Source organism: Miniopterus schreibersii, assembly GCF_964146895.1.
Source record: "Miniopterus schreibersii genome assembly, chromosome: 2".
In the NCBI taxonomy this organism is placed as follows: domain Eukaryota; kingdom Metazoa; phylum Chordata; class Mammalia; order Chiroptera; family Miniopteridae; genus Miniopterus; species Miniopterus schreibersii.
In genome coordinates this window covers 23,540,588-23,601,535 of record NC_138102.1, presented here as the reverse complement: position 1 = coordinate 23,601,535, position 60,948 = coordinate 23,540,588, and the positions used below count along the sequence as shown (strand labels likewise).

The following is a 60,948-nucleotide window of genomic DNA, read 5'->3' as shown; positions in this document are numbered from 1 at the left end:
GAAAACAGGAAAGTCACCTGTTCGCCATCATCCCACCACCATCCTTTTTGAAACACCTGGAACTGGCCAGGTACTGGGAAACTAAGGCATGGAATGAGATAAAGATTAGGCAGCCAAATGGTAACAGGGCCAGAGTAGGCCCCAGACTTCCTGACCTTCTCTCAGTCTCTCCCTGTGCAGCAGCTGTCAGACTGTCCACACTGCAGTCTCGAGAAAAAGGACTGCTGTAGGCCTGGGAGGAGGATTTGGAGAAGGAACATTGATAGGTAGTTAAGAGCTTGGAAAGAAGCCAAGGATGAAAGGGTGAGGTTTATTGTTTTTTATAAAGGAAACATTAGGAATTAAATCTGATTTTGAGAAATTTCAGACTCAAGGGTGATCAATGTTCTCCATCTCCCCTGGCTAGAGAACAAAACAAAACAGCAAAAGGGATTTGGGCCAGAGTAGGATGGACAATTTCCTTGCCTTTCCCCAAGGCTTGACATTTAGAGGTTAAACCAAACCCTGAATGTAGAGATTCCAATAATGAGTAGGTAGGTGCTGGGGAAGGGAGTCAGAAGGAACGGACCCCACAGCCAGGCCATCTTCCATTGGCAGCAACAGCGGCACCCAGTGGGGTCAAGTGTAATTGCAATTATGACCATCTTTCCAGAACCTATTTATTATCTATCTTTATTGTTGAAAGTATTACAGATGTCCCCCTTCCCCCCATTGACCCCCTCCACCCGGTATACACCCCCCCAGGCCTTCTCCACACTATTGTCCCAGAACCTTTTTAAATCACAGCAGTGAAGTCACCTCACAGATTGTTAATTACACCATAATTCAAAGAGTTGCTTGGGATGCCAGTAATTATCTGTGCTTCTTTGATGGGCCCATGGAACTATGAATACCTGACAAAGGAGAACCTCAATCTGTATGCAGAAACTCCCATGACTTGAAAGCCAAACAGGCCCACCTGCCTAATGGCCAGCTGTTTCCATTCACTCAGCAAACATCCACTGGGTACCTATCATGTCCCAAGTGCTAGCCTGGCCACAAGAGGTAGGAAGACAAAAGATAGTCCTCTAGAAGTTGATAGGCAGGAGGGGAGATAGTAAACAAAATTGCAGTACAGTATGATTGCTGCCACTGTGAGGATGTTTCCACAGAGTGGGAGGAACCCTAGGGAAGGGCTGTTTAGTAGCTTACGGAGGTCAGGAAGCTTTCACAGAAGCAGCAGAGATTTCGCTGCAAAATGCACAGTAAAAGCATTGGTTTAGATTGGGAAATGATGCACATTAGATGCCTGCAGAATATGAAAACAGGTGTCCACCAGAAAGCTGGCAGTAAAGGTTTGGAGGTCGGGAGAGCCTTCTTAGGTGGAGATAAGCTTTGAGAGTAGTTAGTTTTAGGAGGTGGCTGTCCAGGAAGACAGGAGTAGTGGTATTCAAAGACTGAGCAGAATGGGTATATATGAGTATCACCAGGAAGACGTGTTGAAGCACATACTCACCAAACTTCAAGGATTGGATATAATTCCTAAGTGAACAAGCCAAATATCTGGAGGGAGGGAGGGATTGGCTAAGGCTTAAAACACACACACTGTGCCACGTTCTTGAGGAAGGGAGAGGGAGGGAGAGAAACATCAATGAGAAACACTGATCGGTTGCCTCCTGCACTGGGGATCGAGCCTGCAACCTGGGCATGTGCCCTGACCTGGGAATAGAACCCGTGACCTCTTGGTGCATGGGATGATACTCAACTGAGCCACACGGGCCAGGGCATATGAGCCATTCTTAAATGTGACTGGACCACCTTTAGCATCATACTTTGGCTGCTCTCTACCCCTTTAGTCCCTCCACAAGAGGAAAGGAGTGCATGTGATTGGTACATTTGGGAAGAATAAACCAGGCATGTTGGAGTCAGTTCCTCCTCTCTTCCTCTTGGGAGGGAGACTGACCTCAGAGCACAAGAATTCCCTTCCTCCATACCAACCAAGCTGGGCAGGAGAGGTCTGCCTGGGCCCACCACTGTCACTCATCCTGAGCAAGAGTATCCAGGAGCCTTCAGAGGTAAAGATGAAGCTTCTGTCCTCTATGCACTGACAGGCTGTCCTAACTGACAATTTGTTTAAAATCTGAGTAAGAATGGTGCTCTTCTCAGACCACCTCGATTCTGAGAAGGCCTGGAGGCATAGCAGAATCTAAGGACAGGCATGCAATTTGAAAAGGTTCCTTATACAAACATATCACGAAGGTGTAGAGTTAAAGAATAGAGGATAGAACCTAAATGCCAACATTTAAGTGGCGGGAAAAAGAAGAAAAGGGGTTTATTTCTAAAGGGAAACAAGCAGAGGGAACTAAAAGAAGACATAAAGCATGTGCAATCAGAGGCTACCGTCTCAGAGGGAAGGAGGGTCTTCATGTGTAGGAAACAGCAGTCCCAGAAACGCCTTTGGCTCCTCCTGCCCAAGGTTCTAGAACCTGAGGCTTGGCCAAGTTGGCAGCGAGCTTTCCAGGGCAGATGTCTAGTAACTTAATGAAACTTTGGGACATTTATTGTCCTGTTCCTCCAGCAGCGATGCTCAGAGTATAACGATGGATTAGCAACACATTGTGACGTCTTCCTGGTCTCTTGCAGTAATTAATATTTAAAATATGATGTGTGAACTCTAATCTATTATTACGAAATTTAAGAAAAACCTCATGCGGAGCCGCAAGTGCACTCACCACCAATTAGAATACTGCCTGCTGTGCTGCCGCAAGGGGCCCTCGGCCTTTCTCAAACAATAATATTAGAAGAGTTTTCCCTAATGACAGAAATAAGAAATTCACTTTAGAAAGCCAGAAAAATATAGTAAAATATAAATAAAAATTACTTATGATTCCACCTCCCTGAGATAATATTAGTATTTTGGAACATTTTCTCCAGTATTTGCACATATTTTAAAACATAAAATTGAGATTAGTTTACTTTGCTTTTTCTATTTAACATATTATGAGCAATCCTCAAGGTTATTACTCTTCAAAAACATGACTTTTAATGACTGAATATTCCACTTAAATATACATTCCATTGTTCAACCATTTCCCTATTTTTTGCACATATGGGTGGCTACCTATTTTCCTCTACTATGAGAAACCTTGAACATAAATCTTTGTGCATCTCTGATTATTTCCCTAAGGCAAGTTCCGAGGGGTGGACTCAGTGAGTCAAGACTCCACTGGCATTAAATACACATATACTAGAACGTTAGTTCTCTGCTCCCAGGAACAAAAGCTCATAAGGTTATGGTGAAGGCCATTTAAATTATCTTGAGTAAGGCTCAAAAGGCAAGACTGAGGATCCTAGCAGTGTCCTAAATGAATCAATTTTTTTAAATTGGCTAAATTTATAAGTTATAAGGCTAAATTGGGGAGACATGGGAAGGGGAATGAGGAGGATAAGGAGAAGAAAGCTGGGGGAGCAGAAGAGGATAGGTACTGTGTGCATTTTATAGGGAGAGAAAGGAGCTTTTGAGAATTTCCATTATGAAAGAAACCACAAGGAACTGCTCCATCCTAGGATACCTCACGGCTTTCTCTCCTGGTGTCTGCAGTCGTCGTGAGGATTAGATAGATTATGCAGGATAACCAGCATAGTGCCTGGCACACAAGCTCCAGAAATATGCTTTCCTTTCTGCTACAACCTAATGACCTCCACAACCATGAGGGTACTCAGGACACAGACTAGCCAGTCATAGAATTCAATGAATCTACTGAATAAAGGCTGAATTTAAACCTGTGTTCATATATGGATTACTGTATCAACACAAAGTAACTGGCTCTTTAGCTCTGCAATAACAAATAATTTTAAAGGGATAACACAGAAAGGAAAAAAACGCAAATCTATTTTCTTCCCATTTAATTCAGGCCATAAATACAACTAACTTCATCAGGTAAATACATTACAAATTAATTAGAGGTACATCTCATCAGTGTTTCCTTGTATTTCCTTATGACCCCCACCCTTAACATCACTAGACAGAAGAGAAATGCCCCATAGCAACACTCCTCTAACACAGCAGTTAGCTGCTGACCCACACAGTTCATACCTCAGCTCAAGACCATAAAGAAATCCCCATGTGAAGCATCAATCAGCCCACCTCAGCATCCCATCCACTCTCACACTGTATGTAAAGTTCATCCAGTAAGACAGAGTTAACTAAATGCAGGTGTCAACAAGAGAATGAATTTGTTGCATACCTCCCTCACTCCCTTTTCCTTTCCTGTCATACTTCATCTCCTAAAATGGTGGTTTAGCCCACAAAAACAGTGAGAAAAATAAAATTATATCATGTGGTTGGTATCACAGCTATTTTCTGACAGAAGTGGCGGTTGGAATTTGGGTTCTAGTAAAGATCATTTTTCATGGTGGTATGGGGGAATCCTTGCAGCACTGAAATTTTTCAAAAAGCAACTGTGTCTAGTTGTTTTTAAGATGACTCATTTGGAAAACTGAGCAAGGAATCTGAACAGGCAAATCAGAGAATTAGAAATGATCAGTGACCATATGAGAACAGCTCCCTCTCACTGGCAATTAGGGAAATTAAAGTTAAAACAAGCTCCCATTTTTCACCTTTAGAACTGGTAAAAATTTTAAAGTTTGATAATATTCAATGTTACTGAGGATGTGGGGCAATGGGCCCTCTTATTGACCATTGGTGGAAATACTAATTGGTACAAAATGTCTGAAGGGCAATTTTGTACTAGTTATCAAATGTACATGCCCTGTGACTCAGTAGCCTCACTTCTAGAAACCTATCCTACAGAACTGCACTAATGCAACAGCCACATGTGGCTAAACTGAAATTAAAATGAAACAATTAAAAACTGAGTTCTTCCACCAACCTAGTTACATTTCAAGTGCTCAACAGCCACGTGTACCCAGTGACCACCACATGGGGCAGGGAAGACATGGACTGTTTTCATCATCACAGAAAGTTCTACTGGGCAGTGCTGCTGTGGAAATATTCACAGAAGTGGTCAAAAATAAATGGACAAAGATAACTCCATGCAGCAGTTTGTAAAGCAAAAAACAACACGACAAAATAAGGAACAGTTAAATAATGTCACATTTATACTAACGTATAAAATAAAAAAACATGAGGCAGATCTATATGTACAAACAAAAGGACTCTATATGTTAAATTTAAAAGTATACTATAAAACAAAATGTACATTTAAATTTTGTTATACATATAATCTCTGAAGACACTGAAAAATATCTGCAAGGATAGATATCAAACTGTTAGCGGTAGTAAAAGAAAAAGGGTCTGGAGAGAGGAATGGCAATTCTCACTTTTATTTACATCGGAACTGACTGAATTTGTTGCAACCAGCATAGAGTCTATGTTTTAAATTTTTTTTTTCAAAAGGAGGTCTACTTTTAGAAAGAAAGACGACATACCAGTAAGCCATGATCATAGTCTACTCTTTTTTTTTTTTTTAAACTGGTACTTCCATTCTTTATTATTTTTTAAACCTAATAATCAAAAACATTTTCCTCAGGCCTGGAAGGAGCCACATATGTGCCCGCCTCCAGCTTTGGCCTCCTTCTACCACACTTTCTTCTCCACAGTACTTCCCCCGCAACTGTACTCTTTCCTTTGCTGGTCTTGATCAGTCACACCCTCGCTCTTTCTCAAAACTACCAATCTGATACTGCTCACACTGCTAAAAGAAGCCAGTACCTCAATGGATGTGCTTCTGCCCGCAGAACAAAATTCACTGTTTCACTCCTCGGCCCTAGTACAGAGTAGCAGTAAGAGTGAGGTACACTGAAGTGGAAAGGACAAGCAACAGCAAGGATATTTCAGGCATACCACTTTGGGCATAAGCCCGACCTATGAGAGTATTTTTCAAAGCAAATCACACCAAATATAAGAAAACCACCACTAGCAAGTCAGATGAGTGATTATTTTAAAATGTGATGGGTTTATTTTATTTTACTCTGATGCAAAACCAAAGATTCCACTACAGCACAAAGACCAATATATTAAAAGGCCATGGAAAAGTGGTGTGGGACATGCAGGACGTGATGTACAAACCAGAGGGTCGGGCCATTTTCTTTATAACACGACACTACACTGTCGCTGAGGAATACATTTAAAATAATACTGCGGAACTGAACTGAAATGTGGCACACACACGACAACTTCCAGGCATGCCTCCAAGCACCTCCCTTAGGATGCACTTGCCATCTCTAGACTTCAGTGTGGGGAGGATTACCATTCTTTGGAACAATAAAAAGTTCACACTTTTGAAATTTCAGAGAAGAATTTTAAGGCCAAAACATAGTGGGTTCATATCTCTTCACCTCCAGGGAGAAATGTGATGCTTTATTCAAAACTGCATTAAGCTTCTAGTTCAAATCCCAACCCAACCTTGTGACCTCCTGCATTGAAGTTCTTTCCATCGATTAAAGCTGAAAGGGTCAGTTTGACTCCTAGAAAGAAGAAAACAGCACAATCACTTATGGCAAGTCTTACAATCAGATCTGCATTTTCTAGAAAGAATGGGTGGAGTCAATGGCATGGATTACAGCTGAGTATAAGAGGCACAAGCATACAGCTATTACTAAACCCAACACAGGGTTATCCATAGTCATCTGATCTGTAATGAGTAAAGCATAATCATAGCGAACTTTATCTGGAGTCCAGGGTTAAGAATAATAAGTGATGAACCAAATTCACAATCCAGAGTGACCAAGTTATAGTTAGAAATACACAGAATTTTTTAAAACAAGAGTACTTGATCTCTTTCACTTTGTATGAACAAGCAAATGCTACAAAATGGTCTGAATCAGCCTACAGTGATTCTAGGTTGTTGTGCAGGTTATTTTCATTTTTCATCTATCACCTTCTACCCCAACCCCATTGTTACTAATTCCTTTACTTACCTGGTCGAAGAGCCTGAGTGTAACCCAGTCCAATCAGGCTGGCATTATTTACTTTAGCCTAAGATTAGGAGATGAAATAGAAACAAGGAAACAATCAATTTCGTAATATGTAAGTCCAGTATGACCACCACTTTATGCATCACATTTCCAAAGCTAAAGCACCTTAGGGTCAATCTAGAATGCCTGAAACTGAGAAGTAAATAAATAAAAAGATAAATGTTTTACAAAGTTAAGAGAACTGGTAGCAACAGCGAGGACCTAAGAATGCATGGTTAAAGGCCTCAAGCAAATACCCCTGTGTACTGAATTCTTTGAGATACCAGTTTACAACCTCTGGTTAGAGCATGAACTCTGGTGAGACAGATCTGGTTCAAATCTTGGCAATGCCACTAATTGTGTGACCCTGGACAAGTTACCTGACCTCTCTAAGCCTCAGTTCCCTCATCTGTAAAACACGGATAAGGATACTACTCGCACCTATAGTTGTGGGGATTAAATGAGATAATACATGTAAAACCCTTAGCACAGTACCTGAAATTTAAGAGCTCAATTAGTGTTAATATTAATAAGAATTACTAATACCAACAGGAATAGTAATTAAATCCCATAAATTTATAGGTAGAGGCCAAAGAGAGAAAATGACTTGAGAAGGTCAAACAACAGCCAAAAACAGGAGGAACTAAGACTAAAACCCAATTTCCTGACTTCAGGTATAATCCTCTTTTTACTACACAATAAACAGCTCATTAAAGTTAATAAAGAACAAGGAAACTACAACCATATCACAACTTTCATTAATAACTTAGATGAAACCCTAAGAGCAAACACAATTTGGTAGCACATTCTTACAGATAGAGAAGTTCTACAATCCAACTTGTATTTAGCAGCGATGCCAAAACGGGTGTTGTTACTGCCAGCTGTCCAAGCAAGGTTTATTGATGTTTCAATCTTCTCATTAACCTTCTGGTAGATAGACCCTCCAAATTCAGTGCCATCATTCCTGTTTGCATGGTATAAGAAAAAGTCATAAATATCTAGTTTGTACCACTGTTATGATATGGAATAAATTTCAAGACTATCTAAACAAGGATCTCACTTAGCAACTACAGATTTCAGCAAACTTCTAACACAAATGATTACCAAACAAAACAAGGAACTAAATTAAAATGTAGTTAACACCTGATTCATTTATTTGGCTCCTTCACATGATGTAAATTTCTTAGTCACAATTAAATCATGCACAAAGGCAGACACCTCAGGTGAATATAAACTTCAGAGTTGAGTTCAACAAAGATTCCACACAAAATATATACAGTGGTATAAGTATAGGAATAAAGCCAATTCTGGATTTCATTTAAAACAGAATCCTAGAGTTAGAAAGCACCCTCCCTACAATACCTAAGTGCACTGCTCCAGAAAAGTACCTAAAATGCTTCAAGCATCCCAGAAGTTAGTTCCTGAATTTTAATGTTTTTCCTAATACTGTTTCCTCAATTTTAATGACACTGTCTATACCATTGCTTGACTTTATTTTAGTCATCATGAGTGAGTTAAAATGTCTAGTGGACAGCAACACTTCAAAAACACATAGTTCATCCTCTTTCTCTTTCTGGTATAGTAGCAGTGGCCAGTAGCCCAAGACATAAAATACAATTTAAAAGTTCAAATTCACTTCACCAGTGGGGTGCGGTCTACACAACTGAATGCAGAATTGCTTTGAGGATCTGCTACTCCTGACAAAGGGTATCTGAAAACCTCCAGAGAATCACTGGGGATGCTCCAGGATGCTTAGATTAATTAGGTGGTGGTTCTTTATGATCCAAACAGACCTGTTTCAGGATACTGCCAAGCTGAGTAGGGTACCGAGGAAGCTGGAACATCTCCAAAGGATCCCTTGTATCAGGAGATGACCTATGTCCTGGGCTCTCTCCATCCCAATGCTGCTTCTACAGATTCTAGAGCTTCATCAAGTTTGGGGTACAGACCGAGAGGTGAGAAACTACCAGCAGCAAAGCACAATGCACCAAGTGCACTAACCTCTGGCAATGTTTTCCTGACTATGAAAACAGTGCAGCGAGGTTGATGTCCACCAAGGAATATTAAATGCAAGTACCATCACTTCTAACCTTCTCAACATGCTAATGGTTACCAACTTTTTGTGTGACTGTACTAGTGCTAAAGGAGAAATAAATTACAAACACTCACACGTGAGTGTGCAGCTGGAAGTCTGCAGCCTTGTAACCCAGGGCAAAATTATTCTGTGACAGCTTGGATTTGGCTGTGTCAAAACTCATCTGATAGCCAGCAAGCCAACCTTCAAAGGCTAACACAGCCCAGCCATAGATGGTTGGGCCAGCAAAATCTATATCAACATTACTGCCAAGACTGAAACAATCCCGTTTATAGGAGGCCTTCAATTTCCCACTCTTCTTTCTGTGAAAAACAAACACAACACATGTAAACAACAAGAGTTTCTACTACTGTCCAGGAATCTTTAAAGTAAGCGACCCCCCTTCTTGCCCCCCCCCCCGTAGATAGCACACATTTGGCAAAAATGTTTCAAATGACTTAGCTCTAAAAATATAATTTTGTTAATATTAGAAATGTACGTAATATTTTTACTTATTCCTCACTATAAGTTCAAATGATGGGTTATTTCGTAATTTCTTGAAGGCATGAACAAAAGTATAAAAAGGAATAAGGTTATTTCAGTACCAAATTAATAATTTAAATATATATATAAATGTACAAGAAGCCAAATTTCTTTAAATATTTCCTAATGCTCAAATGCTATAAAAGGTAACAACACTTCACTTCTAAATTATTAACCTATCATGGAAAGAAGTGCACTTTTTTCTTAAAGGGCACAGTACTTTGGTAAGCATATTTATTTTCCTTAGGGTCAGTGTTTTCTCCATAGACAATTTTAGAGATGGAAGAGAGGTGTGCATTTTTAAAGGACAATGCTGAGATTAGTTCTTAATATCTTTTTCTATTCCAATCAGGCCTCTTAAGAGAATATGTGTCCTGAAGATAACTGAAGGGTGTGGCTGGAAAGACACACCTGTTGTTACAACTAAGAAATGCCACTCTGCCTTTACCTAGCACCTTTGCCCTTTTGATAGTGTTGGCCCATGATAGGCAGATAGGGAACAACAGTTCCCATTTTTAGATGAAGAAACTGAAGCCAAGAAGTTAGGAGGATTTATAAAGGGTAAGAAAGCAAGTCAATAGCAGAACTATTAGTTATAATGTTCTACAGCCAGGAGATTACACTGTATTCTTAAGAAATTCTCAGCAAAATACCACATTCATGAATCTTTAGAATCGCTTATGAAATATCTAATGTCAAACCCTTCTAGTTCCTAAACTCTTTCTACTATGTGCCTCTTTGGACTAGATTGATATTTTTATCTGTTCAATTTTCAAATAAAAATTTTACCCTGCCTCAAGGGAGTCTTCCTTTCTCTTTACTGCATACACATGGTCTCTAATATTCCTAACAGCAACCTCCTAAACTCTTCTGCATCAAAGCTTTTTATTGCAACTCCCTACTCTAAACCCCTCTATCCCTACAAGCTAAAAAGCATTTCAGAAAATAGGTTTTGGATAATTACCCTGTGTTCGGTACAAATATGGTATCAAGAGTCAGTTTCAACCCTTCAGCCAACTGAAAAATAAAGATTTAAAATTAATAATTACTAACTTTCAATTCTTATTTTGACTCAAGAAACCAATTCTAAAGTATTTTCTAACTTCTTCTCTAACAAAAAAACAAAAGTGATTAAAGAGAGACAAATATTAAATTATTTAATAAATTACCTCTTTATCCCTCTTTGTCCCTTTACCCCTCCTCTCCCCTCACCCCAGCTTCATCATGATTCTCTCACCAAAAAAACAGGTTAAAATATAAAAGTCAAATTCTCTTCCAGCCAGTAACATAAATCAAAGTAAAAAAACAACAAAATTCCAATACAACAAAATAATATTGATACTCTCTTGAAATTATTGCAATAATACAACCTGATATTTAACAAGCCAACTTGAGTACTTTATTCAACTTAAGTACTTTAGTACTTTATTGCCTTTATATGGTAATGTGCATATAGACAAACTTTAAAAAATAGTGGCCCGTACACAGCTGGCCCTTGACAAATATCTGATAGATTTTTCTCTTTGAAACATTATAGAATTTTTAGAAACATTTTTCTGTGAAGCCAATTTTGCAACCATTACAAAACAAAATTAAAACTAAGTCACTGAAAACAGTTTGGTCTACCCAGGAGAGGCTCAGATGTGTAACAGAATAAGTATAAAACTTGAGAATAAAGATGTAGAGTGATAATTATGTACTCACAAACAAAGCCCTACTTTCTATAAACATAAGACATACTAAAGAAGGCCAAATACAGAGGAAAAAATATGGCTATTGAACACGCTAAAGGAGTTTGTTCAGATTATATTTGGGGCTTGTTTGTCATCTTATCTGCAAGATAAATTTAACATACAAATAACTTATAATGCTTTCTCTTACCTTATTCTCCCAAGAGATTTCTGTCCCAAGAGTATTGTCTGTGTTCCATTTTTGGGTGAAGGTAAGTCCATAGTTACAGACCTTATATTTGGTCTCTAGGTTGCCTGATGCTTTCCCTGAGTCAGTATAAGCATGACCAGAAGTAGAAAATTCCTAAACAGTAAAAAATAATTACTCTAAGGGGAAGTCATCAAAAGAAAAAAATCATTTCAGAAAGCAGTGTTCAATGCATCAGACACCTGTACAATTAACATTTTACCACAGCCCTACTCTACAGCAACTTATTGCCTGCTTTCCTCCTTTCTTTCTAATCTCTAAATATTTTAACCAATTTTAGATATTTCCATTACTGCACCTCTCTTATTGATATTTCTTGTTTCAAATACTCTCACTAAATGGAAATCTTAAATTCTCTCCTTTAGAAGTGTCTTAACTGAAAATAAATGCTTTACTAAAATGACAAAAATATACAATCTTAAACATTTTACTTCCATGCCCTGAAAAAGATTATCAGTTTTCTATCACCATTTAAACTATTAGTTAATTTTAAAGTCCTTAAAATTCCCAAATCAGTGGAAGCACTAGTCTCTCTCCTCCCCTTTTAATAGGGTCAGAACTCATCACATTTTTTAAAAATTTATTTTTATTGTGATAAAATACACTTAATATAAAATTTACAATTTTAGCCATTTTTAAGTGTACAATTCAGGGGCATTTAGTACATTCATACTGTTATGAAAACTTTTGTCCACAAAACTATCTATAAAACTTTCAGCATAAACAATTTTAATATTTGAAAATGTCTGTGCATTTTTAATAACAAAATACAGTGTTATAATTTATCCCTCTTTCTCCCTTCTCCCTTTGTCTACCTTTTAAAGTGCTTTCTATCAAATAGTTACTATGAGGTCCTTAAAATAGATCCTCCTCCCTACTTAAGTGTCATTTCAGTCATATGACAATAAGCAATTAGAAATAGATATCCTTCTAGGGGAAGCAAACAGTCAACACCTGTCACCGACAATCTATGAACTGTCAAGAAGAAAACATTCTGATTGGCCCTGTTTTTAAAGAACATTTCTGAAATGCTACCGACCCTGACCAGTTATATTTCACTGCCTGCAACATGAATCCTCTCTTTTTCAAATACCCTGCTCCCTAACTCTGGTTCTAGGCTGATGAAACAACCGGGAAACTCTGATCTGTTTATCAACAGCACACAGAAAGTTTTCAAAGAGAACATCACGCTGCACATTTAGGGCAAGGCCTTAGTAAAAACTGATAAAAAGCTAGTCATGTTTAACAGTTTACACAATTATTTAATTTGACCAGCACTTTCTTTCAGTAGATCCAACTACCCAGTGTTTTATTTTTTACATTACCTTTCATAAACTTGAAAGTATAATAAATATACACCTTAGTTTTGGTGTTCAAAATTAAGGTTAAAGAGTAGTCTACCTCTCTTCCTTATCATTTCTTAGTTTGAAGCTTTGTCAAAAGTCTAAAATACCAGATATGAATCTCAGAAGGCTAGTATTTTTCTTAGTTCCAGCATCATAACTGCTTGTTTTTGTCTGATTTCATAATTAGATCAAACAGTGCAAAATACATTTATAACATGCACGTAACATCTACAGCTCTACGTTAAATGCTAGAAAGCAACAAAACAATCTTAAAATGTTGCTGTTAGATGGTATATGATAAAAATATCAAGATGCAATCTAAGACATTTGGAGCAATGGATGAAATTTATCATGAATCAGTACCAGAGACCAAAAGCAGCCATAAAAACAAGCACACAAACATGCTCTATTTTTCTTACCATCTGAACGAATATTCCCACACCACAGCAGCATGAAAGGGAGATAAAATTTCAGTTGATGGTTTTTGCAACACAAACCTAACTTGAGCAAATTCTGAAACCCTACTCAAAATGAGTATATTTCTATTTTAACAGAACCATATACAATATGCCCAGCCTAGTAGGATAGTTGCATATATATTTATTCACCACTTAGAAAACCTAGGGAAAGAATGACAGTGATAAGCCAGGATTATACCAAATATGAGACAAAGTATCATAAGAATTCCACATACAGTACCTCTTGCCCTTCTAATTAAATCATTATATCTAGAAATAAAATTTCCATTGGTTTAAGTAATACCAAAAAAGATGCAGCCAGTAAGGAGAAATCATAGAATGAGGAGAATGCAAAGGTAATCTAGTTGCTGAGACTTACTGAATAAAAGCTCTGGTTAATGATGCTTTGAAAATATGCATATATATCTTTTTACTATATTTTTAACGTCCAGTAAAAAAGACTTTGTGAATGTCAATAAAAACTGTAAACTAATTTCTAACGTGCATTTTATTTCTACATTTGCTTCAATTAATCATGAAGGGACACAAACTAAAATTAATTTATTCTTGTAAAAGGGCGATAAAACTTGCATGAACCCAATACAATTAAAGTTTTCAATGCCCATATTCATGAAGGTATAATGATATGGCATGGGTCAAAATATATATATACATACACTGTATCGTCTGAGAGTAAGACTAAGAATAGTCTATGACAAAAACAAAACTCAACCTGATTGCCTATGGGCTGAGTGAGGATTCTCACTGAAATCTGAGTGTGGAACAAAGCTGTCAGGAAGAGAGCACAGAGCCAAAAATATGCTGCTTCACATAACCAGACTAAACACTGATTTTTAAACAGGTTCCTTTCAGTTAATCAGGTTACATCTACTGGAAATATAGGAAGTACTTACCACTCCACTACATGACTTGGTTCTCAGATCTATTTTGACCATGCCAAACCCTAGACACACACACAAAAATACAGTAATGTACAAAATGTGATATTCACTCCAGTTTTTGCAACTTAGAAATTATGAAAATAATCGATAGTACCGTCCATATGGAAAATACATAGTATTCTCCTTAAGTGAGAGTTCCACAAGAAACTGAATTACAATGAACAAAATAACTTAAGCATAATTTTTAAACCCCTCAAAATAAGACAGACATATTTTAAAACTATAAATTAAAGAATGAATAAGTGAAAGGAATATGTACTATTCTGAGAACCAAAATGATTAGAAAATGCTATGCAGATATATATACAAGCTTAAAATATTCACAATTAACATTACTAGTTAATAAAAAAATCAAATGTGTACAACACAAAAAATTAAAAGTTGAAAGACTAAACTTTAAAAACTAAAAATAAATGTCTATTTGGGTCAAAGAATACATGTTACTACAAAGACGTCAAAAGTTGTGTCTTCATTCTCACAAAAATACTGCTATTATTTGGAGAAGGAAAAATGTACCCCCTACTGTAACTGTACCCAGGGCTAGCCAGAGAAGGCATACATATTTTAGATTTATATTATTTGGTCTTACAGATAACATTAACTATGTGTGGGTGTGGGTGTGGGTATGTGTATACACACACACATATATACATATAAAAACACAATTGTTTTTAATAGCTCTGGGACTCTTCTAAAGAATGAAGTCTAATAACCTGTTAATAGTTATCCCCTTGAATCTTGTGGGACACATTAATGTTGACTTAACCTCATTTTATTAGCACAGTATAAGCATTCAATACTAACCCTTACCCCAAATCAAAAATTTACAATAGCATACTTACCATATCCTTTGTTGAAGACATCCTTGGCAGCCTTTCCCAGGTCACAGTAAGTTGGTGTGTTACACATTATCTTATTAAAAAAAAAAAAATGGGGACAATGGAATGAAAATAACCATTTAGTATTTATTCCCCCTTAGTCATTCTACTGTTTAGTGCTATGAAAAGAGGTATACAGTTTTCTCTTCCTTTCCATCATTAATGCTTATACCCTAATGCAAGCAAAGCTGAGAAGGCATCCTGCTCCTTTAAAAAGACGGGAGAATAAAAGGGTTTTTTCAGGAGAGTCAGAGGTCATCTTCTAATTGCATTTGAAAGAAATTTCTTCCTTTTTTTTTTTAATATATCTTTATTGATTTCAGAGAGAGGAAAGAAGAGGGAGAGAGAGAGATAGAAACATCAATGATGAGAGAGTCATTGATCGAACCCGCAACCTGGGCATGTGCCCTGACCGGGAATCGAACCCTGATCGCCTGGATCCCAGGTCAATGCTCAACCGCTCAGCCACGCCCGGCCGGGCAAGAAAAGAAATTTCTTACAGGCTGAAGGAGAAATGTGTTAATTTAGCTTTTTACTTTTAAAAAAGGAAAATTTACATTAGTAAAACATTTCTCAGGCTCTTATAAAGCTAAAGAGCTGTCTGTATAAAGTGACAAGGTAAATTTGTTAAGGAACATAAGTTTAAACAGATGCACTAAAAACCTTCTGGGTTAACATTTTTGCCACTCTGAAATTCAGTTCTTAAAATAAAAATTATCATACTAATTGAAATGTAATCATCCAGAATATGCCCTCTTTCAAAGCTCTTCTTAAAGTGCTATGATCTTACCCATTAACTGGAAATAGGAAAAATTCTACCTGCAGTACTGTGCTTACCAAAAATTGGTGTACACTCTAAAGTTCACGCCTTCAAAATCCCAAGGTGTCTTGACTTTTCATCTTGCCTATTTAATATTCACCCAGCTTTTCTACTGCCAATATGACTCTCACATCGAAATTCTCAGTTCTATTAACACTGCTGAACATACTATTCTTTTGCTCTCTTTGTGTAAAGGGAAATCTGCAGCAGTCTCAAAAGTTACATGTAGCCAATTTTAGAACCACCTGAAGCAGCCCCATAGCCCAATACTATACCAGAAAATTCCAGAGCACCGGCTAGCCCTTGCAATTACTATAACTACACATTCAAACTAATATTTATTCATATTTAGCCTAGGTCTTAATATGGCCTTCTGCTAAATTTCTGCCTATGCCATCATACCTGAACATAATATACACTTATAATGCACTTCTTAACTGTGAATTATTAAAAATTTGTTCCTTAACCTAAACCTGTCAAATATGACAGACATTACATGTTAAGGAAACATGCACACAAAGCTACGAGGAAAGAGTATAGTAAAGATAAAAGGGTCAGGATAAATGTACTGACTCATACCATAATAAAACTTCTTTTCTAAGCCACAGGATTTCAGAGTTCACTTCAGGGCAATTATTTTACAATTCAGTTCTTTGTATTCAAATGATCGATTCTATACATTTTACACATTGCCAACTGCAATCTGGTATTATTTTGTATGATCACAACTGATGCTGGTAACTGTTGAAATTTTGCCAGACGACTGTAATTTGGAAAGTACAGAAAAGCAGGCACTCTATACATTCAAATAGAAATGTTAAGCCTTTCCAGTCTGGTTTTTCACCTACTGACACAAGAAAAGGTGCACCTAAATGTTTAAAGACAGCCATCTAGGGACTTATCACAATCTTTTAGCATTCTGCCTTCTTTTTCAAAACCACTGCCGGACACTTTGCAAAAGTTTACTAACAGATCTCAATTCTGCCTCGTTCAAGCTTACTTATTTCAGGCCCATGATTCTGCTGGGAAATGCATGACTGGTATGATCAAGCAAAAATCGAGAAGACACAGGGACTTCACGTTACTCAAGAGCAACGAAGCCTATCGAAAGCGATCATCACATATTTCTATTAGCGCTACAACATGCACTTGTTGTTCGTAGGCACGTACAACGTACCGAGGTTGCAGGAGACGCAGACGGGGAAGGAGAGGGCGTTAACTAGGTGATACTGCTTCACACAGTAACTACAGAGTCAGTAAAGAGCCTGTTTGTCCCTCGTTTCTCCTTTTTAAGTTGCACATATAGCATCCTCCCTTCGGCAGTAAGGAATGGAAGGGCTCCCCGATGCTGGACAATTTCCGAAAGGCAGCTGGGGGCAGGTACTGGGTTTGGGGTTCGAGGACCCAACTTCCCTAGAAACCAACCTCCTTTCTGGCTGGACGCCTGGAAACAAAGTCCCCCGGGCACACCAGGCGGAGGGAAGGTCGCGGCTCGGCGCTCCCGCCCCCGCCGGCGCAGCGGCTCCATCACCTGAGGCGGCCAGGGGAGCAAGGTCCCCTTCTGCCCTCCGCGGCCCGGCCCGCCCGCGCCCCGTTAGGCTGCTCTCCCCTCCCGAGCCCTCCGTTAGGCCCCCTCCCGTCGGGTCCCCTGCTTGGTGACGACCCACCGCCCCCTCACTGCCGGCCCAGCCCGCGGTCTCCGCTCCCCTCACCTCCACCTAGAGAGCAGGTCTCTGCTCCGCCAGGGCAACGCTGAAGGTCTTCTTCAACCAACGCCGTCCGCGCCTGCGCGGCCTTAGTCCCCCCGCGGCGCCTGCGCGCCCCTGCCTCCCCCCGCGCCGCGTATGCGCCGTGGTGTCACACCGGGGTCGCGCGCCGCGGAGCTGCGTGCCGAGGGGAACAGCTGGGGCGAACCAACACCACCAACTGTCTGGGTATGTGTGCGCGCGTGCGCGGCGGGGCCCAGCGCGCAGGTGGCCTGGGCGGAGGTCGGCGCGAGGCGGGAGAAGCCTGGCGGGATCGCACCTTTGTCCCCGGAGGGTTCGCTCTCGCGAGAACGCCCGGAGGTTACTAGTTACTGTTGCCGTGGGAGGGGCCGCTGGGGAGGCCGGCGGAGGACGCTCGGTACTCGAATGCCCGCGGATGCTCGGGCTCGGCAGGTCAGCCCCAGGCCGTTTCATTCTCTGGCGGGTGCCTTGCAGGTTTTTATGGGAAAGTCTCCGACTGACTAAAGTTCAAGAATGTGACCCATAGGTTATCTCACTTTAAGGGTGAGAAAACATGGGCCCCGCGGGGGGTTGGTGACATCACGTATTGAAGATCAATAGGCAGCGGTCGGTGGATTATAATTCAGAGGGAGACGGGCGGACGAGGGAAATCTCTTCTTTCGAGAATACCAACTAATAAATGTAGGAGAAATTATAGAAATAGAAAATCACCACTTTGGAACCACCAGTAATTGACTCAGGCAAAATGATCAGTGGATGCAGGATGGTTGAGGGTATTCATGCGGTTTAAATGTATCACCGGCAGGTGACTTACTAAAGGGAAAGGGCACCGTCACGTCAGAGACGCCATGTGCCCCCGGAGCGATGCACGGAGGCCGCGATGGTCATTATTCTTGCCAGAAGTGTGTATTTCGTCTCTCTTCATGAGGAAACAAACTCAAATTAAGGGACATTCAGCAAAACCACTGCCCAGTGTCTTAAAACATGTAAATGTTGCCCGGCGGGGCCTGGCTCAGCGGTTGAGCGGGGCCTGGCTCAGCGGTTGAGCGCCGACCTAGGATCCAGGTGATCCGGTTCGATTCCCGGTCAGGGCACATGCTGGGGTTGCCGGCTGGATCCCGGGGGGGGGGCGTGCAGGAGGCGGCCGATCAATGACTCTCATCATTGATGTTTCTCTCTCTCTCTCTCTCTCCCCCCCTCTCCTTTCCTCTCTCTGAAATCAATAAAGATATATTTAAACAAACAAACCAAAAAAAAACATGTAAATGTCATGAAAGATTAAGAAAAAGACTTGCGAACTGTTCTAAATTAAAGGAAACGAAAAATATGTTACTAAAAGCAACGTGATCCCAAATTGGACCCAGGGCGGGGCTGGAGGGTAGCTATTGAAAAACTTTATTGGGACAACTGGAAAAATTTGAATGTCGGCTATATTAGAATTGCAACAATGTAAAATTTTCTGAGGGTGATAATTGCATCTTGGTTATGCAGACGGCATTGTTTTTAGGAGATACATGCTAAAGTATTTAGGAGGGAAATAGCATGTGTCTGCAACTTACTCAAATGGTCAAGGAAAAAAAAGAGAAAAAAGCAAGTGTGCAAAATGTTAACAATTGGTGAATCTAGGTAGAAGATATATGGGTGTTCATTGCATTATTCTTGAAACTTTCCTGTAAGTTTAAAATTGTCTAAATAAAAAGTTGAGGAGAACCCACACACAGTCTGTGATGTTCGGTTCCCAGACCATGTTGCTGCTTGAATCAGTGGCAAATATCAGTATTTTCCTGCTGTGTGTAAGGCATTTCAGGCAAATAAGAGAGAAGGAAGATAAATGCTCCCAAATGACTCATAATGCAGAACTTGGACAAGTGCCTGCCAAATGAGGCAAAATATGATGAATGTCATAAGCAAAGCACTATGACTTAGTAAGCTAAATAAAATGAGCTTTGGAGTCAAAAGAGGCTGGGTTTGTATCTCAGATCGGCCAACTTTGTGGTATTAGACAAGCAACTTAACCTCTCTGCCTGTTTCTACATCTGTGGAACAAACTAAATAAGATTTATGTCAGCCCTGGCTAGTGTGGCTCAGTACTTAAGAGTGTTAGCCAATGCATGGAAGGGTCACCGGTTCAATTCCCGGTCAAGGTTACCTACCTGGGTTACAGGTTTGAGGCAACCAATTGTTGTGTTTCTCTCTCTTTCTCTCTCTCTCTCCCTCTTCCCTCCCTCCCAATCTCTAAAAATCAATGGAAAAAATATCCTTAGGTGAAGATTAACAAAAAAAATAAAATAAGATCTACTTCAGAATATTATAGTGAATACTAAATGAAATAATGTTATTCATCGCACAAAACAATCTTCCTGGCATATGAAAAATGTTCACTAGTTACTAACACAGATGAAAATTAATATGCAATAAGACTTTAAAAACTGTACAAGCAAAACCACATTTATTCATATATATATATATATATATATATATATATATATATATGAATATTAGGGCCACAACTTCAGCTTTATTTTGGCACAGACCTGGTTTTTGTTGGGTACAGCAGGCCATTAAAGGCTGTAAGGAGCACTTTGAATGGGAATCTGGCAACATCCCTTCCTTTGGCTTCTGCTATCCAAAGATGGTTTCTGTTATTCAAAGATCTTTTTTTCTGAAAGGACCTGACACCACCCGTCCCAGGTCTTGCAGAGAGACTTCCTCTTTTCCCCTACCTGATTCAGGAAAGTGATGAAAGAAATGGTTAAGGAAAACTGCAAAGGGAATCCATCCTTAGTTTCCTATCTCTCTGGCCCTGTCAACTTAATGAGATCCAGGTTAATACTCAATGTCCATATCAAGTCTCTGACCTCGGCCACTTCAAATTACAGCCAGTTCTCACTTCCCTACCTACGCTGGGATCTAAACCCTTGGGAAGTGTAGAAAATATGTTCTCAGTCCAAATCCTAACAGCATGGCATTCTTCTCCTATAAAAATCTCTAGAATCAGAATTTTAGAGCAGGGAAGGGACTTTAGACTCCTTCATTTGTGAGACATTTGCTAAATGCTAATTATGTACAGGGCACCATGCTCAGAGCCGAGGTATGAGGAAACATTCAACATGTCAGTGCCATGTGGGTCAAGAAGCCCATGAAGATGGTGTCACCTAGTGGGCAAGTTCCCAACACAGGTCACCTGCTCTAGTCAAGATAACCTGCTGATCTGCCTATGTTGCCTTTTTGGGAGAAAATTTCAGAAGGTTAATATACTTTTAGCCTCAGAAATGAAAAAAAGAAAACAAGAAAGAACAGAAGCCCCACTGTGGAGAATTGGTAGCTCAATTACCCTAGGTGTAAGAAAAATTAAAGATTCTGTAGCCAGTGGTGTTACTTCCCTGTTTCTTTAAAGAAAAAGGGCCCACTTGCTTGTTTTCAGGGACTCCAAAATTCTGAGGAGTGAGGATCCCCTAGTTACTGGGTGGCTAAAGGCATTTTTGAAGGAGAAGTACAAGTCATGTGCCTGTGTTTCTACAAGAAGGCAGCAGATCACAGGAACCCAGCAGTAAAAGCACCTAACTGCATAGGGAAGAGACTGAAAGCTCCTCCGAAAAGTGATGTTGAATGACCCAGGTGGACAGGAGGAGAACGGCTCCCAGTGCAGAGGGACAGAGTGATCAAAGACTTAATACATCATACCCTGAAATTCCATGTCTTAAGGACGCATCTCAAAGAAATAGTCATAGATTTATGCAAAGATTTATCTTGAATAGCCTGAATGATTTAGAGTAGCAAAAAATTTTAAACAACCAACATTTAGAAGATTCATTAATTAAACTATAATACACTCATGTTCTGGGCTATTGTACAGCCTTGTGTTCTGATAATATCTGATGATCTGGGGGAAAGGTTCAGTGGGGAAAAAGGAAACATAAGTACAGTGTAATCCTGTGTGTGTGTCTCTGTGTGTGTGAGTTTTGCTTTAAGAAGAAGCAAGGAAATTATAATTATAAACATCAGTGTTTACCTCTGATGGGGCAGCAGACAGAGATCCAGATTGGGCAGAAGACGGGCACATGGAGAGACGCAGGCATTAGTAATGGCTAGTTCAGGAGCTGGTGATAGATTAATTATGTTGTATATTAAACAAATAAATGCTATATGTATATGTATGTGTATATATACCTGCATATAAAAATTAGGAATATTTAACAAAATTTGACAGTTACTACCTCTGCCAGGCCAGAGTACTTGTTATTTTTATTTTCTTCACACTTTTCTCTATTTTTCAATTTCTAAAGCTTTGAAACATGTATCTGTGTTATAATTAGAAATTTAAACTCACTTTTATAAGGTGGGGAAGTATGTAGATTTATGAGGAGAGTTTTGTTCCATGGGGAATTCCCACCAAAAATTGGGAAATGCCTCTGGAATCTAGAACCTGTAGTTTACAATGGCCCTTCCGAGTGCTCACTTCATTTATGACCACAAGGGGGCGCAAGGAAACAAGATAAAAGAAAAGCTAAACCTGGGAGGGTGGAAACTGGATTTGGGATTTCCAGTCACCACCATGACCCCTGGCCTCTCCTTGTTCCCCAGAGTCTTATCCAAGTTTTTCATAAGGTTGGAACACAGTTATGAATCCTATAAGATTGGACAGTGAATCTGTGGGCTTTTCTACCAAAGTAAGAGCTTATGTTGAATGTCAAAAGGGCAGGAAATATTTGCAAATTGTTTTAGTGGGGAAACCAATTTTATCAGTGTATCACGTGTAGATTAGTGTACATCCTGGCTGACACAACCTGCACATTATTTCATCTTCATCACTTGCTAATGGAGCTCTATCATATTTACATAAAGGATAATTTAAGAAAAAAGAAGGTGAGATATTCCTACACTTGTATGTAAATTCAAAAATAGCAACAGGCAGTGTTCCCTTTGATTTTATTTCTTAGTGAATATATAGCTATGTTTCAAGCAACTTAATATGTTTGGGAATGGACTTTGGTTAGTGAGCTGAATAGTGTGGTATAGAAGAAAGAAATAAACTTTGGAACCAGAAAATTTATGTTCAAATCCTAGGTCTGCAACTAGCCATATGATGTTAGTCAAGTTACTTGAATTCTCTGAGTCTCAGGATCTTCATTTGAAGATCCCCAGAAGTAAACTCCTGGTCAAATGGGGCCCAACCAGAGGGCCCCAGCCACACATAACTTTCTTTGGCCAAAGTTCTGAGGAAACTTGAACCACACCCAGCATTTACCCAGAGTAGTAGCCTGGGTCAGAGAAGGCCAATCACACCCAGTGAGTCTGATGGAGTAACCAGAGGAAGACCCAGACTGAAGAGAAGTAGAGAGGTTGTGGGAGCTCGGGGGGGGGGGGGGGGGTACTAGAATTAGGTGCTCCCCCACCCCCTGGAGAATACTCCAGGGAAATTCAAGGCAAGCAGCCTCTCCCTTCAGTAGGAGATTACAGAGCTCATGTGTACAGAGCTCATGGGTACCTATCCCGCGCCTCCCAGCTTTACTGACATATAATTGGCACGTAACATGATGTAAGTTTACAGTGTACACTGTGAGGATTTGATACACCTATGTACTATAAAATGTTTACCACAATAAGGTTAGTTATCACATCCTTTACCTCACAAAATTAGTTTTGTTGTTACAGTGAGAACATTAATGCTCTACTCACAGCAACTTCCAGGCACACAGTACAGCATTGCTAACTATGGTCACCACAGTCATTCAGTTTGAAAATTTTGCTTCTTCAGATCTGGGACTCCAGGCAGGATTGGGGTCTCCTAATGCCACAGGATTCACCCCTACTCTTGAGGGAAAAGAATCCGACTCCGTTTGGTCTGCATCTTAGGGCTCAGACCAAAAGAGGGCAGAGCCTGTTCAGTGCTGGGGTAGAGGATTCCCCGTAGCTGCTCCTTCCCTGGAACAGGCCTCCTGAGTATGTGGATCACCCATTCATGTCCACTCTCTGCCCCCCAGGGTCATACAGAAAGGCCCAGGACTGGGTCTGGGAGACATTTCAGACCACAAACCCACATGGGAGAGGTCACTGCCCCGACTTAGATTGCTACCCTGGGTGATAGATCTGATCACTCGGTTCAGGCTCTGACGCCACCAGAACACCATTAAATTGGACAGTACACTGGGATTAAGGGAGAGGAGAAAGAAAAAGTGGAGTGAGTTATGGGATGCAGAGAGAGAAGAAAAGAAAATAATGGAGATAAATGAGGCAAAAGAGAGACAAATGATGAAAAAGAACTAAAGGTGTGACAGAAAGACAATGGATTTAATGGAAAAGAGTGGCTGTTGGGTTCCAGTCCATTTCTAGGCTTCCGCCCACCTCCTGAGGCCCTCCCCCTCCCTGCACTGTGTTTACTGTTGTTATAGCCGATGAACAGAATAAAACAAAGTGAACTCCGTGAAGATACACTGCTTTCCAAGTTGCTGTTTCATATGAATTTCATAGAACCAAAACACTAAAAGGGCCTCAAGGAGCCATTTGTAAACTACTGTAGAAACATAAGTATAATTCAGTTTTTTTTAAAAAAGCACCAACATTTTACATACCTGACCCACAGAATAGTGCTGTACACTTAGTGGAATCAATGGAAGGACACCACAGTCAAGTCAGAGCAATGCTCACGCAAGTCCACTCAAATGCACACGCTGCTTCTCAACTCACCCACTCCGCCGACCAGTGAAGACAGTGCTGTCTTCCAACTAATATGTATTGAGACGGAGCTGCTGCTGCTTTTATCTTTTCTTGTCTTTTCATAGCAGCGTCTATTGTCACGCTCTCAGCCCCCACTATCTGTGTTTTGTGCAGCATGAACATGTCAGCAATTGCTATGGTATGAAAGTTTGCACCCTCCTAAATTCATACGTTGAAATCTAACCCCCAGTGTGATGGTTTCAGAAGGTAAGACCTTGGGAGGTGCTTAGGTCATAAGGGTGGAACCCTCATGAATGGGATTAGTGTCCTTATGAAAGAGACTCCAGAGCCCTGCATTGCCCCTTCCGCCAGGCAAGGAGACAGCAAGAAGACAGCTGTTTATGAACCAGGGAACAGGTCTTCACCAGACACAGAACCTACTATGTGGTTACCCTGGGCTCAGACTTCTAGCGTCCAGGAGTGTGAGAAATACATTCTGTTGTTTATAAGTCACCCAGTCTGTGGTGTTTTTGTTATAGCAGCCCAAACAGACTAAGACAAATACGAAGAGTGCCCAACATAGGTCAGGATGGACAAGGCATTTTAGATCTGTGAAATTACACACATCATCTAAATTTTTTAAGCAAAAAGAAGGCAGAGCTTATCCTTGAAGGAAGGTTTGGGGATCCCCCGTGCTGCTAGCTAGACACCTGGTGTCGAGTCAGAACTCCAAGGCTACTGCTGCTAGAAAAGGGAGGTCTGGCCCTAGCAAGTTTGACTCAGTGGTTAGAGTATCAGCCCGCAGACTGAAGGGTCCCAGGTTCGATTCTGGCCAAGGGCACAAACTATCCCGGGCCCTGCTCCGGGCACATGCAGAAGGCAACCTATTGATGTGTGTGTCTCACATTGATGTGTTTCTCTCTCTCTGCCCCAGTCTCTCTGAAAAGCAATGGAAAAATATCCTCGGGTGAGGATTTTAAAAGAAAGAAAAGGGAGGTCTGAGCACCACCATGTCACGCAACTCCAATGTGGGCCGTGCACATAGACTATAGTCTGAACGGTGCCTCCGGAGCCGGGCCACGTGGTGGCCAGGGTGACCCCACTGTAATCTCCCAGAAGACTGGTCTCTACGTGGTCCTCAAGGTGATGAGGAACTGAGGCTGAAAGGTGACATAACCTCTCCAAGGTCACACAGTCAGTGAAAGAGGCAGAAACCCAGTTTCCCTGGCTCCCACCCATGCTGTCTCCAGATGTAGCAAGACATCTGACAAACTCTACTCCTTGGCCATTGCAGATGGTTTGCTTTACCATCTGGCCTCAGGTAATTACGTGGTAACATTTACATCCACTCTGTGATTATATCCTGCAATCTTTGTCTGCTCTCATCAACATGCCCCTTCTTTTATTTTACTGAACATTTCCTGTGAGATTCTGCGGAAGGCCTGCCTGTTTCAGTTACTTTGATTCTCTTTTAAGAAAAGCGAAATTTATGGAAATCAAACTGGTTTTGACACAGGAGTCATAACAAATAACAATTTCCATTCCTCAGCGAATATAAATCGTGGGTTCTGACTCTGCCTGTGGCTTCAACTATAGCAGCTATCATTTGGGGGGATACAGGGGTCAGCTCTGACACACTAGCCTGCGCTTCTTCCCGGGGCTGTGAGTCACCCAGAGAGTGGCATCAGACCTACAGTGCTAAAACTGGGGCCCTTGGGATTTTTTGAGGGGAGGGGAATTTTTGTTTCCTCTAAGCTCTGTCAGTATTGCTGGACTTTAGCATTCCTTTGGCCCAAGTGCTCCCTTGAAACTAAGAGGATCAGCTCAAGCTTTTCAGTTAACACAACCCTTGCCAGAGGGGTGTCAGAGTGGCAGCCTCTGGGCCAACACTGCACGGGAGGGCTTCCTTTGTTCCTTGGCTGATGAGAGAGACAGCCACAGCCCAGTGCTGCTCCAGGGGTGTTCTGAGTGGGCTTTGCAAGTACTCCGCTGCTGCCGTCTGCATTGTGAACTCTGGCACCCTGACCTAAGAGCAGAAAAAGTGCCTTTTAAGCAGCAACATTTTTTAGACGTTCCTTTCCCCCTTACCTCTCCCTGTCAACCTCTTCCTCCTGCCCCACCATCCCTCATCCCCAGATCATAGAGATGCAGCCTTACGGTGGACGACTGGATGATTAATGCTGCCACAAGGGCATCACGTCTCAGTTGTTGGCACCCCAGCTGAGGAACACTGTGGTCATTAACAGGCAGGCACTTGAGGCAGATTTTAAAACATGCCGAAAGTCATTTTTGACACACTTAACTTTCCTCAGAATTGCTCTGGCTTCTTAGAAGACATAGAAATAGCCACTTTTCGATAATTCAGTGTGAGAGAAATATCCCACTACTCTCAGGTAAACAATAACACAAATGTAATGACAAATGGCATTGGGTCTTAATGCTTGGGTGACACTGGAGTAGTTGGGGCTGCAGGAGAAATGAGAGCACCTGACTCTTCAGCTGGGCCTGCAGCGATGCTGAGACTCCTCCGCTCCAGACACTGTTATCACATAAGAATATGGACCCAATGTTACCAGTTCGTCCTTTCTTATTTTTTTCCAGTAAAAATAGGAAAGCTGGATTTTAATGTAATTCTCCCCCCACCCCTCCCAAAAAAAATGTTGCCACCACCACCTACCAGTTAGAGCAGCTAAAATTAAGCAGACCTCTCTGTGTGTGGACACGAATGTGGAGCCTCTGGAGCACTCACACTGGTGGAATGTGGAGGGTGCAGCCACTGGGGAAACAGCCAGGGAGCCTCTTAACAAGTGAAATATGTACCTACTGCAAAGATCCAGTTCTCCCAAATAGCATTCCAAATTAAACAGAAACGTATTTCCATACGGAGACTTGTACACAAGTGTAGGAGCAATCAAAGTGTCCATCAGCAGGTGGATGGATAAACGCCATGGAATACTACTCGTCAATATGATTATAAATAGTCATAATATAAATGAATTTCAAACCATTACTCTGAAATAAGCCAGGCAAAAAACATATTTTTTATTCCACTAGAAAATTCAAACTAATCTAGAGTGACGGCAGTTCTGTGGCTACCCGGGGATGTGGGTGGAGATGGCTGGATTACAAAGGAAGACACGCAAACTTGCGGAGGTGGTGGAAATGTTCATTATCTTGACTCTGGTGATGGTTTCCTGGGAGTACACATCTATCAAAACTTATCAAATTGCATATATATATATACACGCACACATAGAGTATACATTATTGTACTTCAGCTATGTCTTAATAAAGTTGGAGGAGGGGTGATAAAGAGGTAAAGCTTTCCTACTTCATTCTCCGTACTCCCTCACCAGGAGTAACCACGATCCAGAAGCTGCTGTGTATACTCTTCCCACTTATATTGTTACCACATAGACACACATATCCATAAACATTGTATAGGATTAACTGGCATGTTTTACAATTTTACACAATGTTTTATCAATAATATATTTTAAATTATAATTCATGTATTTGAGATTTATAAATATAGGCATATGTAACTTTACTTGTTTTGATTGCTGTATAATATTCCACAAGATAAATAACACATTTTTTTAAAAAACCTATTCTTTTGTTGATGGGTATTTAGATTGTTTCACCCAAGAGTACAAAGAGTCCCGTAAAAAGGTCTTCACTATAGCATTCTGTGTCATTTCAGAAAAGTTGGAATTTCTCAAGGGTTAATATGTGGAAGTGAAATTACTGTTCACTAGCTGAATTATGCTGATGGATTTTTTTGTGTGGTCAAATCATGCTTGTACCCTGGAATGGATCCTACATGACTATGACTTTCCGAAACAACCTGTGGCCAGGGAATCAAATCTCATTTATTATTCTAGACCTAGAGAGTCTTCAGTTGGAATCTCTAGATTAAACTCTCTATGAGGCTGCTTTTGGCTACAGGAATTTATCTTGCACTTTGTAAATTTAACTCTAATTAGCAAATCTGAAACAGAATGCCTCCACTGGTCACAACAGAGAGCAGGTTTCCATTATCAGAGTAATTCAACATCTCAGCTGTGCCAAAAGAGCCATATTCTTGGGCTTCTTTGTAGTTTCTCAGTACAGTAGATATAATCAAGTCTCCGTCTTCATTTGAATCAATTCAGGCTCTGTAAATTCAGAATATAAAATAGGTAATGAAATCTATATTCTTACCTTCCTAAAAACCACATAATATTGTTTCTCAGGTACCTTCTTACTACTGTATCTATTTCTAACACAGCAAGTACAGTAACAGCTGGGTTTAGATTTCCATTTCATAGTCATCAGCAGAGATTAGGTAAGATAGCTTTACAAAACTCCAGGCAGAAAGCCTTGCAGCCACTTAAGAAATTAGACCCAAGCTTAGCCTAGAGCTTTAGAATAGTTTAGAATGATTTTGACACATAGCCTAGTCCTTACTTCCTGCTGCTTCTAGAACTGGCTTTATGAATCCAACAGTGTTTGCAGGCTCCTTGAAGCAAGATCTATTATCGAGGCTCCATCCCACAGTTATAACAGCCTTAGGCAAACATTTGTTTTTTTACAAAAAGCATTTTCTACATAGTTTTATGGCAGTCCTCTGTCTGCTCTTTCCCCATTTTAGCTTTCTATTTGTATAGAAGGCACTTATTATAGATACTAAGGCATATATTTCATGAACAAACTACAACAATTTGGAAAGAAGCATCTCTAAAATTGTCAGTTTGTTTTTATGTATACACCTCAATCGATGTGTAGCTAAAAGAATTTACAACATTTCACAAAAAAGACATACAATATAGCAAGATATAGAAGACTGAACACCTCTCAAAGGTAGGACTGAGGTTAAAAGGTAAAATGTATGCCATCAAATCCTCTGTATTTGTAAGACAGAATAGCACTTTGGTTCCAAAACTTCTGGTTCTCTGTTGTCCTCTGACCTTCAACTCCCCTTTTTCCTAACCTCTTTCTTAGCTAACTTTTGCTGATCCTTCAATGAAACCTTTCTTGGTGCTTCCTAGATGGGTTCAGATGTCCCCAATACTTGCTTCCACAGGTCCTAGAGTCCAAGGAGTAGCTTCTAAAGAGTCTATGTGGTACAAAGAAGCTACTCAAATGTTTTCCAAATGATGAAAGAACGGCTGAATCCACATTTTTAGCAACATTCTCACAGCAAGGGCAGTCAACATAGTAGAGTAGGTAAATGTGGTAACGGCATCGTCCCACAACCATGTCAAAATTACAATTAAACCACAGAACAACCATCATTTAGAACCACCTGAAATCTAGCTGAACACAAGTCCTACAACTAAGGCATATAAAGAAGCCACATGGAGACTAGTAGGAGGGGCGGAGACACAGAATGAGCTGGTCCCTCACCCACATGTGATGGATAAAAATTGGGAGGGCTATCTCAGCTTTGGAGGTCCCGCCTGAGGAGCGAGGGGTCCCAGCCCCACACCAGGCCTCCCAGCCCAGGGTTCCAGTGTCAGGGAGAAAAGCTGCCATAACTTCTGGCTGTAAAAACCAGCAGGGATTGTGACTGAGTAAGACGGAAGGTGGCTGGAGCCCCAAGTGTTCCTTTAAAGGGCCCCTACATAGACTTACTCGGACTCACTCCCTCTGAGCTTCAGCACTGGGGCAGCAACTCAAAAGGCACCAAGGACATATGGGGATGAACTGAATTGTCTGGCATCAAGGCAAGATCTGGAGGGGTAGCTTTCTCCCAAACTAAAGTGCTAGCAGAGGCCGCTGTTCCTTTTCTGAACACTCCACCCACAGATCAGGCGGGTGGGTACCATACCTGAGTTTTCATCAACCTGGCCAACACCATTAACTCCACCCTAGTGATTCCCTGAGACCCCCCCACCCAACTTTCAGGACCACCCAAGCTGTTTCCAGGAGCTTTTTCATAAGAATGGCCTAACTTAGCTTATGCTTTAGACTTTCCTAAAATCTCACAAATAAGCAGCATCTAGCCTCTCCCTAACCCATACCACTCACTAAGTGGTTCCAGGCCTAGCACTAGTGGCAGCCAGCCTTCACTCTCAACTTGGCCTCTCCTGGGTACCTCTAAGCCCAGCACAAGTAGCAGCCATCTACAGATTGGTTTGCAGCTCATGCCAGGTGACCCCTAGCAGTAGACCTTGGCCTGAACTTCCCAGGAGGCCCCAGAGCCAGTGCACCTGGTAGATAACTTCAGACCACATCGAAGCACCACCCAACCACCTCCACAAGCAACATACTCAAGAGGTAGACTCAGTGGGCACCAGAGCTCTGCTGAGGTAAGTCTTGCTAAAGTAAGTCCTCCTCCTTGGGTTGAGCACCTGCACAGCTGACCCACCATGCTAATAGCAGCCAGTCCTTGCAGCCAATCAGCCTGGAGGCAAGTCCTTCCCATTGATGTGCCAATCGAAATCAAGGCTCAACTGTGATGGGAGGGTGTACACAGCCCACACAGGGTGGTGGGGAGGGGCACTCCTGGAGTGCCCAGCTCAGGTGAATGGGGAGGCTGTGCCACTGGACCCTACAAACACCTACTACATTAGGCCACTCTACCAAGCCCAGGAGACACAGCAGCTCTTCCTAATACATAGAAACAAACACAAGGAGGCTGCTAAAATGAAGAGACAAAGAAACATGTCCCAGATGAAAGAACAGAACAAACTCCAGTAAAAGAACTTAACAAAACGGAGACATGCAATCTATTAGAGGCAGAGTTCAAAATTGAGTTATAATGATGCTCAATGAACTTAAAGGAAGAGTAGTGGTTAGTGAGAACTTCAACAGCATAAAAAAGGACATGGAAACCATATAAAAGAACCAGTCAGAAATGAAAGTGACACTAACTGAAATGAAAAATAATTTACAGGGAATCAACCAGCAGAGTAGATGAAGCCAAGGATCAAATCAGCAATTTGGAATATGAGGAAGCAAAAAACACCCAATCAGAACAGCAAAAGGAGAAAAATCCAAAAAATGAGGTCAATGTAAGGAGCCTCTGGGACCACTTCAAGCATATCAACATATGCATCATGGGGGTGCTGGAAGGAAAAGAGAGAGAGCAAGAAATTAAAAACCTATTTGAAAAAGTAAATGACAGAAAACTTCTCTAATCTAATGAAGGGAAAGGACACACAAATCCAGGAAGCACAGAGGGCCCTAAAGAGGATGAACCCAAAGAGACCCACAACAAGACACATCATAATAACATTCAAAAGCTTAAAGACAAAGAGAGAATCTTAAAAGCAGCAAGAGCCTTGGCCAGTGTGGCTCAGTCGTTACAGCATCAGCCCTTGCACCGACAGGTCACAGGTTTGATTTCCGGTCAAGGGCACATACCTGGGTTGCAGGTTCAGTCCCCAGCCCTGGTCAGAGCTGGTGTGGGAGGTAACCAATCGATGTGTCTCTGTCACATTGATGTTTCTCTATCTCCCCCCCTCCCTTTCACTCTCTCTTAAAAAATCAATAGAAAAAATATCCTCGGGTGAGGGTTAACAACAACAACAAAGCAGCAAGAGAAAAGCAGTTAGTTACCTACAAGGAGCTACCATAAGGCTGTCAGCTGATTTCTCAACAGAAGCATTGCAGGCCAGAAGGGAGTGGCAAGAAATATTCAAAGTAATGAAAAACATGGAACTACAACCAAGGAGGAAGAGGCATTTTGGGGTTATAAATTCCTTAACATTTTAAATACATTTCTTTGTCCAATTTTCTATGGGAAAAAATTCACAACTTTCATCAAATCTCAAAAACAAAAAACAAACAGCAAGATCAAAAACCAATGAAAAGAAACCAATTAATGGTCTTTCCTTTATGTAATCCTCTATAAGTACATACTGTTCCTCTCAGGCAGTTTTTGCTCCACAAGGAGTGATAGTGAGTTTGACACTATGCATCCTGGCAAATACTTAAAGAGTATACTTATTGTAGGTTACCTACTAAGTGCAGAGATGCAGATTTAACAATACCTGGAAATGTGGTAGGGGGAGGGCAGATTTGACATTCTTTGTGAAACAAAAACAAAAGAAACACATGATACTTAAGGTCACTTTGCTCTCTCTCAGAAATGGTTGGCATTTCTGAAGTGACAGTGCCTAGATTCGCCTTAGGTGATGTGGAGTCCTTAGGATTCTCCTAAAAAAAATTCTGGGTCTCACTCTGAGATAAGGTGGGGAAATTAAAGCCTGACATGGTATGTATGATTCAAAAATGTTATTTCTAGTAGCACCTGAAGCATAATTCTACTGCACTTTTCACTCATTATAACGTTTTCTAAAAACATTACTGATTTCAGATTATATTTCATTTAATGTTTGATTAAATTTTGTTTCCAACAGAAAAATTCTAAAAGTGTCTTAGAATACTGTTGAAAAACTTACAGTGTATCCCTTACTTTGTCAACTGCCTTAATGACCAAGTAAACCTCTTGGAAGCATACGCTGGCACCTGGGACATCATGATCCTAAATTCCTTTTCCTCAGCGCAAAGTAGCCTACAGTTCTCAGTCATGTGTGGAAAACACTATAGTCGAAACCACTGATTGCCCCACTACCCAATCCTTGCTGATATTATAGCATTTCTTTAAGACCTTTTGTAGTACATTTTCCCCACATATACTCAGTTTTGTATCCAGTATTTTCCTCACATTTAATCTTGCCTCATCTCCCACACTAAAGCTCACCTAAGCCTTATCACTGGGAATGACTTCATCATGTTCCATCCACCACGTGGTGGATGTACCAAAATTTGCTAAACCATATGTTTCAACACTTTTTATATTACAAACACTGTGATCAAAACTTTCTGCATAGCTTTTAGGAAAAAATTGTTCACAAACATGTGCACACTTACATGTACACACACCCAAACAACATGCCTGAACACATTCAAAAACTGCATTAATATTTAATATCATCTGATTGAAAAATGGAAATATTCCATCAACACTTTCAGTCCCAAAGGGGGCAGGGATTTCTCATTCAATTAAAAATTTCTCATTTAATTAAAAATGTATACCCATTGTCAGAGATGAGTTAGCGCCCACCTCGGTGGGAGGGAGGCCCCCCTTTAAGAAGGGTACATTGTAATGGAAACAATCTGAAAAAAGTAATCAAGTCACCATATCTTCTTCTGTGTCTTGGGAAATTATTCTCTGCCTATGAACAGGGACTCAAGCTACAAAACTATACTTGATTTCAAGTTTTAGGAATATTAAAAAATAAAGTGAAATATAATTCTATCCAAAATTTTTTTAAAGTTTTCAGGAAAGGTCATCGGTTTACTGCAGGTACCCTAAAACACACATATGCCTAAATATCTGTATGAAGAACACATTCAAGAAGTCATGCTACCCACCTCCAAAAAACACATCTACAGTCTACAATTCACTGAGAAACTAAAAATGTACAGATAGGCAGCTTCATGTAAGTTACCAATATTACTATTATTAGTAGCAGCAGCAGCAGCAGAATTGTGTGTGTGTTTTTTGTGTGAAATGAAAGAGGATTGTTTAAGATTCTTAAGTAAAAAAAAAACTATGTATAACACCACACGTCTCACAAATGAACTTTCATTATTGCTAACATAAGTTGCTCTGAGCACAGTTAAATACCCATTATGACATGTACCTCACTTTATTTAGTCACTGCTGCCCTTGCTAAGACACCGACAGCATTGGGGATTTTTTTTTTCTGACAGTGTTGCATGTGGTTATGAGATGAGGAAGACTTCAGAGTGAGACGTTAATCTATTTCACCTAGAACAATGTCAAAGCTATTTTATTTATTTAAAAAGAGCTGTGACGGGTGGATTAGAAGATAATATGTTTTAGAAGATAATACTTATGGGACCTTCTAGAGTCCTGGACATCTCAGAATGCTTGAATACCAACCTTTTTTATTTTAATTTTTCCAGGAGTTATTTTCGAGATCGTGCGTATAAAGGTTTGTACATGGTTTCAGAAAAAGCTCGCACTTCCAGAAAAGGACAGTTCAGATGCCCAGAAGGTAAGAAAAAATGGTTCATTTTCTTCTCTCCTATTTTTCAAAATCACACATAAGAATAACATAAAACTGTGGAATTTTGACATTTTATTGTCTCCCTTGAAATAGAATGAAGACAGTTGCCTGAGAAGCAGAAATTTGGTAAACATTATACAATTTCTAATTTTAATATATATAAAGCTTGTTCAGCAAGCTTCTCTCATTGGTGCTCTGACTTTTTAAAATTTCCATTTATCTCCAGATTATGGGTCAATTCATTCATCTTCAGTAGAAAGGTGTTATATTTTGAAATTAAAGAAAACAGGTTGGTTTTGTTCTATTCAAAACTGAATTTACATCTGAATTCCAGAAAAGGGTTTATTCATAGGTATAGAGGACCACATCTGATCATCATCATTCACTCTAATAGTGATTTTATTTTATTTTTTATTTATTTTTAATTTTTTTAAAGTCTTTATTGATTTCAGAGAGAGGAAGGGAGAGGGAGAGAGAGAGAGAAACATCAGTGATGAGAGAGTCATTGATCGGCTGCCTCCTGCATGCCCCCGATTGGGGATCGAGCCCGCAACCCGGGCATGTGCCCTGACCGGGAATCAAACCCTGATCTCCTGGATCCTAGGTCGATGCTCAACTGCTGAGCCACGCCCGGCCGGACCCTAATAGTGATTTTAAAAGGTTGCTCAGTTCCAAGCTGTGTTAGTGGCTTTTCATATATTATTGAAATTATCCTTCCAGATAGGTAGTATTATTACTGTTTTTATAAATGAGGAAAAATACGCTTAGAGAGGTTAAGTGACTTCTCTACCCAACCTCTCTCTCTGATACACACAAAGTAGTAGAAATAACCAGTTTTGATAATTCAGTTGAGAAAATATTCACTTAGCGTTGCTATGAACCAGGCAAACCCTGAACTAGGTGCTGCAGGAGTGACATGAAAGGAATTTGTACAATCAGAATTCATCAGCATCTTCTAGATATGTCAGTGCTAGGGATTAAATTCTGACCACTGCTCTGGCCACTATCAGTAATTTAATAGTTTTCACCCAAATCCATCCAACAATCATTAGATATACAATGGACATTGTGTTTCGTGCTGGGATACCAACAATAAGATAGTCTCTGTTCTCAAAGAACTTCATTCCTACGGAGGAGACATGTACATGAAGGGTGATTGCCCTGCAGTATGTAACACAGTGATAGAAATATGATGAGAACATTTAGAAAATAACTAAGCCAGCATAGGGGTGTTGAAAATGGCTTCATGAGGAAGGTTATGCTGGAGGTGAATTTGAAAGGACAGGTGAAAATTGGCTAGAAAAAAAGACAGCATGTTAGGAAGATAAAAAAGGCATTTCAGGATGTGAGCAGAGGCAAGGAAATAAGAAACAGCAGGGTATGGGAAATAAATTATGATTGTTTCAGAGTGGCTGGAATGCTGAGATTGAGTCGCAGGGAGCAGTCGGAGATGAATGTGAAGAGGTAGGCAGGAGCCAGATCGGGGGGACTTCCTATACCATGTTAAGAAGCCTGGATTTTATTCCGCAGATCATTTGTAACCACCAAAGGTAGTTAAGTGTAGGAGTGACAAAGTTTTGGATTTCAGCTAGATCACTATTAGCTGTGTAGAAAACGAATCTGACAATTACTTGACTGTAGTCTAATTTCTTTCATTTGTCATGTATGAAGGGGCTTTATTCATTTAATGTAGTTGCTCTATTTTCATATTGGGTACTAGCAACTCTAGTTGTAAGGTGCGTGTCCTGGGAAGCAGTAACAATATCTGGAAGTATGGGTAGGTAGAATCCTGGGCAGGGCTAGTAGGGAACAGGAATGCCAGCGAAAACTAGAGCACTTCAGTAGTGCAATCAGAATAAGTGATTGTCCAGAAGTCAATCGGACAGACCAATAGTCAGTGTTTGAGAGATACAAGGGATAGGTGTGCACTGTATTGATGGTTCACATATATAGGTGCTCCTCAACTCATGACAGGATTACATTACGGTCAATCCATTTTAAGTTGAAATATCGTTATGCTAAAAATGCATTTAACACACCTACTGAACATCAAACATCATAGCTTAGCCTAGCCTGCCTTAAATGTACTAAGAACACTTACATTAGCCTGTAAGCTGGGCAAAATCTTCTAACACAAAGCCTATTTTATAATAAAGTGTTGACTATCTCATGTAGTTATGTTTATCACTTTCACACCATTGTAAAGTTAAAAAAATCATAAGTCGAACTCTAATAAGTCAGTGACTGTTTGTAATTAAAAACCAGAAGATCAATAGGCAAGAGAAGAAGCCACAGGAAGAAATGGGGAGATCATGATTGGGCTTTATAGGCCATGTCAAAGACAGTGGCTTTCACTCTGAGTAGCAATGGGGAATCATTGCAGAGTTTTGTCGAGGAGAATGGGGTGTTCAGTCTTATATTTTCAAAGGATTGTTCTGCTTATGTGTTGAGAAGAGGCCGTATTCAGTCAAGGGTCTAAGCAGATGGTAGACTAACTATTGCCAGTGATCCAAATGAGAGAAAGGTGACTTAAACCAGGGTAGTAGCAGTGGAGGTAGTGAGAAGTGGTTGGTTCAGGAAATACTTAGAAATGTAGAGCCAACAGGGTGTGGATGTGAGAGTGAGGAGGCAAAGATGCATCAATATTTTTGGCCTGAGCAAGTAGAAAGATGCAGTTGTCATTAACCAAGATGAAGAGAACTGTGGGTGGAGCAGGTTGTCATGGGGAGATCAGGAATTCTGTTTTGCATTTGTTGAATTTGAGATGTTGATTACACATGCAATAGAGATGCGAGTAAATAGTTTGGGAAAGGTGTCTAGTAGAGATAATAAGTTTGGAGAATTGGGGGCATATACAGTATTAAAAGCCACAAAAGAGGATGAGATTACAAAGCAACTGTAAGAAGAGAAAAGGGGGCATTTCAAAGAGGTCAGGAAGAAGAGGAGGAATCATCAAAGGCAACTGAGGAAAACCAGTGAGCTAGGAGGAAAACCAGGAGAATGTGACGGCAGGAAGCTCACCACATGGAGAGAAGGAAAGACTAATGGGGTATACAAAGAGTACAAGATAGGGTCGGACCAATACCCCCTATGAATATAGATGTAAAACACTCTACAAAATACCAGCAAACCAAATCCAGCAGCTGGGATTTTTTTCCTAGGAATGCAAGGTTGGCTCAACATAAAATTATCTAGCATTGTTTTATTATGTCTAAAAATCACAATATCACATCGTTGAAATATCTGTCTTGCATTTCAGCTTTTCTTTTTTTCCTGAAATGTGCAAATATTAAATATTTTTTGTCATATATTTTTGCTATTTGTTCCACTTTCCTAAGTGAACAGTCATATTCTTGTCCTGATGAAATTCTATCCTAATTATGTCTGGACACTGCTATAACTTGCTGGGGTCACTTGATTCCCCAGAATCCTTACCTATCCTACCTGAGTCAGTTAGGATATTTTCATTCTCCAGCAACAAAACCATGATTCAAACTGGCACACTAAGAAGAGAATTTATGATATTATATAATAGGAAATCCTGAGGTAGAATAGACTACAGAATTCATTGATACAGTGGCTCAACAACTTCATTAAGGTCCCATATCTCTCTATCTGCCTTTCTTGGTATTGGTTTTATCTTGAGGTGGATAGAAAGATGTCCACAAGAGTTCCAAAATCAGAGCATCAATGTCCAGAGGAAGTAAGAGGCCATTTCTTTCTGTGTCTTTCTTAGAAACTAAGGCAACTTTCTCCAGAAGTCCTTAAAAATCTGTGTTGTATGCTAGGAGTAGTTCATGCCCATTCCTAAACTGATAAACTGGAAATTATATTACTGTGTTAGATTTATCCTAATCATTTGAAGTAGAATGGATGTTGAAGAGTCCACATTCATGATCATTACTCTAACCCAAAATTTTGCTTTAGTAGTAAGGACAGACCTTGTAACCAAAGGAAACATGATACTAAAGGTAATGGGTAGGTGCATTAATCTGGGTGCTCCAGAGAAACAGAACCAATATAGTGTGTGTATGTGTGTGTATTCTCCCTCTATATGTATACTCTCTATATACTTTCTAAATATAATCTCTCTCTCTTTCTCTCTAAAAAGCAACTAGATTATTATTTTATGGGAAAAAGCTCAGTTACAAGATTTGCAAGTGACATCCCTGAAGTCTTCTGACTCTGTCAAGCTTTGTTTCTAAATCTAAAAGAACGAAAAACACATCAAAAATAGCAAGTAAGCAAATAACAGTGAGTTGCAGATATAGAACTATGAGGGGAAAAAAGCCATCAGTTTCACATCTGCTTCATGGCAGGCGGAGCAAGAAACTGCGATGCAATTTGAAAACAAAGATGAAAACTCCACAGCAAAAGAAAACTGCAACAGATGCATTTGGGGATGTCATTCACTCCAAAATGCCTATTTTGCCCAACAGCAAAATGAGTAGTATATTAAATGTGGAGACAGATATGCAAAGGAAAACAAGACTTGGTCATCCACAGCTAATGCAAGAGAAGTTGCCAAATGAACAAAAAGTATGTTGCCCAGATTCTATCAATATGTATAGTTTATCTAGCAGTGTGAAAGATGGGGAAGAGGGGGAAGGGGAATGCGAATCTCTACCAGCTTCAAAGAATAGCCAAAGCTTCATATTCAATAAATATCAGAAGGAGAATCATGAGCTTGTTAAAACAGATGAGGAACTGAAACAGCCAGGAAGTATAAAAATTCAGGTAAAACTACAAATACATTTTTCACAAGCTATTTCAGATTCTGCTTCATGCCCCATATTTGAGCAATTTCAATTTGGAAAGCCAGAGTGCTATGCTAGGTTTTCCTTTCCAAAGACAGGGGAAGCAAAGACTGATGAAATATTTTCTGCAAGGGAATGTGTTGTCCCATCTAATGCAAACCATCAAAGGGAACAGACTGGCAGTATTGAAAAGAAAGAGACAGAGACTTTGGGTTGCTGCATGTCTGCTTTTTCTACATCCAAAAGGAAGAGAAACTTCAAACAATATTCAGACATGAAAACTTTAGTGAAACCCAAGTGTGGAATTTTAAAAGCAAAGAAACCATCAATTTCATACATACTCAGTATTAAGGGTGGTGCTAGCCCAAACCATAGAAAACAATTGGGATGTAACTTGACAATGGATCAAGGTGAAAAAATGGCAGATAAAATGTATTCCTTCATGACTGTTACTCCTGACGCTGACATGCATAGCAAGATAGAAAGAGAAAAAGCAATGTTAGGAGAAAAAAGACTCAATTCTAAGCAAGTAGGGCAGGCGATATCACTACATGAAGGAAACGTTACTTCAGATGACACCAAAGAAACCAATCTTCAAGGTAAAGAGGAAGAAGGGAGTGAACAGGGGACATTATTAAAAGTAGTTCTACAACACAGCAACTGTTTCATATCCTGTTCAGGCCAGAGGGAGGAACTTGACCTTCACAAATCAGAAAATGAAGGAAGTGGGAAAATTCTGTTTGTTACGGAGCAAGACGTCCCACAACAAATGCAGCCTGCGGATGCAATACAGGTAGAGGAGCCAAAGAAAAACCACCAGACACAAAATAGCACAATACGTACAGCAAATTCAAAGCTTCCTCTTGTAAAGTCAAAGGAATCGCTAAGAAGTCAAATTTTAATTGATACAATGAAATGTGGTATCCCAAGTACTAGGAGCCATACAGGGAAACTGTATAGTCATGGTAAAGAGGAGAAGCCAGTGTTTAATAAAAATCAACAAGCAACTGTCCTGGAGTCACTGGATGTCTCCACACGTGATCCTCCTGAATCTAAATTGCAGAGAAAGGCATTTACATGTACAGCTTTAAAAAGTAAAATGAGTTCCAAGTGTGTAATTATGAAGGCGAGAAAGACACCAATTTCACTGATATTTAATATCCCAGGGAATGGTTGTCTAAGAAATTTACCTTCGAAGACACTGAAATCAAGGATTATTGACTTTTTAGTTTATATAAAGTACTCTGAGGAGCTGGAAGATCTTACTGCAGAGAGAAAGGAAAGATTAGCACAAGAATTACCAGCAAAGACGCTGGAGTCTTTGGATTTATCCACACTTGCTTTACCTACATCAAAGAGTAAGTACTTAAAATGTACAGGCAAGGGAAGTAAAATGAGTTCCAAATGTGTAACTTTGAAGGCAAAGAATGCACCGATTTCCAAGACATTTAGTATCACAAAACATGGTACTCCAAGAAATAGAAGGCAATTCAAATGCAATTTCAAAGTCATGATGCAAAAAAATATACCTGTGGCAGATATAATCCTAAATGCTATTTCCTCTGCCATGCTTATTTCACTTGACATGAATGTGAAGAATGAAATAAAAGTAGAGACAGATGAGCCATGGAAAATGAGATTCAGTCATGAACTACAACAGCAAGAGCAATCCCCAGGTGGAGAGAGAGGCTGGTGTGCCAATTCCAGTGATAAGATGGGCAGTGCCTCAGAAAGCATGAAGAAAGTCCAAGTCCAAGGTGGAGAAGCAGCCCTTTGGAATGCTCAGCCCTTCAGTTTTAATGCTTATAAAATGAAGGAGCCTCACTTTATACACTCAGGTCTAGAACTGATGAACTCATCAAGGAAAAAAATCCCAGAATCACTTACCACCAATCAGGAGCTGCAGCAACAAACACTTTTCAGACAATATGTATTACGCTATATTTTTCACTCTATTTTGAGTTTACTTCCATTTGAGAAACAACCAAAAAGAACAAAAACACAACCAGGATTAAAGGATATAAGGAGTCCAAAGATTTTATCTCCAATGCCAGGGAAATCAATTGGTGAATCTTTAATTGATACAGCACAGAGTGGCATCCCATTTGAAAAAAGCCCTAGGAAGGAACTTGCTCATTCTAGTCCAGAGAAAGACAGAAGGTTACGAAAGGATTTACCAGCAAGAACCCAAGAGTTTTCTTATTTCTCCATGCCAGCTTCATATGATTTTACAGGGCAGAGAAATACAGCACAAATCTCTAAGTCTAGAACTGGGGAAGCACAGATGGTTTTAAAGACAATCAATATGACCAGGTCTGGTGACCTTAGCCATGGAGAGCAACAGGATCACATCTTGGAAAACATGGCCAATGAAATATCTATAGGTAGGTCAAATATGTTTATAAACACCTTTCATTCATCCACACTTGTCTCACCTGCCATCAAAGGGCATAAGAGTGTAAAGTCAAAGAAAGGCCCATTAAGGAAAAAGAGTAGCATTAAAAGATGTTCGGAACGAGGTGAAGAGGAGCACAATGAAGGGAAAAGACTATGTACATATTCCTGTAATAAGTGGGGTTCCTCCCCAACCACATTAGAATCAAGATGGCAGAATGCAAAGCATAAAGAGGACAATGAGATGTTATCCAGAGCAGGTCCACCATTTCTGAATAGTATGGGACCTAGACAAGATCAAAATATGCTTATTGCACAGCAAGAAGCACAGCGACAAGCACTGGTCTCAGAAAACATATCAGAATCAGTTTGTTCTCCACTGATGATTCCATTTCAAACTGAAAAGCTACGGAAGAATCTCCCACCCCAAAAGGACATACTACATAGAACAGGTGAAAAGATTTCATGTCCAAAATCAGGGAAATCAATGTTCGATTATCTTTTAATGGATGAAAAAGAGTATAGTATGTTATCTGATGGGAACCCTCCAAGGAAGCTGGATGTTCACAGTGCAGTTTCCCTGAAGGGTGAAGAAGAAAAGGAATGCTCAGAAGCTCAACAAGTAATAAAATACAGAGTTGATCAAAAGATCCCACCTACCAGGTCAGGGAACTCAGTGCTTGGAGTTGCATGTGATGAAAGCTCTAGAAGGAAAGCGGGTGGTTGTATGGCCAAGAAATGTGAAGAACTGCAAAGAGACTTACTACCAAGGTCCACAACATCTGTTTTATCTGATTCTAAAAGGCAGAAAGAGGTATTCAAATCTACAGAAAGAAAAAATGTTACAGGTCCCATAAGTGTAACCATGAGGGCAAAGAAGCCTCTTTGTTCACAGACCTTCACTCTCATTGAGTATGGTAACCTACACTATAGAAAGGAACAGGGATGTGACTCAATAAAAGACAAGCAACAACATCAAAGTCTAGCTAACGCGTGTTCATCTCCCACTCCTTTGTCAACTGGTCACGAAATAGATGTTGAAATGTGTAGAACACTCAAAGCAGAGACAGATCAACACAGAGTAAAATTAAAGAACTCTATCTCCCTAAAGCTAGAGAAATCACCATGTTACCGGGGAGCAGAGAAGGCCAATTCCACTGATACACAAAACAGATCAAGCTACACAACGAAAATGAACATGTGGCAGAACAAGGAAGAGGTTGGAGTGGACACAATAAGTCCCATGCTCCCCAAACATCAGGAACAAAAGACTCAGGGAAGGAAGGATGGATCGGGTGTGCCTCTGACCCCATCTTCTACTTCATTACCATCTCTCCCTGTCCTCAGACTAGACGAAAAAATGCAGACAACATCAGCTGCAGGGGAGATAGTATATAGGGAGCCAGTTAGTGGTGATATCTTGAAAAATGCTCAAAACAACAAACTACATATGCCCCAGAAAGAAGAGAGGAACAGGGGAAAGACAGTAGCTGTGAGAGGTATGACACATACTGCAGATGTAAGTGTGAAGTCAAAGAAGTCGCCTCCTCCCTGTACACTCCATAGAACAGAATTGCATGTAAACATTGGGGGTCAAGGACAGAAGATACGTGAAGGTCAAGGTACACCACCTGGTTCAGTGCTAAGAAACGTTCATGTTTCCAAACCTCCAACCAACCTTAAGCTGGATAAAGATACACAAGTAGGTGAAGAAGAGCTTGGAATTGAAAGACCACTTCTATTTTCACGAACTATCTCAGCATTATCGGATGCAGAGAAAATAGAAAATACAGAGACAATCGGTGGTGATGTAAGAAAAAGAAAACAACACCTGTCACAGAAAGAAAAGGGCAGAGAACAAAACAGAGCCAAGATTTACAAAGACTGGCTTGAAATTACAGGATTCTCTACTTCACAATTACAGCTCCCTGAGTCCTCAGGTGCAGGGAACATCAAATATGCAGATTTCAGGGAAGGTATTAACTCATGTAATACAATAAGAAATGCTAATCAACATATACCATATAAAGATGCAATGGACCGAGTAAAAATTGAAGGGAAAGGTAGAATACTCCCCCAGATTTTAACTTTGCGAATACAGACATGCCCACTTACAAATCTACTCAGCAGGAAGAGACTACTTTTGAATATTAAAGAGCAAGTGAAAGATGTGCAGAAACACAAACGTCAGCCAGGAATGGTTCTGGGGAAAGCCTGTGCTTCCTTCCCTTCTCCATCTCACCTGAAACAGGACACTAGAATGAATGAAAAGAAAGACACCCCACGAACAATACAACCCCATTTTCTGCCATTAAAGATGCAGCATTTATCCAATTGGGGCAGAAAAGGAGGTATTAAGTCACTTAAAGGTTATATGTTGAAGGAAAAGGTTAGATTCAAAGCAGATAGTGAAGACAAAATGTGCTCAATACACATGGATCTGAAGGCAAAGAAATTACCACCATGTACATATTCCTATAATAAATGGAGAACCTCCAAAAACACATTAGAATCAAGATGGCAGAATAGAAAGGATAACGAGGACAATGAGATGATATCCAGAGCCAGTCCACTATTGCTGAATAGTATGGGATGTGGAAATTTTCCACATATGCTTATTGCACAGCAAGAAGCACAGCGACAAGCACTGGTCTCAGAAAACATATCAGAATCAGTTTGTTCTCCACTGATGATTCCATTTCGAACTGAAAAGCTATGGAAGAATCTCCCACCACAAAAATACATACTACATAGGATAGGTGAAAAGATTTTATGTCCAAACTCAGGGAAATCGATGTTCGATTATCTTTTAATTGATGAAAAAGAGTATAGTATGTTATCTGATGGGAACCCTCCAAGGAAGCTGGATGTTCACAGTGCAGTTTCCCTGAAGGGTGAAGAAGAAAAGGAATGCTCAGAAGCTCAAAAAGTAATAAAATACAGAGTTGATCAAAAGATCCCACCTACCAGGTCAGGGAACTCAGTGCTTGGAGTTGCATGTGATGAAAGCTCTAGAAGGAAAGCGGGTGGTCGTATGGCCAAGAAATGTGAAGAACTGCAAAGAGACTTACTACCAAGGTCCACAACATCTGTTTTATCTGATTCTAAAAGGCAGAAAGAGGTATTCAAATCTACAGAAAGAAAAAATGTTACAGGTCCCATAAGTGTAACCATGAGGGCAAAGAAGCCTCTTTGTTCACAGACCTTCACTCTCACTGAGTATGGTAACCTACACTATAGAAAGGAACAGGGATGTGACTCAATAAAAGACAAGCAACAACATCAAAGTCTAGCTAATGCGTGTTCATCTCCCACTCCTTTGTCAACTGGTCACGAAATAGATGTTGAAATGTGTAGAACACTCAAAGCAGAGACAGATCAACACAGAGTAAAATCACAGAACTCTGTCTCTCTAAATCTAGAGAAATCACCATGTCACTGGGGAGCAGAGAAGGCCAATTCCACTGATACACAAAACAGATCAAGCTACACAACGAAAATGAATATGCAGCAGAACAAGGAAGAGGTTGAAGTGAACAAGATAAGCCCCATGCTCCCCAAACATCAGGAACAAACAACTCAGGGAAGGAAGGATGGACCAGGTGTGCCTCTGACCCCATCTTCTACTTCATTACCATCTCTCCCTGTCCTCAGACTGGACAAACAAACGCAGACAACATTAACTGCAGGGGAGATAGTACATACGGAGCCAATTAGTGGTGATACTGTGAAAAATGTTCAAAACAAACTACATATGCCCCAGAAAGAAGAGAGGAACAGGGGAAAGACAGTAGCTGTGAGAGGAATGACACATACTGCAGATGTAAGTGTGAAGTCAAAGAAGTCGCCTCCTCCCTGTACACTCCATAGAACAGAATTGCATGTGAATATTGGGGGTCAAGGGCAGAAGATACGTGAAGGCCAAGGTACACCACCTGGTTCAGTGCTAAGAAACGTTCATGTTTCCAAACCTCCAACCAACCTTAAGCTGGATAAAGATACACAAGTAGGTGAAGAAGAGCTTGGAATTGAAAGACCACTTCTATTTTCACGAACTGTCTCAGCATTATCGGATGCAGAGAAAATAGAAAATACAGAGACAATCGGTGGTGATGTAAGAAAAAGAAAACAACACCTGTCACAGAAAGAAAAGGGCAGAGACCAAAACAGAATCAAGATTTACAAAGACTGGCTTGAAATTACAGGATTCTCTACTTCACAATTACAGCTCCCTGAGTCCTCAGGTGCAGGGAACATCAAATATGCAGATTTCAGGGAAGGTATTAGCTCATGTAATACAATAATAAAAGCTAACCAACATATGTCATACACAGACACAAAGGACAGAGTAAAAACAGAAGATGGAAAAGCTGGAATACATTCCAAAATAATGACTTTCAGATTAGAAACATTCCCACTTACCCATCCACTTAGTAGGAAGAGACTACCTTTGAATATTAAAGAGCAAGTGAAAGATGTGCAGAAAAACAAAGGCCAGCTAGGAATGGTTCTGAGGAAAGCCTGTGCTTCCTTCCCTTCTCCATCTCACCTGAAACGGGACACTAGAATGAATGAAAAGAAAGACACCCCACGAACAACACAACCCCATTTTCCACCATTAAAGATTCAGGATTCATCAAATTCAAGCAAGAAAACAAATACTAAGTCATTTGAAGGCTATATGTTAAACAAAAAGGATAGACCTAAAATAGATATTGAAGACAAAACACACCCAAGGTCCACGGATCTGAAAGTAAAGGAATTACCAGTTCCACATATACTCAATACCAAAGAACTGCAGTGTAAAATTAAAGAGCAAAAGAGGAAGTTACAGGAAGATAGCAATAAACTAGTTATGAATATCAAAAACATTTGTGCTTCTTTGGTTACTCTACCCTATCTTAACTTTGACACAGCAGAAGGAGAGGGGTACATGATAACAATTGCAAAGGAGCCTCTTCCACAACTACAGTCCAAAGAATCATCAGATGCAGGGAAAATAGTACATGCAGAAACAACTGATGGAGAACTTTCCACTGATGTAAAAGAATTGAAAGAACACACGCTTCAGGAAGAAGAAAAGAATGGAGAGAGAAACATGGATATGAATAGTATAGTGGATCCCAATGATATGTATTTGAATACAAAGAAATCACCTATTTTGCTAATATATAATCAAAGTGACCTTCAGAGGAAATCTAAAGAGCAAGAGGGAAAGGTTCAGAAAGTTACCTGTGAGCCAGCTGGTGTAATGCTGACTAAGACTTGTACTTCTAGCTCACCCCCACTACAGCTTAACATGAATATCAGAATCATGGAAAGGAGCATGCCAGCATTAACAAGACCCTTTGTTTCCACAGTAAACTTTCAGGAATCATCAGATTCTCAGCAAGTCGTATATGTACAGCCAATTATTCCTGATATTTTAATCACTTCACAAGAAGGAAGGCGACGAATGCCACAGGACAAGCAAGGGGTTGCAGTGAAGACGAAAAATCTCACGTCCCCCAAACATCAAGAAAAGAAGATGCAAGGAAGTAAAGATAAAAGGGAAGTAAAAATGCAGGAAAGTAAAGAGGTTGACTTTAACAAACCAAAGAAAATAGCCTTGCAGAATGAGGATGCCTCAGGAGAAGTTATCAGGAGTCTCTCTAGTTCTGTGATGAATCCATCTCAGGCTGAAGAAACGGTAGAATCTGAGACAAACCTAGAAAGAAAAAAGAGAATCTGTCTTTGTAAATTCCAGGAGAAATCACCAAATGCTAGTGAAATTCTTAAGAAGGACAAGTCAAGCGTTGTACAAAGAGAAGGCCAGAATGTTACAAATGTAGTTCCAGAAGACTCCCAGCCCCTCATGGTGGACCAACAACAAATGCAAAAACTTCCTAGTGTCAGATCAGAAGAAAACCTCAGCAGTGAAGTAAATAAAATAAATCTAACTCCACAAACAGAAGAAAGGGTTGTTCCAGGGCATGATATCTCAAGGATGGTAAAAGAACCTGACTTGCTTATAATCGAGCAAGAAGAAAAGGCACCAGAACCCGTTCTGACACCCACAGAGTGTCCATACATGTGTGAAGATCCAAAGGAAAATGTGGAAACCCAAATGAAAAGCATGCTAAGTACGACTATTTCCCACCCAGGAGCAGGAGAATCACAACAGGAGACTCAGCCGATCGATACGAGGGAGGGTACCTCACCGCCTGAGCCTAGGGGCCAGAGTGAGCCCATACAGGACACAGCCACACAGGAGGTCCCTCAACAAAACACTTTTTCAGGAACTGTACCCATACTACCCCAAGTTCAAAGTAATGAAATAGAAATAGTGGCCAATAGGACAAGTGAAGAAAGTTTACTTCCTCTTTATGATGCAATTAAAAATGTCCTCGAATCCCAGATAAAAACTATGATCCAAGACAAAGTTTGTGCTGATAAACTAGGAGAAAAAACTCATCCTGATGATTGGAAGCCACCACCTTTTGCAGGGAGTCCAGATATAACACCCACAACAATACATCCTAAATTTCAGCCAAAACCCATTTTAGAATCAAAAGCACTCGAGATAAAACTTAATCTGATACCCAAGACAGCAAAACAATCCTCCCAAAAGTTAGACTTGTATTCAAAACAGACTATTTCAGAAGATAACAGTCAGAGGCTCTATCCAAGACATAAAAAAATGAGCTTTTTATCTCTAGAAGGGATTGATACTATCAAACTTAATTTAAAACACAAACACCAAAAAGATTCACCTCATATCAGCTGTATGAAGACACTGACTGTCAATGTTTCAAGTGGCAGCAAGGAGATCATTACAGAGTTGAAGAGTATTAGAAAGCTAGAAAGTGGAGCATCTTCAGTGACTTCTGCTAATAAAAGGCCCCTGTCTCAAATTCTCCAAAACTACTCAGTGGAACAAAAAGACAAACTCCTCATACACTTTTCTATGAAAACGCTGGAGACCCAAATGAAAGCCTTTCCCAGAATTGTCAGAGAATCTTACTCAATGGCCAATACTCAAGAGAGAAAGAAACCTTTAGCTAAATGTATTCATTCTGGTGTCAAAGTACCAAAACAAAACAAAATAATTTCGTTAGGTTTTGAGGAAAAATCTCTTCATCAAATAGAACTAGATTTACAAAGCAAATACCTTGGTTTTCTCCTGGGGCTTCCGGTCAAAAGTATGATCCCTAAGCCAAATACACTTCCCAAACATATTCTTAAGTTAAAGACAGTTTCAGTGTGTAAAAAAGTAGATAATTGTGGAGAAAGTAGTAATCTTTCAATTGATACAGAGCTGTTAGAGCAACATATCTCTTTCAAAAAGCAAAGTCCCCATGAAAACTCATCATTGATCAGGAGATTCCTGGAGCCCACCCATATGTGTGCTGTTGACTCTCAACATGGAACAGCGCAGAAAGACACTAGGGTTCTTTCAGTGTTAGAACCTCATGAAACTCCAGAAAAAGATAAACATCACGTATGGTTTCGAGAAACGGATGCATATGAATCTTTTGATTTAAAGACTCAGGAAAATGCTGCTAGCTTAGCTGATTACCATTCAATTCAGATTTCTCAAGATTTTACTGGTAGTCCCATAGATATTGAGAATTCAGCTGACTTGGAGAGATGCTCAGCTATTGAAGTACGTGAGAGTAGAGAAAGTATGTTTTTAGAAGCCAACCCTTATTTAAATCAGGAATCAGAAAACATTCTATTTGAATTTCGGAAAGGCATTCCTTTGGAAAATCTTTACAAGATGAAACAAATCAAAACTGATTCGAAACAATTTTACAGTGATAATTCAGGTTCTCATCATGTTAGAGACTGTAGAAATCCTTCCTCAGTTGTAACACTGCCTTCCTATGAATCCCACAGCAGCGGAAAATATAGGTCATCCCCCAAAGTGCAGTCTCCTGACTGGTTGTGTCACAGTTCACTAAGTACTGTGGAGGTTCCATTTAAATTCAGTGAAGAGAAGCTTTCATGGATTACAAGAAACAGAAGATACTCTTTAGCTCCCTTAACAGAATCAAATATTAAACTGCATCTTGCAAAAAGCCAAGACAAACCTCACAGGCATCCAGAAAGAAATAAGGCAGACTCTGATTTATTTAGAAACAATGTTCATTTGGACTGCTATCACAGTTATACACAGAGTAAAGCGAAACGCACAAGAGAGAAGAAAGTGCATGATTATGAGTCAGAAAGAGATTATTTTCCAAGCAAACGTAAGTCAGCATCAAAACCTCATCAAGAGAATATCAGCTTCCATTATGAAAGAAAACAAAACCAGCCATTTTTTTATGCCTGTGTACCAGCAGACTCACTGGAGATTATACCCCAAACCATTCGCTGGACAATCCCCAAAAAAACTTTAAGGAAGAGAAACTTCAGAGCTCCCCTAGTGGCAAAGATTTCAAGTTCTTTCCATATGTGGAGTTTGCCCAAAAAGTTGGGGGGTCACTCTTAGCGTCCTTCAACCCCGTTTGAATTGATATGACCATATCTAGATTCACCTGAAGTACAAAGCTGGATGTGATTGTGCTATTCTGTGAAAAATAAAATCATATAAAGTCAAATGGTTTCTTCATGAAGTATTATCTAAACTGACCTATTTTATTTCTGCAGTAGATTTGCACAGCTGTCCTGGGATGGGAAAGCAGGTGACTTTGGGATTGGTCCTACCATGCATGAGATCTCCCCTTAGTTTTCCCTGCCTCCTCATCATCCCAAGAGGAGAGGACCACAGACACGGAAGCCCTCTCCCCACCACACACCAATGACTGAAGGGTGAATTGGAGGAAATGTAGCCTATAAATGAGATTGAGAGAGAATGACCAGAAAGTTAGGAGAGCATAGAGATTGAAGGGAGAGTTTCAAATAGCGGTGAGAGTTCAACAGTGTCAAATGTCACACAATGCAGGGGTAAGTACTGGTTGTGAGAACCGAGATCCCTCTGATGGCTTTATCCCCATACCTGACCTGAATTGGAACCCACAGCAGCTCGATGACCTGTACTGGATTGCCACCTGCCATCGCCAGGATACCAGATGGCCTCCGGACCTCACTCCAGAGCATCTGTCACTGCTGAGCACATCCTCCAGGAGGGGCAGGAAGCCATCCTGCAGGGCTGCCAAGAGACCACCTCCTAGTGTTCCTGTGCTACCTGCCCTATTACCACTTGCACGCCTACTTCACTGCCCTGGGCTTCCAGGCTCAGGGTGGAGCTGGCTCACCTGATGGCAGAGGTGACTGTGAACCTGGAGTGTGATCTGGAGCCCTACAGGCAGTGCACCCTCACCTTCGCCCTCAAGGCTGATGACCCTCTGCTGCCCTCACAAAAGTGTGGGATTGGGGATGGGGATGGGGGTGCGGGCAGAGGGTTTTTTAGCACCTAGTGAATTTTTTAAAAATGTATTTTATACTGGCTTATTCCCAGTATGTTAATAAAGTATTGGCCTCATTTGAAAAAAATCTTTTGGCTCGTAAAAATTCTATAATGTCTTATTATGGCAATGCCAAGACAAATGATAGTTTTCATACCACCTTGCATTCATGCTAGGGATAACAATTCTTCCTCTATTCTAAATGCTATTTGATCTTTTTAAAACATGTATTTACTGTGCTTGGACTATTTGGACATGCTTAATAAAATAAATTATAGCCCTGGCAGGTGTGGCTCAGTTGGTTTCAATCTCACATCAATGTTTCCCTCTCTTCTCTTTCTGTCTCTCCCACCTTCCTCTAAGATCAATACAAAAATTATAAAACATTCCCATTTTGAATTAAACAATTTACACACCTTTAATTTTAGTAATAGAAATAGTGAAATTTTTTTACATAACCACTGTAACAATAACACTTTAACTCCTCAAGAAATGAAAAAGTGAAATGTCTTACCATAAATGATAGAAAGGGACTGAGTGATTAGTTCTTGTATTGCAAAGAACTAGCACTGAGATATCAAATGTCTATCTGATGACAGAAAAATATTACAAAATTTTGAATACAAAATTAGATATGAAAGGGCCTATTTAGAGTAAGAAAAGAAATCAATATAAGTTTCAAATTTTGTAAAGCTGAACAAACCCTAGCCATCCTGAGTCCAGAAAAAGGGTTTTTATGAACTGCATATTTTCATGTGCTTATTTGCTATCAGTATATTTTCTTTGGTAACCTGTGTTCAAATCTCTTGTGCATTTTTAAAAAATATATATGTTTATTGATTTTAGAAAGAGGGAAGGAGAGGGATAGAGAGAAAGAAACATCAATGATGAGAGACAGTCATTCATCGGCTGCCTCCTGCACACCCCCTACTGGGACCCAGCCCGAAACCCAGGCATGTGCTCTGACCGGGAATTGAACCATGACCACCTGGTTCATGGGTCGACGTGCAACCACTGAGCAACACCAGTCAGGCCTTTTGTGCATTTTTTATTTGGTTATTTTCTTATTGAATTTTAAGAGTTGCATTTTGTAGAACTGGATATAAATCCTTTATCAGCTATTTGCTTTGCAAATATGTTCTGTCATTCAGTGGGTGGTATTTATACCTTACAAAGAACAGAAAATTTTCATTTCAATAAAATCTAATGGATCAATATTCTTTTTTAATCTATCATGTTTTTGGTGCTATATATAAGAAAAATATCTTCTCACATATTTTTAAAATTTTTATTTATTGTGTTTTAGAGCGATAGGAAGGGACAGAGAGAGAGAAGCATCGATTTGTTGTTCCACCCATTTACGCATTCACTGGTTGCTTCTTGTATGTGCCCTGACTGGAATTGAACCCGCAACCTTGGTGCATCAGGATGATGCTCTAACCAACTGAGCTACCCAGCCAGGGCCTCTTATATTTTCTCCTAAAATTTCTTATGTTTTACAGTTAAGTCTATGATACATTTTTACTTTACTTTTGTATATGGATCAATTTTATTGTTTTACATATTGATAAACAATTGTTCCAGCACCATTTGTTGAAAAGACTACTGTCTCCTCTGACTTTCTTTATACATGTATCAAAACTTAATGGGCCGTATATCTGTGGACCTGTTTCTGGCCTCTCTGTTTTATTCCATTGATATGTTTGTCTATCTTAATGTCAACCAACACTACACTGTCTATATTACTGTAGTTTATAAGAAGTCTTGAATCAGGTAGTATAAGTCCTCGTTTGTTTACAAAGTTATTTTGACTATTCTAGGGCTTTTGCATTTCAGTATGAAATTTAGAATAAGCTTATCAAGTTCTACAAAGAGGCCCACTGGGAATTTGATTGAGATTGCATTGAACAATAGATTAGATGAGAAGTGACATCTTAATAATATTGTTTTTCATTAATAAACATGTTACAGCAGGTCCTCATATAATATCATTTTATTCAATGTATATTTGTTATAACACTGATGAGATGCCTAAGGAATGTAACTCTTCTTTTTATCAATTAGCCTATGGTAAAATTGGTTTCCTTATACCTATCAATGATGTCAAGTGAGGACTTACTGTATGTCTCATCATTTATTTAGGTTTTAATTTCTCTTAGCAATGTTTTATAGTTTTCATATAACAGGACTTTCACATCTTCTTTCAGATCTTTCCCTAATTATTTCATATTTTTTATTCTATAATAAAAAATATTTTTTTAAAATTTCAATTTCTACTTATTTGTTGGATTGCTAGGCATTGTGGATTTTACCCTGGTGAGGGCTAGATATTTTTGTATTGTATGTATACAGGATGTTCTCCCCCAAAATTATACACATTTTTACAACTGATTTCTATTATATTTTGAAAATAAAATGTATTTTATTAAACACTGCCTTTATAATTATTCAAAGTGTGTATACATTTTGGGGGGCACCTTGTATTTCTAAGCTTTGTTCTGAGACACATTTAATTACTTGAAAACAACTTAATCTTTCTAGGTCTTACTTTTAATCTTTGTTAGGCAAGAATAAAGCAACAATTACTCCAGTACTGATTCTGCCCCACTACTGAGTGGAGGCTCTTTCGAACTGTTGCCAATGACCAGTGAATTAAGTTTTTCACTCTAGCTGGTGGGAATAAGCACTATTCCCAGCTCTGTGTGGGCACTAGGAGATTGTTTTCTCTTGGGTGTTCTTTTCCTGACCTTGGGTAGTTTCCTCACATGAATGTGTTGGTCACCAGTCAGCTAAACACTCAAGGAAGACCCATTATAGATGGATCCCCCAGAGGTCTCTGTCTGCAGCTCTCTCTCTCTGTCACTCTGTCCTTCAAACTCTAGCGGCTCTGCTGCTCCTGGGAGCTCCATCTCTCCAACACAAGGAGCTTGCTGGGCTCCTCCTGGGTTCCCACTCCCTTCAATATGGCCTGGAAACTGGATGCAGGGAGTAAGCTGAGTTAACCATGGGGCTCACCTCTTTTGTTTCCGATGTCTCTGGGATCACATTTTTTTATTGCCTGATATTTAGTATATTGGGAACCACTGTTTCTTACATGCTGTCTATTTTTTTATTGTTTCAGGCAAGACGGTAAATCCACTCCATCTTGGTCAGATGCAAAAGTGTACCTTTTCTTAAGTTTTAAAGTTAAATGCTTATTTTTTATAATTAATACATTCAAGGCTGTAAGTTTTCCTGTGACTATTTTTCCATATCCCAAACCTTTTCAATATTTAGTTCCTTTGTTGCTCATTTTAGCGGTTTCAGTTTTTATTTTATATTATTTAATCTATTGTCTAAAAGGCTTTGAATTATTTTGTTACAAAACATGCACAAAATTGCAGGGAATAGTACAATGAATTCCTACATATCAAGCTCCCAGATTCAACAGTTATGAAGATTTTCCACGTTTGTTTCATCCATTTGTCTTATTTTTCTTTATTAAAGTATTTTCAAGAAAATCCTAGACAACATGTCATTTTACCTCAGCATATTTTAGCCCCTAAAATAAAAAACACATTATCTCCCTTAACCACAATGTTATTATCACACCTAATAAAATTGACAGCAGTTTTTCAGAACCATTTTATAATCAGACCATAATCAAATTCTCCTGATTGTCTCAACAATATTTGTACAGATTGTTTATTCAAATTAAGATTAAATCAAGATCCACTCATTACATTCGGTGGTTGCGCTTTTTAAGTCTCTTTTAATCAAACGGTGTCTTCCCTCTCCCCCCTTTCCTCTGCCACCGGCTGGTTCCATGAACCAGAGCCCAGCTGTCCCACGGAAGGTCCCCGGTTCTGATTTGTTTCTTTGTTTCATTGCGGTTCTATTTAACCTTCTTTAATCCCTTCTTTTCCTCTAGTTAGCCATGGAGACTTGATCAGGTAGAAACTTGATTAGATTCAGGCTTAACTCTTTTTTTTTTCTTTTGGCAAGCGTATGTCCCAGTTGGTGCTGTTTTTCACACTGCATTACCTCAGGGGCACCTGGTGTCTGGCTTCTATTTTTAGTGGTGCGAAGATGGATCAAAGGGTCTGGGTGGTGTCAGCCTGATCCCTGCTCACCATTGTCCGGCGATATCCTTTGATGACTGTTGCTTGACTCAATTACTTTATTACAGGTGGCGAAGTGATAATTTTTTGATCCTGTCATTCCTTACACATTTATCCGCTGGAATGCCTCTGTAACTAAGACATTTCTCTCTTCAATTAGGGCTATTTGATTATCCTGAAGACAAGATAAGGGCTTAAATCTTGTCTTTTAATTGCCTGTTTCAGAGTAAGAAAATGGGGCGCTGGTATTTCCAATAATGTCCAATGAGCCGGGTCTCTCTCTCTCTCTCTCATATTCAATTGATTAAATTGATGGAATAAATGTTTTTTTATTAATACCCCAACTGTCCCTCTTTGGGAATCGAGGCCCCCACAGAGCCAGCAGCTTTGCTTCAGTGGTGAAGTGTGGGCTAAAATTTCTCTCCGAGATCTAGAAGCCTCTTTTTCTCGGACCCCTGAGATGCTACTGGGGCCAAGCTGGCTGAATTCGTTTTCAAGTGAGGCTCATTGGGCCCTTCCTACCTTGTTAGGTCCGAGTTCACTCACTCCCATGGGAGCATCAGGCTGGAGTACAGGGCCTCCAGGAGCCAGGTATGCAGTTTCAGCCAGAGCCCGAGAGCAAGCCAGCAGCTGCTTTTCCAAAGGGGTGTGACTCGGGGCCACCAGGGAAGCCACAAATCCAAAACCTCCAGGGGTGCATCTGAGTGAAGGCTGCCTCTGTTGCGAGAAATTCCAGTTGGCAAATCATTAGTCACAGCGAATTATAGCTGGAAAGGTGGGTCCCCAAGGACACAGCACTTCTCTGCAGGCCCTCTGGCACTTACAGAAGTACAGGCACCTAACGCATCATGATGTCTTGGTCTCTATTGCTGCTTGGGTCCAATCAGGAGAAAGAAACCACTTAGTAAGTGCACAGGGAAAGTTAAGTGTAAAGAATTAATAACTGTAACGTGAGATTGAAATAATGAGGCGTTGGCTGTTTAGAAGCCAATGCTGAAGAATGCTGAAAAAGCAAATACAGGAAGCAGCCGCTACACTCAGCTGGGATTGAACTCCCTCCCCAGCCCCCGCACCCCCGCAACAGGTCCTGATCTTCACTCTGAGGTCCTGATCTTCACTCTGAGGTCCTGATCTTCACTCTGAGGTCCTGATCTTCACTCTGAGGTCCTGATCTTGCTCACAGGGCAGGGCTGTGACTTGCTGGATGGGAGGGAGGTTGATGTGGCCTTGCGCTGGTCACATTCGTTGGAAATCTGCCCTAGAGGGTGCCAGCTGTTTGTTGGAAAGGACTGAGCTACAAAACTACCCAAGAGTTCCGGGGGTGGGGGGCAAGCTGCTGCCATTGGCTGCTGCTGGCCCCCTGCTCTTCGAGCAGAGCTCCGGAGAAGCTGCAAGCTCTGTGGGTGCTGGGCCCTGGGGAAGTCCACTGGGCTGCGGGCGCACACTGAGCTAGAAGGCAAAACCCTGTCCTCCCCCACCCTCTCCTGACAAAGGTTAGTGTCACTCCAGCTGGCACGGGGAAAATATTTAAAGGACCCATGCATGCATTTTCACAGAGCAGGGGGAAAAGGGTGACTGGAGCTGAGAGGCAGGAAGCCCATGCTTGGCACACTATATCTGATGAAATGGGCCTTTATTTGTATCTATTATCTTAACGAGAATATCATGGAAGGTTAAGATAATTTCTAAGTGGTGGGACTTTGGATGTTTATTATATTAGTTTTATAACTTTCTATATATTTTTAAATTGCAAAGAAAAAATTTTGGTGAGAAAAAGTGATTGACATATTACATAAGCCTGAGAAAACTTGAGCTGGTAGTTCAAGCTCTCCATGTCTAAAGAAACTGATCTACACCAACCTTTTAAACTGGCATGGTCTGAATTCCGTTGAATAAGAAAGTTGCTCCCACCTGGCCGGGCGTGGCTCAGCGGTTGAGCGTCGACCTAGGACCCAGGAGATCTCGGTTCGATTCCCGGTCAGGGCACATGCCTGGGTTGCGGGCTCGATCCCCAGTAGGGGGCACGCAGGAGGCAGCCGATCAATGACTCTCTCATCATTGATGTTTCTCTCTCTCCCTTCATCTCTCTGAGATCAATAAAGGCATTTAAAAAAAAAAAAAAAAAAAAGCTATAATCTAAATGTGAAATGATTAGTAAATTTGATGGAGTTAAAGCATTTATAAATGACCCATAATTCCACAGTTCTCATTTTGCCAGGAGAGCTAGAGAGGGGGGTGGGGAGAGAAGGGAAGAGGGAGGAGGGAGGAGAGAAAAGAGGAGAAGAGAGGAGGTTTTAAGTGGTTGGGATAACAGCATGCATTTCAGACTAGAATCAACGCGTTCTGGGACTGGGGACACAGATTATGTCTCCTGAAATGTTCACTTTCTCATATTTATCTAAGTGAAAGCAGTGTGACATTTGCTCCTTGCGCCCCACGTCTCCTGGGCTTCTCGAGGAGATACTGTATGAGAAGATCGCCGTCTGCCACGCATGTATAATTGAGTATTTCCAATCTCATTGTCTTCGTGTTGAGACGTGCTGCAATGCTTTCCTTGGGGAAAAGTCACTGTGCTGTTATTCCAATACCTAGAGTGATTCATGTGTCTGGAACGAAAAGATGATCCCATATCGGTGCCACTGAAAATGCCATCCTTATTGCTGCGCTGGGCAGAGAACCAAGGCTGTAACTAAAGCAGCTGACCTTTGACACACGGGTAAAGCCCTTGAGCCCTCCCGCCACCCAGGGCTGCGCCTTGTACACACAGCACACCGGCGTTCTGACTTCCACTCAGTTTTCTATTAACATTGTGAGAAGAGATTGGTAAACAATCCACTTGTTATATATTTTTTCCCCCTCAGAAAACTGGAACGGAACCACCTTAGTTCTTGCAATTAAACTCTCTTAACTAAAATGTTAAATCTTGGGGATTTTTGTTGTCGTTTACTTTTATTGAATAATTTTATTTTTAAAGGAGTTTTAGGTTCGTGGCAAAATTGAACGGCAAGTACAGAGAGTTCCCGTGTGCCCCGTGTCTCTCAGATGCACAGCCTCCTCCACGTCAGAATCCCCCACCATCGATGAACCCGCACTGACACGTCACGATCACCCAAGTCCGTGGTTCCCACCAAGGCTCATTCTTGGTGCACACCCTGTGGGCTGTGACAAATGTATAATGGCAGGTTCCGTCATTATAGTGTCACAAAGGGTAGTTTCACTCCCCTAAAAATGCCCTGTTCTCCATCTCCTCCCCCCTCCCTCCCCTCTAACCCCTGGCAGCCGCTGATCTTTTTACTGTCTCCATAGTTTGGCTTTTTCCAGAATGTCGTACATTTGGAATCCTATAGCGTGTAGCCTTTTCAGATTGACTTTTTTCACTTAGGAATATGCATTTAAGGTTCCTCCATGTCTTTTCATGGCTTGATTGATAGTACATTTCTTTTAGTGCTGAATGATATTCCAGTGTCTGGATATATCTCAGTTTATTCATTCACCCACGGAAGCACGTCTTGGTTGCTTCCAAGTTTTGGCAATTATGAGTTTATGAATAAAGCTGCTAAAAAATCCGTGTGCAGGTTTTTGTGTGGATGCACATTTTCAACTGCTTTGGGTAAAGACCAAGGAGCCTGATTGCTGGACCATGTGGTAAGAGTATATTTAGTTTTGTAAGAAATTGCCAACTGTCTTCCGAAGTGGCTGTACATTTTGCATTCCCACCAGCAATGAATGAGAGTTCATTCACATCCTCACCAGCACTGGCCGTTCTAAGGGGTGTGTGGTGATGTCGCATTGTTCTAATTAGCATTTTCGTGACGGCATGAGATGTGAAGCATCTTTTTATATGATGATTTGTCACCTGTATAGCTTCTTTAGTGAGGTGTCTGTTAAGATCTCTGGCCCACTTTTCAATTGGGTTGCTCGTTATTATTGAGTTTTAAGAGCCTTTATATATTGTGACTGAGCCCTTTATCAGATGTCTTCTACAAATATTTTCTTCCAACCTGTGACCTATCTTATCCTCTTGACGTATATGTCTTTCACAGAACAGATGTTTGTAATCTTAATGAAGTCCAGCTTATCAATTATTTATTCACAGGTTAAGCTTGTTTTCATTTAGCTCATTATTTTCATCTTCTCTCTGATAAAGGCTGTTGTCTCCTGAGCATCCTGCTGCAGTCGAAGAAATAACTAATTGAAAGTTTCTTCCTATTATTTTCTCCGGTACTGATACCTTTTCTGCAGATCCCACAAAATTGCTATGAGCATCAAATGAGATAATGTTTATTAAGGGGTTTTGAATACTGAAAAACAGCTGTACATGTCCCAGGTAGCATTGCTAGTCTCTTAGTGCACGCACACTCACACGTGTGCACACACACATCTTTATTTCTTTCTTCTTTGACCAAATTTCCCATGATAGTTGACAGTAGCACTTGGAATCTAAGAGATTAATAGTGGCAAATATCCATTTGAATTCCAGAGGTTGTCAACTTTCACTATTTTAGGGAAAGCATGGGTCCATTTCCACGCCCTCTGAGTTTTCTTTCCTAAGATCTAGTCGCACAACCATAGAAAGAAAGGTGTCATGATTGGCAAATGTCATAACGAAGTGGCTTATGAGAGCTCATGTTACCTCTGTCCCCCCGTAATGGGAATATTTATTATGAGCCATCTCTCTACCAACCAGAGAGAAAAATCTTGAGAAAGACAATTTCTCACATCAACTTTCAATGGATTTATTCCTTGATACCTTATAATTTTTGTTATATTGCAATGGCATATTTTTAAAATTTCCCCCTATGAGTTTTTGTTGTTACTGGATAACAATGTTGTTTTATACATGATCTTGTACAAACCTGAACTATTCTGTTAGTTCTAACAGTTTGTTTATAGAATGTATTGAATATTCCATATAGAAAATCATAGCATATGAAATTTTATTTCTTCCTTTCTAATCATTAAATTTTTTACTTAATTTCCTTGCTTTTATTGTACTGCCCAGACCTTGGGGTACAGTGAGAAATAGGAACAGTGATAGCATATTTTATTCAGTGTCTCATGTGTTGAGAATAGGAAGGAATGCCTGCACCAGTTTCATCAGCTACGTGGCTGGAAGTGAACCCTTATTTTCTTTTGTAACTTTATTGACGCACACATATCAGGGGATCCAAATTCCTCTTGAATAAACTAATGATAGTGCTTACATAGGCCCTGTGGTTTTCAAAGGTGTTTCAAATTCTTTGTCTCACTTGACCCATAAAAGACTCTATGGAGCGGGTTTGTTAAAGGTGTTATCATTCCTAACAGATGACAGAAACAGACCTGGAGATGAGACTTTTCTGGGATCACACAATGGGAAAGTGGGAGGACCAGGCTCCCATGGAACTGCCTGTCTCTCTCTGCTCCACCACTCCTCTGTCACTCCTTTCACTTGGATTTCTACTGAAATAATTCAGCATATTTCCCCAACCCATGACAGGAGAGCCTTGGATGAGAACATGTGTTCTTCAAGTTGAGTCTGCCCTAGAATGAGGAGAAATAATGAAAGGAATTCTCCCTTGTGGTACATCCCAGAATAGCCCCATTGGGTAAGTATTCTTTCCTAAGAGAAAAAATTATTATCTTTCTGAACAAAGGTCAACTGCTGTTGCTAAAACTGGAGCATGATTAGTTACCACTAAGCCCCTCTAAAAAGTGCCATTTCCAGGCAGCCAAGGACAATATGGAAAGAACAGATGGCACTGGGAGCATCTGCTTCTGGCTGGGAGTTGTAAGGGTTGTCATAGTTATTTCTGCCTCAGGTCTGACCATAAAACTGGAACCCAGGGATTATTCCCCCGTCATCCCTCTCAAAGTTGAATTACTGGGAAGGGATTTTTTCCATTCTTAGAGTTCATTCGGTTCCATCTATTCGGTTCCA

The 60,948-nt window shown here is 40.3% G+C and overlaps 2 protein-coding genes across 4 annotated transcripts; one reads left to right on the top strand and one right to left on the bottom strand.

The window, feature by feature from the left end:
- Window positions 1–5,930: 5,930 nt before the first annotated feature.
- Window positions 5,931–18,038, bottom strand: VDAC3 (voltage dependent anion channel 3). 2 transcript variants are annotated; one of them, XM_081128337.1, is made up of 9 exons: window positions 17,689–18,038; window positions 15,121–15,190; window positions 14,231–14,280; window positions 11,456–11,608; window positions 10,539–10,591; window positions 9,127–9,354; window positions 7,771–7,921; window positions 6,922–6,979; window positions 5,931–6,468 (listed from the first exon to the last, which is right to left on the bottom strand). In XM_081128337.1, the coding sequence occupies exons 2-9, from the start codon at window positions 15,185–15,187 to the stop codon at window positions 6,377–6,379; spliced, it is 852 nt and encodes a 283-aa protein (XP_080984463.1). In that variant the 5' UTR covers window positions 15,188–15,190; window positions 17,689–18,038; the 3' UTR covers window positions 5,931–6,376. The 2 variants fall into 2 exon arrangements, with proteins under 2 accessions (XP_080984463.1, XP_080984464.1); XM_081128338.1 differs by having other exon boundaries at window positions 6,918–6,979; window positions 17,689–17,918.
- Window positions 17,812–51,003, top strand: CCDC168 (coiled-coil domain containing 168). 2 transcript variants are annotated; one of them, XM_081128336.1, is made up of 4 exons: window positions 17,821–17,910; window positions 34,285–34,376; window positions 34,482–34,514; window positions 38,500–51,003. In XM_081128336.1, exon 4 carries the CDS (start codon window positions 38,664–38,666, stop codon window positions 50,010–50,012), a length of 11,349 nt encoding a protein of 3,782 aa, XP_080984462.1. In that variant the 5' UTR covers window positions 17,821–17,910; window positions 34,285–34,376; window positions 34,482–34,514; window positions 38,500–38,663; the 3' UTR covers window positions 50,013–51,003. The 2 variants fall into 2 exon arrangements, with proteins under 2 accessions (XP_080984461.1, XP_080984462.1); XM_081128335.1 differs by lacking the exon at window positions 34,482–34,514 and having other exon boundaries at window positions 17,812–17,910.
- Window positions 51,004–60,948: the final 9,945 nt, after the last annotated feature.

Excerpts from the sequence above, each read along its gene's own strand:
- VDAC3 (XM_081128337.1), bottom strand. The coding sequence starts at position 15,187 with ATGTGTAACACACCAACTTACTGTGACCTGGGAAAGGCTGCCAAGGAT. Across the intron at positions 10,592-11,455 it reads AAATCTCTTGGGAGAATAAG|TTGGCTGAAGGGTTGAAACT; the intron begins GTAAGAGAAAGC and ends TTTATTTTTCAG. Across the intron at positions 9,355-10,538 it reads ATATTTGTACCGAACACAGG|AAAGAAGAGTGGGAAATTGA; the intron begins GTAATTATCCAA and ends TGTTTTTCACAG.
- CCDC168 (XM_081128335.1), top strand. The coding sequence starts at position 38,664 with ATGAGGGGAAAAAAGCCATCAGTTTCACATCTGCTTCATGGCAGGCGG.